Genomic DNA, 72,089 nt, shown 5'->3' on the forward strand with positions numbered 1-72,089 from the left:
CTTCTCACCAGGCTTGGCGTAGGTAACAGAACTGTTATCTCCACTTTCAGATGTTGAAACTGAGGCTGAGGATGAGTAGTGACTGTTGATGGTCACATGGAACAGCAGCTACCCCAGCCCAGACTTAAGACCGTAGCTCAGGTGCTTTTGTTTCCAGCATACCTGTTTTCCTCACGTTGGCAGATGCAACAGCTGGAAGTAGTCTTGCCTATTTAGTCTTAACCTATAGCTATCAGCACATCTCTCTGTTGTCTGCCCTTAATGCCAATGTTGCAGGATATTCATGGGAAGGCCAGCTCTGCCAGGCGACTCACTCCTCCCTCTCTCTATGCAGAAACTCATAGTCACCTAACACTTCCTCCTGTGTGCTCAACAATTCAAACCAATGACAAGTGGCTTTTCTTCCCACACTGGAGACCACTCTGGTAGAGCAACCTTATCCCTCTGCTTTGCTATGTACCCTCAAATTCACCACTAACATCAACCTTCCCAACAGACTCAGGCCCTGAAAAACAGGTGTGTGGTGTTGGAGGGCTGTCCAGAGCTTCTCCTTAGTGGTGGACTTTCCCAGAGCACCCAGCTTATTTGAGTACCATTGCCATTGCTCAGGAGCCCCAATCTACCTCTTTTTCTTAAAGCTCAAGAAATAACCCTTTGTGTTGGGTATATACAAAACATGTCCCTCAGAAATCTGCTCAAAGGACAGTTCTGTGGAATGGAGCATCTTTGAATATTTCCATGGTCAACTATTTGATAGGGGACAAAATGAATGGATATTTGCTTGGAAAGAGAAGTATAAAAATAGAAAAACAAAACCCTTTTGTTTGCTAAAATTTCCTTCACTACTCCACTCTGAAGAAAGGTGCTTTATTAGTTCCTTTTTTTTAATTAAAAAGTTCAAGGCCTGTTGAGCAGTTGTGTCTTTGAGGGAATGATCTAATAATCACTTCATTACAAACAGCCAGTCTTAAAAACTGTACTTCTCCCCCAGTCTTTTATGGACAGTAAGCAATATTCATAAAATTCCCAGGCAGACCATCACCCCAAACTGAGTCACATCACATTTACGTAGCAGATTTTAAAAGAGAAAAACAATGTTGTGAAGAGCAAGACAGGAAATAAATGGAAATTAATTAGGAGTAAATAAAGTAGATGACTGAAAATGACCACAGGCAGCAACTCCAGGGATCTTCTGTTTCGTGATGTTCAGAAATCAGACAGGCCCTCTTTTCTGTCCTCATGTTTTTATCTTGATGAAGACTCCAACTTGGAAGCCAAAGGTAGCTTGTTATTGTACACAAAGTGGCTCTTACATTGTTTCAGCCCAAATGACCCCACACGAGCCTCTCAAGTGAATACACAGATGATCCGCTCCTGGACTGTTGCTTCTCTCCAAGCCTCTCTACTCTTTTGCTCAGCCTGAAACCCCAGGGACAGGAAAGAAAGCAAAGGAGACATAGGAGGGGACAAGTGGCAGGGGGACAATTAATCAGGTACAGAAATGATTTCATAAGGCAGAATATTGGCTTTTCTATTGCTTCATTTGATTCTATATTAAATCGCTAAATGTAGGATTTCAGCAGTTTTCTCTTAAAAAGAATTCAACATAGTGATTCCACTAACAGGAAAATGCTCTTTTTTATTCATTTTGTACTCTGATGGAAAATTATAAAGAGACCCCCTGTCTTTTTCAACTGTAAAGACATGAGAGCTCAAATGATGCTTAGTTTTCTAGATTGTATAATAAAAATAAAATCCATAATCATCATCTTGTGGTGTTGCAAGAGGCTACAATGACTTCTACATCAGCATGAGAAGATCATGGTATTCAGTGCCACTTTAGGACTAAAACGCATTTTTTTAAATATGTGAATACTATTGATCTGTGTGTAGGATATTATTGCCTCTTGTAATGTTAATTATAAGGTGTGAAGATAAGAACATGTTTCCCTGATAAGGGACTATGGCTCTCAGAGTAAGTCAGCAGTGTGCTAGTCACTGGGGGTAGGGGAGCCCTGATTTCCATGAGGCAAACAGTCCAAAAACAGCAGATTTCAAGCTGCTATCCTGACGTCACTGAATTTCCACTATGCTTATGCAATAGACAGGAGTAATTGCAAGAACAGAGGTATTAGTAAATTGTACAATAACTAGGAAGTGATGACTTTTTAGCATTTATTACCTTTGTTTTTGATAAAATGCATTTAATTGTAAGTTTATGTAATTTAATTTTTAATAATGCCTGTGTTTAACATAAAATGCTTGAACATTTCAGAAGCACTCTCATGAGCCACTAAGGACGAAATGCAGACACCACTGATTACAGCATGAGAGTAGAAAATAAACATAATACACATTTTGTTACTTGAGGAGCTGTGATTGCAAGGATCTGAAAATATTCTGCCTTTGGTACTTAATTGGACTGATTTTTATCAAGTGTTCACCCTTGACAATTGTATTTAGTCATTGGGAGATTATAAAGGTGAGTCAGAAATGGCTTCTAGCCTCAGGAAGCTCATGATGTAAAGGAGAGGAAATGCAATACTGGCCGACTTGGCTAATTACTCAGAGTAAGGACATGCACACAGTGCCAGCCAGGACCCACCTGACAGGCGGGACTGAGAAGGGGCACTAGAGCTGGTCTTTAAAGGGTGAGCAGGCTGAGAGGTTTCAGATAAAGGAATGGGGAAAGGGCATTTCTACACAGGGTATAGAGGACATGCAAATTGAAAAATAGCATTAGTAGGCATGTACCTTTCTCAGTTTGTATTTTTTTCCCAAGCAAAAAGACTGTGGTTAAGGTCATACCTGAGATACAACTTTCAGTTTTGTTACGTACTATCTAGGTTGGACATTTACTGGGCAAGGAAAAGGAGGAGGGGAGCCAGAAAGGCCAAGGGGCACGAAGAGATAATCAACTTGTGAGGAACTGATTGATTAAATCTGATTTCTCTCTTTCAACAAGAAATGTTTGTTGTTGTTCATTTGTTATTGGGCTGGGATGGGATGGAAAGGAAAAAGGAGCTACTTTCGGGTCTCAAGATGGTTAGAAGTTTGAAGAATTTAAACCTTTAGTTGCTTATTTTCAAATATCTTCCATCTGCCAAATTCCCAACCTGGTTGGATTTCCTACAGTTTTCTTTACATGTATAAAATAAAGTTTTGAGCAATGGGCTTCTGGAAATGGTTGTTTAATATTCACATTGTGTTATTATAGACAGTTTGGAAAATCTTCCTGGGTTCCTTTGAGCTCTTTTCCAATGAGACACTAAATGATTCCAGGTGTTCAATTATGAACCAGGGAGTGGCATATCATTGTCATGCTGCAGTGCGGCTCCTGGTATTTTACATCACTGTCTCAACCAACACTAGCGCTTTGCCAGTTTGCTACTTGAGTACAATTACATGAGTTTTACTTGTACATCAGTACAACATAGGTGCTTGCATTGATTTTAACAAGAACCAGCCAAATTAGATGAAGAGTGAATAGAATTTAGTTCTGATTCCTTGGAAGCAACTATGATGTTTCAGGGTGCACACTCCATTCATGTTGTGGAAGGGTCCTTGGCTCATGTTCACATTATCTCTGGATGACACTTAGGTTGTTTCCATGTCTTGTCTATCATGAATAATACTGCAATGAACACAGGAATGCAGATGTATCTCAGAGATAGTGACTTCATACCCTTCAGCTATATGTCCAGAAGGGGAATTTCTAGATCACATGGTACTTCTTTTTTAATTTTTTGAGGAATCTTCATACTGTTTTCCATAGTGTTTGCACCAATTTGAAATCCCATCATGAGTGCAATACTGCTTCTTTTTCTCTACAACTTTATTGATACTTGTTATTTTTTATCTTCTTGGTGAACCTTCCAACAGATGTTAGGTGATATATCATAGCATTTCCCTTATGTTGAACACTTTCTCATGTACCTGTAGACCATTTGTATGCCTTCTTTGGAAAAATATCTTGAAGTTCAATGCCCTTTTTATAATCAGATTTTTTTCACAATTGTGTTCTTATGAGTTTCTTACATATTTTGGATATCAAACCTTCATCAGATGTATAGTTTGTAAACATCTTTTCCCATTCTGTAGGTTCCCTTTAATTTTGATGATTTTTTTTTTGCTTTACAGAAACATTTTGATATAGGCTCACTTGTTTATTTTCACAATTGTTGCTTGAGCTTTTGGTGCTACATCAAAAAAATCATTGCCAAGCCTGATATCAAGGAGCTTTTCTCCTGTTTTCCTCTAGGAATTTTATATCTTTAGGTTATGTTTAACATGTCCATGCATTTTGATGTCTTTTTTTGACTGGTGTAATGTAGGGGTCCAATTCATTCTTGTGCATGTGATATCTAATTTTTCCAGCATTATTTATTGACTTGACTGTCCTTTTCCCACTGAGTGTTCTTGACTCTTTTGTCAAATACTAGTTGATCATATATGTGTAGGTTAATTTATGGGTTCTCTATTCTGTTCCATTGGTGTATGTGTCTGTCTTTATGCCAATATCATACTGTTTTGATTACTATAGCTTTGTAGCATGGTTCAAAATCAGGAAGTTGATGCCTCCAGATTTTAGTATCTTACTGCCAAACTTAGCTCGCTTATTGAGCTGTTATATACACTGGAGATTCTTTTCTTCTCTCCCTTCTTATTCCTCCTCCTCCATTCTTCATATGTTGTGTGTTTTGTTCTGTGCTCTTTCTAGGAGTGCTCCCATCTAGAGCAGTCCCTGTAAGATGCCCTGTAGAGGTGGTTTGTGGGAAGCAAATTCCCTCAGCTTTTGCTTGTCTGGGAATTGTTTAATCCCACCACCATATTTAAATGATAGTCATGCTGGATACAGTATCCTTGGTTCAAGGCCCTTCTGTTTCACTGCATTAAATATATCATGCCATTCTCTTCTGGTCTGTAGAGTTTCTGTCGAGAAGTCTGATGTTAGCCTGATGGGTTTTCCTTTATAGGTGACCTTTTTCTCTCTAGCTGCCTTTAAAACTCTTTCCTTGTCCTTGATCCTTGCCATTTTAATTATTATGTGTCTTGGTGTTGTCCTCCTTGGATCCTTTCTGTTGGGGGTTCTGTGTATTTCTGTGGTCTGTTCGATTATTTCCTCCCCAAGTTTGGGGAAGTTTTCAGCAATTATTTCTTCAAAGAGACTTTCTATCCCTTCTGGTACCCCTATAATATGAATATTATTCCTTTTGGATTGGTCACATAATTCTCTTAGTGTTGTTTCATTCCTGGAGATCCTTTTATCTCTCTCTATGTCAGCTTCTATACGTTCCTGTTCTCTGGGTTCTATTCCTTCAATGGCCTCTTGCATCTTATCCATGCTGCTTATAAATCCTTCCAGGGTTTGTTTCACTTCTGTGATCTCCTTCCTGACATCTGTGATTCCCTCCGGACTTCATCCCACTGCTCTTGCATTTTTCTCTGCATCTCATCCCATTGCTCTTGCATTTTTCTCTGCATCTCTGTCAGCATGTTCATAATTTTTATTTTGAATTATTTTTCAGGAAGACTGGTTAGGTCTGTCTCCTTCTCAGGTGTTGTCTCTGTGATCTTTGTCTTCCTGTAGTTTTGCCTTTTCATGGTGATTGAGATAGTTTGCAGAGCTGGTATGAGTGACAGCTGGGAGAGCTTTCCTTCTTGTTGGTTTGTGGCCTTCCTCTCCTGGGAGAATAGCAACCTCTAGTGGCTTATGCTTGGCAGCTGTGCACAGACAGGGCTTCAGCTACCTGCCTGGTTGGTTTGGAGTTTATCTCTGCTATTGCTGTGGGCGTGGCCTGGCTGGGGCTGCTCCTCCAAAATGGTGGAGCCCCATTGGAGGGGGTGCAGCCAGGAGGCTATTTATCTCCATAAGGGGGCTCTGTGCTCCCTGTTGCCCAGGGGGTTAGAGTGCCCAGAGATCCCCAGATTCCCTGCCTCTGGGCTAAGTGTCCTGTCCTGCCCCTTTAAGACTTCCAAAAAGCACTCTCCAAACCAAAACAACAGCAACAACAAAAGAGAAAAAAAAAGGAAAAACACGCGATTTTCTTTGTCCTCAGGCGCCAGTCTCAGGCACCTTCTCACCAGTCTTGCTGCCCTGTTTCCCTAGTATTGGGATCCCTGTCCCTTTAAGGCTTCCAAAAAGCACTCGCCAAAAAAAAAAAGGGAAAAACACGCGATTTTCTTTGTCCTCAGGCGCTGGTCTCAGGCACCTGCTCACTTGTCCTGCCGCCCTGTTTCCCTAGTATCCAGGACCCCACTCATGCACTGTGTCTGTGCTCTGGTCCAGAATCCTGGGGCTGAGTGTTCAGCAGTCCTGGGCTCTCTCTCCCTCCCTGCTGACTCCTCTCCACCCACCAGGGGCTGAGGGGAGGGGTGCTCGTGTCCCGCCGGGCTGGGGCTTGTATCTTAACCCCTTCGCGAGGCGCTGGGTTCTCGCAGGTGTGGATGTGGTCTGGATGTTGTCCTGTGTCCTCTGGTGTCTATTTTAGGAAGAGTTGTCTTTGTTATATTTTTATAGATATATGTGGTTTTGGGAGGAGATTTCCGCTGCTCTACTCACGCCGCCATCCTGGCTGTCTAGATTTTAAGATTGTTTTTTCTCAAGATTGCTTTGAATACTCAGGGTCTTTTGTGTTTCTATATGAATTTTAGAATTGCTTTTTCTATTTTAGTGAAAAATGCTATTGGAATTTTGATGAGGATTTCACTGAATCCAGGAATGGTTTTCTATTCAACAATATAAACTCTTCTGATCCATGAAAATGGGATAAGTTTCCTTCAGTTTGTGTCATCTTCAATTTATTTCATCAGTTTCTCACAGTTTTTGATGTATAGTTTTTTTTTTCACTTCCTTGGTTAAATTTATTCCAAGCTATTTTATTATTTTTGATGTTACTATAAATGGGATTGTTTTCTTTATTTTGTCTTCAGATATTTCATTGCTAATGTATAGAACTGCAACTTCTTTTTTATTTTAGTTTTTAAATTTTATTTTAGTATCATTAATATACAATCAGATGAGCAATGTTGTGGTTACAATTCCACCCATTATCAAGTCCCCACCACATACCCCATTATAGTCACTGTCCATCAGCATAGTAAGATGTTATAGAATCACTACTCGTCTTCACTGTGCTATACTGCCTTCCCCATGCACCCCACCATCCTATGTGTGCTAATCATAATGCCCCTTATTCCCTTTCTGACTCCCTTCCCACATACTCTACCCAGCCTCTTTCCCTTTGGTAACTATTAGTCCATTCTTGCATTCTGTGAGTCTGCTGCTGTTTTGTTCCTTCAGTTTTTGCTTTGTTTTTATGTTCCACAGATGAGTGAAATCATGTGGTACTTGTCTTTCTCTGCCTGGCTTATTTCACTGAGCATAATACCCTCTAGCTCCATCCATGTTGTTACAAATGGTAGGATTTGTTTTCTTCTTATGGCTGAATTACATTCCATTGTGTATATGTACCACATTTTCTTTATCCATTCATCTACTGATGGATACTTAGATTGCTTCCATAGAAATGCAACTTATTTTTATAAGTTGATTTTGTATCATGTAACTCTACTGAATTTTTTTTAGGCCAAATGATTTTTTTGGTGGAGTCTTTAGGATTTTCTACAAACAAAATCAGGTAATCAGCAAACAAAGACTATTTTGTTTCTTTCTTTCTGATTTGTACACCATTTTGTCCTTTTTCTTGCCTAATTGCCCTGGCTTAGACTGCCATTACTATGTTGAATAGGAGTGGTGAGAATGGGTAACCTTGTCTTGGCCCTGATGGTAGAGGGAAAGCCTTCACATTGAATATGATGTTAGCTATGTGTTTGTCATATTGGACCTTTATTATGTTGAGAGAAGTTCCTTGAATAATCAATCTGTTGAGAGCTTTTATCATGAAAGGATATTGGCTTTTGTCAAATGATATTTCTGCATCTAGAGATAATTAGGTGATTTTTATCTTTTATTCTATTATTGTGATGTGTCACATTTGTTGATTTGTGTATGTTGACCCATCCTTGCATCCCAAGGATATATTCAACTTCACCATGGTGTAGGATCCTTTTAATGTGTTATTGAAATCAATTTGCTATTATTTTCCTGATAAGGTTTGCATCCATATTCATCAGGGGTATTGACCTGTAGTTCTTTTCTTGTAGTGCTCTCACCAAGCTTTGTAATTAGAGTAATGCTGGCTTCACAAGATGAGTTTGGGAGTATCCAATTTTCTGTAAGAGTTTGCAAATAATTTTTAACTTTAAAAAACTCTTCTTTAAAAATTTGGTAGAATTCACCCACAAGGCCTTCTGGTTCTGGTCTTTCCTTTTAGGGAGGTTTTGTTTATGAATTCAGTTTCCTTACTTGTTATTACTCTGTTCATATTTTCTATTTCTTCATGATCCAAACATGGTAGTTCATATGTTTTTAGGAATTTATCAGTTTCTTCAAGGTATTTTATTTGTTGGACTATGATTTTTCACATTAGTCTCTTACAATTCTTATATTTCTGTCTTGGTCACTGTAATGCTCTTTCATTCACAAATTTATTTATTTGCATCTTCTTAATGTTTTTCTTGGTAACCTAGCTAAAAGTTTTCCAATTTTTTTACTCTTTCAAAAAATCATATCCTAGTTTTGTTTACCTTTCTAATTTTTACCTATTTTCTATTCATTTATGTCCCCTCACCTTGTCATCTCTTTCCTGCTGCTAACTTTGGACTTAGTTTCTCTTGTTTTTCTAATTTCTTGAGGTGTAAAGTGAGGTTGCTTATTTAAGACCTTTCTTTTTTTCTTAACATTTATCACTAGAAAATACCTCTTGGCACTGTTTTGTAGTGTCTCTAAAGTTTTGGTTGTGTTTTCACTTTTATTTGTTTCAAGATGTTTTTAAATTTCCTTTTGATTTCATCATTGACATATTGTTGAGGAGCATGTTGTTTAATTTCTACATATTTGTTGATTTTTCAGTTTACTTCCTATTATTAATTTTTAGTTTAATACATTTGTGGTCAGAAAAGATACTTGATATGATTTCAATACTAAAATTTGTGTATATTTGTTTTGTGCTTGAGAAGAATGTGTTTTCTGTTACTGTTGAATAGAGTGTTCTGTATATATCTCAAGTCCATTTGGTCTAAAGTATAATTCAAGTCCAGTGTTTCCTAACTGATTTTCTGTCTCAATGATCTATCCATTGTTGAAAGTGGGTATTGAAGTCACCTACTATTATTGTATTGTTGTCTATTACTTCCTATAACTCTGTTAGTATTTGCTTAATACTTAGGTACTCCAGTGTTAGGAGCATATATATTTACAATTGGATCACCCACCCTCTTGATGAATTGACCCCTTTATCTTTTTATAATGACCTTCTCTTTGTTAGTTTTTTGACTCTTGTTACAGTTTTCAATTAAAGTCTATTTTATCTGATATGTGTTTATCTGCCTCTGTTAATTTTCCATTTGTATTGAATATCTTCTTCCATTCCTTTATTTTGTGCTTATATGTGTTTTTGAAACTGAAAAGAGTCTCTTTTAGGCAGCATATAATTGGGTCTTGTCTTTATATCCATAAAGCCACTTTGTACTTCTTGACTGGAAAATTTAATCCATTTACATTGGAATTAATTATTGATAGGTGTAGATTTACTATTTTAATCTTGTTAATTGTTTTCTGGATGTTTTGTAGTTCCTTTGTTCCTTTTTGCATCTTTGACTCCCTTTGTGAATTAATCATTTTTCATAGTAGTTTACTTTGACTTCCTTTTCTTTACCTTTTGTGCATCTGTGACAGGCACTTGTTCTGTGGTTACATGAGGCTTACTTAAAACACCTTATAGATATAACAGCCTATTTTAAACTGATAACAACTTAACTTTGATCACATACAACAAAATCTACCCTTTTACTCTCCTCCCACATTTATGTTTTTGATGTCAAAACACTGAAGTCAAACAATTTTTTATATTGTGTATCCATTAGCAAATTATTATAGCTATAGTTATTTTTAATACCCTTGTGTTTTAACTTGTATACTAGAATTAAGTGATTTAACACACCACCACATTACAGTGTTAAAGTATTCTCAATCTGACCATATGTGTACCTTTGCCAATGCGTCATATAATTGCATATGTTTAAAAGTAACTAGTTAATAGCTTTCATTTCAGCTTGATCTCCTTTCAGCATTTCTTGTAGGATAGGTCTAGTAGTGATGAACTCCCTCACCTTGAGTTTGTTTGGGAAAGTCTTTATTTTGCCTTCTGTCTGGCTGTTGATTTCTTCAGCACAGAAAGCTTTCTGGGGTTGGCTGTGAAGCAGGTCACTGGGAACCACGGTCATTCCTGCTGCGTGGCTAATACTGGTGGCCTCTGTTTTCTTGTTGCCATATGTCTCCATGTGTCTCAGCTTTGTTGGTCTCTTGGCTAGATGAAGCCTAGGCAGGTTCTCTGTGTGGTGCCCCCAAAGGCTAGGGAAGCTTATCAGTGACTCTGCTTTTTGTTTCCCAGACAGGGGAACCCTTTCTAGCACGGGGCTCCCTCTTGGTGCTGAGTGGTGCCGGTTTGGTGGGTAAGATGATGCAGGCAAAAGGAAATGTCTTATTTCCCTTTTTGTGTTGTTGGTCTCAAGGTTTTGTTCCATTTTGCCACTGAAAGTTTTTAAGTAGACTCCAGTGCACTCTGAGAGCTTTTGTTCATGGATAATTGTCTGATATTTTATCTTTAAGGAGGAATGGAGGCTGGGGTCTCCTCCCCTGCCATCTTGGTTACATCACTCCTACATATTTTTAAAAATATTTTCCTGTGTGGTTAACCTATGTGGTTATTGTAAATATTTATTTTTTAGATGTTGTACCATCTAATATAAAACATAGAAAATGGTATACATTGCCGTAAACTTTTTCCCCGAAGGTCAGGTAGATTTGTCTAATTGATTGACAAATATTGGCAATTTTTTTTCAGTATTTTTGTTGAAACTATTTGAAAGCTCCAGACAAAAAATCACTTATTCTACACTTACCACACCCAGAGGGGTTTTGGAAGTGAGATGAGAGAAGGGAAGGTTTGTGTTTGCACAGAAAGAAATTGGCTTGAGAGGCACCATATAGATAGGAGGCAATAGAGAGTGATGTAAAAGACAGCCACCAGATGAACAGGCCCCAAATGTTGGAATATAAAGGAAAAGAGGACATCCCTAAACAGAGTGAAGTAGAGAGAGAAGGTGAGAGAAAAACTAAAAAGTTTTGGATTGCTAAAGAAAAACATGGTTGTCTCAATTACTTGTCTGCCTCTGTGCTGTACAATATATTAACTACTAGTCACATGTGTCCACTTAAATTTAAAAAAGTTAAAAATAAATTAAATTAAAAATTCAGTTCTTTAGTTTCACTATATTTCAAGGACTCAACAGCTAGCTTGGCTAAGGGCTATTATATTGGACTGGGCAGTATAGACCACTTCCCTCACTGCAGGAAAAAGAACAGGGTGATAGGCTGTGCTGGACTCTATTCCCCAACTAAAGTATTCATAAAGAAGTACAATGTAACACATACAATATATGCAAGTTTCTGCTGCGATTTTACTTGGGGGAGGAGAGCAGGTGTTGGCTGGGACATTGCTCCATGGAGCTACACTAAAAATAACATGGGGACCTTTATTTCTGAGCAATGGCAAAACCATTTTGAGTACCACATGGAATGAACTGTCTTTGCTTTTACACAAATGAAGGAGAACTTTATCCTGCAAAGCATTTTTTGAAACACAGGAGACTGAAAATCCACACAGAAAAGTCAACATGGAGGGAAGCAAAGCCTCTTCTAGTAGCTAATGAGTAAACCTGTAATCAAGCAAGAAGCAATATCTAGCAGTAAAGGCCTGACATCTGAACTGCAACTCAGACATCGTACAATACATGACAGAAGACTGAGCACCTAGGAACTAGCAGAAGAAGATCCAGAGGGCCAAGACAGCTCTGAGGGGACCCAAAATATCCAGGAGAAAGAACTTGGTCTCTCAACACATAGGTAGGGTGTATCCTTTATCTTTAGTTAAGATGGCTATACATATTGAATGGCAAATGTTTATTACCAGGTGTGGGCTCAGTCATTCTATGGAAGAGCTTTTCAACTCTGCTTGCATATCAGCATCAACCCAGGGCCTTTAAATACCTTGTGTGCCATGCCATACCCTAGCCGAGCTCAGTTATACCATATATCTCTGGGTGGGATCCAAGCATCAGCCTTTTTGAAGACTTCCCAGAAGATTGTAGCATTAAGTCAAAGTTGAGAAGGGAGACCTGTATATACTGACATAGAAACATAAGGAACAAAGCAAGTCAGGGACTCCTGTCTGTCAAAGTTTGAGAATCATCACTTGTAGCCTCACCACAAGAAAAATGCTAAGGAAAGTGGAAAGAACTCTTCTTAGATCTATCAGAGAAGGTCACTGGGCAAACAATCACCCAGAAAACTGGAGGGAGAGGCACAAAGCATGACAATTTACCAGGAGTAACTGCAGCCACTGGAGCGTGAAAGTGGTAGGGAGCCTGAGAGCACAAGTGATGAGCTGCTGGAGACCAGGGTGGCCTCTGGGGGCCCAGCCTCAGTGGGTAGATGTCGGGAATGTTACCTCCAGGAGCCCTAACACAGTGTAAGGGTAAAGATATGAAGAGAGAGAAAAATCCCTTCCCGCTTCAGCAGTCGGAGGGGAACAGTGACTATTCTGAAACACACCCAGAACATCTGTTCCCTTGAACTAAGCCTGGCCTCAGGGAGGCTACTTTACCAGAGCTTTGCTGATTGGAATCCTCCCAGAGACTAACCAGCCTGGCAGATTTCTGGTGGGTAGTGGGAATGGCTGGTGATAAACAGGGAGTGGCAGGGATAATGCCAGATTTCTGAGGCAGCTTGCCAGTAACTGAGTGAATAATAGGGCATTGACAGAGGCAGCACTTGCTGGAGCTTGGCTTGTTGGGACAGCGGGGCTTGTCCTGCCCCAGTGTGACCAGTTGCCAGTGAACCTCACAGACAATAAACAGATATGAATCAGAGGTGGCACTAGCACTTTAGACTAGAATATGAAAATAAGGATTTTGGAAGAGGTAGAGTCTGATCCTGGTTCTGATTTCCATTTTATCCTTTCTGAGTATGTGGTCAGGGTGGCCAGGTCTGCTGAGCACTGTGGAAAGTGTGCTTTCAAAGCGGTCTGAGGAACATGGGGATGGATGGTTCATGCAGCTGGAAGTGTAGAGGGGAGGAGCAGGAGAAGGACTGGGATGTGACTGGAGCTGCACAGTGTGGGGAGGAAGGATGGGATGAAGTTCAGATTCTTCCTGGAGGTCATGGAAACCACTGGTGGTGTCTGTTCCTTGGAAATTAAATGCAAAAGAGCAACCAGAATAATGGAAACAGCAACAGTAAGTTATATCACTTAGGTGCATTAGTTCATGAGCTCAGCACTGGGGGGCTACATTCTCTAGTGGGAGATCTTCAGAAATAAAACCGTAGGCAGGCTCTGCTGCTAGTTCATAGTTGCTCCACAGGACTTACTGTGTTAGTTTGTGATTTGGAATTTGTTTGTTTTTGTAATGGCAGTTACCTCAAGGAAGTCACTTAAATTATAGCTTCCTGTTCAGGAGCTATTTAGTTAAAAGCTATAAACTCTCACCAAATGAATGAATGAATAAATGAATGAATAAAAGCATTATATAGAGAGAGGCATTCCATTATATATATATATAATAGCTAAAGGCAAAAAATATAAGAACGAACTTTGTCTACTGCCAACAGATGACAATGGATGACAATGGTCCCTGAGGCAGTATCACTTTGAACTACACCTTTTGTTCTCAAGTAAAAATCTTTGATATTGAATATTCAGTAAATATTTACTGACAAATTATTTCACCCCATCAATCTTGTCTTTTCCATTTAGAAAGTCCATATGTTATGGGTAGAATGGGTTGTGTTTTCTGATTTTTGTCTTCTCAAAAGGAAGAATTCGATCAAAGGACAGATTTGGGAAAGTTTTAAACGGCAGGAGTTTATTAAGCAAAGCGTAAAGGTACTCTGGAGAAGGGCAGAGAACAGGCTGCTTGGAAACCAGAAGCAGCCCTGCTATTATAGTTAGGGTTGACTTTTAAAACGGTGGAAAGTCCCTCCTTGCATCTTACCTCATTTAATTGACATGTTGATTGACAATTCCAGGTTATATAACCTTCTTGTCAGTGCACAGAGGCCTACCCATCACAGGGGCCAATTGTAATAAGGTAAACATATTACACTTATGGTGCAGTGAGTCCAGAGGTACCTCTGGGTCACATTTTGAGTCTTAGTGTGCAGGTTCCAACCCAAGCTAGTGGTCTGGAAGCCCTGCTGGGCTTTTTACATCTTGCTGGGCACTGATAAGGCAGGAGACTGAACCATAAACAGGACAGTTTTGGGGTGTGTTCTGCCATCTGGCGATAAGGGTGAGGTGGGGATGCGGGAAGACCTTATACAGGACAGGGCCGGGCCTACTCATACCTGCTAGCTACCTGACACATAGAAAACTTGAGTCCTAGGCTATCTTGGTTTTCAGTTTTTGTTTTCTAATCTATCAAAAATCTGTTCTCAATCGTTTCCTAGTGATTAACTGTTTCACCCCTTGTTGATCTGTAGTGGGTGGTACCTTCTAAGACATGGTCCAGCCACACTGGCCTTAGCACTCTATGGGCCTGTGCCAGTGCCAGCGCTGGCTCCCTCATCTGGAAGGGGGGCGAGAGGGTTTGTTAGCTCTTGCCCCAGTTCTTTGCAGGCCTACTGCAACCTGACTCCATTCATTTCTCTGCTCAGAGGTCACAACCTCAGAGACACCTATCCACCCAAACTATTACAGCTCCCCATAAGCTATAACTGTGTAACCCTTTACCCTGTTTACCTTTCCTCCAAGCACTTACCAGGACTTGAAAACACAATAATATGTCTTTATTTGATCCTTGTGGTTTTCACCATTAGAATATACACTCCAAAAGAATACAGATTGTCAGTGTTTCACCACTGTATTCCCACAGCCTAGAAAAGTACCTAGGACATGGTAAACACTCAATGTTTAAAAGACCTAAAGAATGCTCAAGGGAGCTCCTTTATTAAGCAAAGAATGATTTCATTTGTGAATAATCCACCTCTAATTTGTCTTCTCATTAGAACTGAGTCAGATTAAGTTGAGATGTCTTTTTTCAGGAAAACCAGTAATTGGTAAATTCATGAGAATAAAAACAGAGAGCTGATAGTGAAGACGTAACCTCCTTGTAGTAGAGATTGGTGATTTATAAAAGAATTCCCAAGGGGATAAGCAGAGGTGCCCTGTGGTTGAAGCTCAGGTCTGACCTGGAATATGGCCTCATTAGCCATGAAGTAAGACTAACACTGGGTGGAGGTGTGGAAGAGACTTTACCTGTCGCACTCCATTTTGGCCAACTTGATTACTGCTATGTGACAGTAGTTTCCTTCTGGAAGAAGGAAGTGACCAAAATAAACCAATTCTGATTATTCAGGGTCATTGTGCAGCAGCCATAAAGGCAAGGAAAACAAGAAGGGAGCTCAATGCAAGTCAAGGAAGTGTGCTTAATTCACATAATGTGCTTCCAGTCTCATGGGATTGAACGGAAGGACAGTTGGCATGGTTGGACAGCTAGCACGTGCTCCCTCGGAGAAGAGGGTTCAGCTGTAGTCTGTTCTCTACTCAGTTCTCCAGGGAATGAAAGGACAAAAAGGGAAGTTAACTCTGAAAAGCCACATACTAACAAATGACTGATTCTTATGCAACCAGTCCTACAACAGTCAGAAAAAATATGTGGAACCTAAGATAAACTCAAACCTAAACATGCTAGTTTTTTATTAACTTGATTTAAGATTAAACTAGATCCACCACTTAAAATCATTTAGTTGTACAAAATTGATTTAAGTTGGATATTTACTTTTAATAACCCATTAACTGTTCAAAATGTCCTAAGGACATGGAAATAAAGCTTAAGACAAGGTACATGCTTGGGAAAGAACACACTATTTCTAACACAAAATCTTGTTCAGGCCAACCACAAAGATCATGAGCTTTTTTGACATGCGAAGACTCTAATCTCATGGGGAAGCTGTACCCTCAACATTCCAGACTGTAACCCACAAATTGTATTGCTGCTCTAGGCAGATAGGGCCACAGTTAACACCATTTACCAAATGAAAACAATTGAATACCAAAATGGTAAAATGGAAGTATAATTTTATTTGTAAAGTAGAGAGATTTGTACCTTCTCAAATGATAGCTTATTTTTTCCTGAAAGACTAATAAATCATAAAGGTGAAAAGCATGACTGATTTTTCTCCACTACTCCAATCTCAAAATCAGAAGTAAAGAATAGAAAAAAGTACAAATATCAGCTGCTCTGATGAAGACTGTTTTTCCAAACCAGTTTTGCTGAAGCACAGCTGAGGGTGCAAAGGGTCTGGTAATCAAGTCGTTTCATGATTTAATTTACCTTGATTAGCATAGTAATTTGCTATACCTTCCTCAAAGAGCGCTAATCAATTTTAGCAACTAGTAGAGCGAAAACACCACACAAATTGCTCTCATGGCCCCAAATTGCTAATCAATTTTGAAAACCTAAATCAATCTACATTTTATGCTGTCATTTCTCACTTGACATTTTTAAAATCTCTCATGACTCTGAATTCTGAGGAATGAGTTTTCATGACAAATAATGAACTGAAATTATATTACATTTTGACTAAAGATGTTGTTTCTTTCCTCCCAGTGCATACTCCTCTGGCTTGTAAATGTTAATGTGTGTGTGTGTGCAAGAGTAAGCAAGTGGTTTTAATAATCAAAGCTATTGCAAAGTCACTTCACTTCTTTTCTTCACTTCAGAAAGGAAATTGCCGCAGTTACAAAAAGTATATGAACGAGATACAGGTGCATTACTCATTGAGTGTAAGAATATTGAAGCTATGGCATTTTAGGATGGGAAGGGTTGCAGTTTTCATCTCCCCCATTCCCTATGTGAGCCAGAGAGCTACATTCACACACAGTAGACACACCTACACTCAGGCCTCAGTCCATACCCAGGCTAATGCATGGAAGTTTTCCCCCTGTATGACTTTAGTAGGTATGAAATTACTGCCAAAGGAAAGTGAGAGTACACTAATGCTCCCCATTAGCCATATGCCTGCAAAACTGCTCCTCTGAGGTGGCTTCAAGATGCACTGATATCATCTGACCCATCAAAATGTTTGCAATATTTTAAGCAGGGTAAACTGCTTCGTAAATTGAGATTTCCTTGTTTCGGATATGAGTAGATTAGACTTCTGTTTTTCCCCTTGCTTAGCAATTGAATTAAATCAGCCGCCATCTGGATCCTTCAGCAGCAACACATCTTTTAGAGAAAGATTGAGACAGCTCTTTGGGAATGTGGTCTGAAGACCGGAGTTCTACATATTGATAAGGAGACATAGGAGCTGGAGATAAAAGGTGCTCTGAAAGTCTCTGCTTGATTACATTTCATATTTCAGTGTATGTCCCGCCTGGAGTCAGGCAACACCAAGCACCAAATGTCAGGGGGAAGCAAAGCATTTCGAATCAGGCTGCCAAGCGTGTCAGCATGAGAAAGCAAAAGCTATAAGGAGATGGGGATGTTGCTGTTCTGTACGTGGAGCTGGAGTGAAGCGTGGATTGTTTTGTTTTCATGAGCATCTTCAGGTAAATGATTATTTTTCCCCTTAAAATGACTTTCCAGTTTTTGCTTTTCCTTAAAATGGCTATTTGATTTTTGTTCTTCCTGGGTATTTTCACTTTAGTTAATTCTAGGTTGGCAGTTACTCTTTCAGCACTAGGGGTTAGTCCACTGTCTTCTGGCTTCTCTTATTTCTGTGGAGAAGGTACTTCTCTGTCAGATTTTGAGGACTAACCAAATATTTACACGGTCCTAAGTATCTCACTCAAGATGGGTATTAATTACCAAGGGGAAATACTAACTTTGCAGTGGAGAAATCTCACAGACAGTATCATCATAAAGTGATGGAAGCCACTGTCCCTAGAAAGGAGGCATCCTAGGACCTGTGCCTCACGACGTGGCGCGGATGGTGAGCATCACCTCTGCGGCATTCCCGCTACTGCTCACACCCTAAACTTACACGAGGAAACAGTCAACAAATGTAACTTGAACGTATTCTTCAAAATAACTGACCTCTTTTCTTCAAGAGAGCAAATGTCATGAAGTATACAGAAAAACAGAACTCATCCAGATGGACGGGCATTCAGAGGACTGAGGACATGCGATGACCAGGTGGACACATGGTCCAGAGCTTTCTCTTGCTGTAGGGAACATGAGAGGACACTTGGTGTGATCTAAGGGGGTTAGATGAGTAGACAATAGCAAATTACTATGAGGAAGGTATAGCAAATTACTATGCTAATCAAGGTAAATCAATATTATACTCCCAATTTTAATATTGTACTGTTGTTATGTAAGATATCTTTGTTTTAAGGACACACTGAGATACTTAGAGATAAATTGAGAAGTCAGAAATGAACTACTTTCAGACAATTCAGGAAAAAAAATGAGGTTTGTGTGCAAAATGGGAAGGAGAGACAGACCAAAATAAAGTAAATGTAGTGAAATGCAAATATTTGAGGAGTCTACATAAAGAATATATGGGAACTATCTGTACTCTTCTTGCAATATTCTTTAGGTTTAACATAAAAAGCTAAGATAGTAAAAGAGAAAAACAGAAAAAAATGGATAACATTAGATATTCTAGAAAATTCTTCCCTTTTTTAAGCTATAGTAACTGCTATGCCTTATTTATTAATAAAGACATAAGTAAAATCTTTAAAAAAGAGAAACTTGTGAGTAAATATCTTTGACTACTATCTATAATAATAACATATGGAGGATTTAAATAGATATAGATTTAAAATACACTTCAAGTATTGTGAACAACCTAGTAGCAGGATACATGAAGCTAAAGACTTTTAAGTTACTCACTTTTTCAGGAAAAGTAAGAGGACCAAGTTTAATTAGATTTGATAATTCAAAGATGTACGCTATTATCTGGACTAACAATTAAAGGAATAATAAAAAATAAATAAATTGATTTAAAAAATACTCGATCCATAAATAAGCAAGAAAGGAGAAAAAGAGAAATGTGGAACTAGCAGGACAAATAAAAAACAAATAGCAAAATGGTAAACTTACATGTAATTCATTGCTAATTGCATTAATTAAAAAGAGATTAAATATCACTATTTAAAGAACAGGTTGTCAGAATCATTATTTTAAAGGGTCAATAGATAGAGGCTGTAATTGATTTATCTGAACTGTAAAGTTTCACAAATGGCATGAAAGGATGGAAAGAATCCACTATGCAGACATCAAGAGATATGAGATAGATATGGGAATATCAGGTACACACTAGGCAAATGTGTACCATATATTTTACAGTGATAGAGGTTTTATTAAAAAAGAAGATAATTCTAAATTTGTGCACCTAATAAAATAAAATATATAATGAAAATTAACAAGAGTAGAAAATAGACAAATACCTGAGCACTCAGTGATTTATGACACAACAGACAAGTAGTCACTAGGAGATTCTGCACATTCATATCCAGAATCTGAGCTTCATGACTGACAAGTTTGGCCTCATTGACAATAAGGAACGCTGCAGCCGATTCCATGCTTAAATGGAAATTATAACTTTCAATCAAGTATTAGAAGAGAAATACTAAAAACAAATGACTGAGTATCCATCTCAAAAAGTTAGAAAAAATAACAAAACACTGTACAAAAGCAGAAGAAAGAAAAATTTAGATATGAGGAAAAATGAGTAGAATACTAAACAAATATAAATGAAAAGAATTAACAAAGCTAAACATTAATTCCTTGAGAAAACTGGTAAGACTGATAGATCCCTGATGAGAAGAGTAAAAAAAAAAAAAGGAAAGTTTCAAAAAACCAGCAGTGCTAAAGGAGGAGACTTCATACTTCACAGATAATAAAAAGACATAAGATGATATAATAAACTATTTTATGCCAATACATTTTAAATGTTAGATGAAATCATCAAATTCATAAAAAAATAAAATATATCAAAAGTGACACAAAAAGAAATGCAAATTAGAATTATTTTAATAATTCACTGCTAAAGACAGTGAATCCATATTTTTAAACTTTCCCACAAAATAATCTCTAAGCATTGATGGCTTGCATCAGTGGTAAATTAGATGAAATATTTAATGGAAATATAACACAAATCATACATGAACTCTTTCAGAAAACCAAAAAAGAGGGAACAGTTTATGAGGTCAACATAATCTTGGTATCCAACCCTGGTAAGGTCCTTCACCTCTTGCAACCCTCAAATACACAATTTGAGAGTACTGCTTTGTTCCACCCTCCGCTTTTCCCAGTCACACCTATGCTTCAAGGTCTAGGTCAAATCCTACCAGCTTGAAAGTCTACAAACCCCAACCACTCTAGACCACTTTAATTTACAATGATTTCATAAAACTGTGCCTAACTCATTTTAGAGCTGTAGGGGGACTTTGAGATCATGTCATGGTCCTAGTAAGTCTCAGGAAAGAACTGGAAATCAGGTCTCCAAACTTATGTTCAGGGTCCTTTTCCCTGCAATACCTAAGCTTGCCCTTAGAAAGCCAAAACCAATGCTGGTAGTTGAGAAAAGACCACAAGCATTTGCTGTTGTTTAGACTCTTCGGTTGCTCTTGAAACGCCTTTGAGCAGCATCACGGAGAGGCACTCTCATCCCTCAACTGTGCAATGATATCTTAGGCAACATCAAAGACTCAAGGATTGTGACCTAAAATACAGATGTTTCAAAAGTGGTTCTGCCTTGTTGTACTTGCTATTTTATGTTATGGGGAAGGAACTGACTTATATTAAGTTCCTATTAAGTGTGGGAATTTCTGCAAACCAGGCAAAGTGCTAAACAATTTGCATGCCTTCATTTATTCAGTCCTGACTGAAACCCTACAAGCCAGGTGCATCAGGTCACAGAGCTGGCAGTAAACAATGCCACACTCCCAAGTGGTTGAAGAGATGTAATGAAGGTGCCACTTACACAGGTGCCATCAGAGCAAGGGAACAAGAGGAGTGGATGGATGAAACACTCAGGACTAGGTCTAAAAGTTCAGGTAGAGGGGACGGTGTCACTAGACCTTGGAAGCAGTGGCCCTGGGGAGAGCTCTGCCCCTCTGTGGAAGACCACAGCCATGGTCCAGGAGGCTGGGAAGAAGGGGAATAACTACTCATTGCTTCTACATCCTCAGACACTCCTCCCCGTTGGATGAGGACAGGGATTCCGGGTGACACAGGCCCAGCACAGAGGGCAGCCTGAGGCATAAGGTGGAGAGGGGTGGAAAAGGGATGAGAAGGAGCAAGTGGGGAGCAGCCAAGACCACAAATGCTGTGCCTCCACCTTACAGAGGGAGAGGCTGCTGAGGGTCTCAGCTGGGTTGATCCCAGGGCCCGCATGCCTTTTGCCTGGCTGACTGAGGAAGTCTTATTTTCCAAGTATTTTTCGTTTCCTAATGCTAAGGCAAGTTACTTTTGTTCAGTATTTATTAGAAATAGTTAATACTCAAAAGGTACAAAAAGTACCTCTTTAGCAGTGCTGAATCGCTTTTGTGTGAGAGCGTGTGTGCGGACACGTGTGAGACTGAGTGTAGGCAAAACTCACATCAGTGAAAACAAGCATTTTCCACCGCAGTTGCTAAAGGATCCCATCAAATGGTGTCTTTTATTTTCTCTGAGTTATAACAAAGCACGAGTACCATTTTTTCACACGGAGATAAAATACTTCTGTCAATTAGGAAAAAAGCCAATGCTGAGCCCTGATTCCTGTAAATCCTAGAGTTTCTGCTTATCATGCACAGGAGTGGGATCGAGAGACTGTGAAGAGTCAGAGTGCTGGCCACAGGCACATGAACAGAAAAGATGAGTACTTATTTTATGCTGTGTTCCCACTGCATGCATCCTGCAGGCACCCAGAATCTGGGAGCTGAAATCAATTTTAAGTTACGATATGGAAGCTCTCAGTGAATGTCCCACCACCAGTAGTAAGTAGAGCAGGTTGTGAAGGAGAAGATTCAGGGCCTTTACCGACACATTTATTCTTTTCAACCTCTCTAATGGCCCACTCTCCTGATGCACCTGCCACAATCCTGAGGTGTACAGCCAGGGGGGTCAGTATGTGTTCATTGAATGAATGAATGAATGAATGAATCAGTAAGATGTGGAAGTGGAGATGATAGATGAGGCACATTGCTGAAGAAGAGCCATTTACTTCCTAGCCTGCTCCACACCTTCCTGCTTCCCAGCAGGCATCTGACACTTCCACCTTGCATCGTAGACAGGACATTTAAATGAGAAATGCTGACTTCTAGTCCTGCACAGACACACATTTGTCTATTAACCTGCATTATGGCCTCTTTCGCTGTGCCCTGGGGAAGAACTAAACTTCAAAAGCCAGGCTGTCATACGTGGCTCCGTTCTGTCTCGCCTACTCTGATACCTATTCTGATTCTACTCGTCCAGCCTCCTGTTTCCACTGGTCTAAATCACTGTCATGGTGTCCCAACTGAACTGTCAGCCCTCCCACAGCCTACACTCTACTTAACGGTGGGAGTTAGCCTATGAAAATATGAGTAGATCCTCTGCACTAACTATCCTATGGTCCCTGTTCCTCTTAGAAGAAAAGCCAAAGTCCTTACAGTGACTACAGGAGTCCATGTGGCCTCCCCTCTGGCTGCCCCCTGACTTAACTTTTGCCTTTGTGTCTGCTGCGTCCAACGCCTCTGGCCTGCTCCCTCCTCCTGAAAGCCCAGCTCCCTTGCACAAACCTGGCTCTCTGCTGTGAAATCCCCCCAACAGCAACCTCACCATACCCTCACCTCCTTGAAGTCACTGTTTAGATGTCCACCCATTCCATGAAGTCCACCCAGACACCCTCATTTAATTTACAATCCCCCTTCCTGGATTTCTAAATCCCTCTCCCAATCTCCTTTTTGTTTTCCATGTTGCTTATGCCCTTTCAGTTTATTACAGAATTCACTATGGCTTTTGTGTTCTCTCCACCGTCCCTCCTGCTTGCCCACTAGTCTCCAGAATGCAACCTCCATCAAAGGCTTCTGTGTGTTTGCTGAGGTTCCTCCAGAGCCCGCAGCAATGCTGTGGCTCCATGGGCTGGGAGTTTCCTGCTTGGGGCAAGTTCCTTATGAATCCAGTGACACTGGAAGAACTCAAGGGGAAGGGCAGGTTGGGCAAAAGGGTTTTATTGCCCACAGCTCAGTCTCTTCCTTGACTCCACTAGCCAGCCCCTGGGCCATATCTGCTGGGGTGCATGCTTGCTTTCCCTGCCTACCTCTTCTGGGAGGGACTCTGTGAGCAGATCCCTGGTGATTGGTGGGCACCAGGAATGGAGGGGAGGAGAGAATGGCTGTTTTCTCTCCATTCCTTGCCCTGATTGGGGCTCTGCCACTATAAACATCCATTGATGTGCGAATAGATCAAGGTCAGAAGGTAAATTCTGGGTGAAAACTTCCATTTACTCTGCAAACACACAGCCTGAGATGAGTCTCCTGTGTCCTTGTTGAGGAAATGAACAACTAAGTGGAGAAATAATTACTACTGTTCTTCTGTTATGTAAAAAAGTTAGATGCCTACACTCCCTAAAGCCTGGGCCACAGAGTGGTGAAGTTAACCTGCCACCTGGTAGCAGGCATGCCAGCAGCCACCACAGTGGGAAAGACCATGTTCTGCAAGTGAACAGACAACAACCAACAGGTCACTAATAATTTACATAATTCAAAGAAAATAAGCAGCTTTTTCACTTTGAAGGTTAATTATCCGCAGTGGTTATTAGGTGCAATTTGTGTCCCAGGGGTCATTTGGCCATATGCAGGTTTTTTTAGCTGTCACACTGGTTGTTACTGGCTTGGAGAGGGTAGAGGCCAGGAGTATACCCTAAAGTGCACAAGGCAGCCCCCACCCCACAACCAAGAGCTATCCAGTCCCAAATGTCAGGAGTGTCCAAGCTGAGAACCCAAAATTCCAATATATGTTGAGTATTTTCAAATTATTAAATATGTTCACTCATTTATGTGGGATGTTACAGGGATATACTAATACTTTATTTAATCCAAAGTATAAATGATTCACGAAAACATTTTTTGATCATCCTACACTCTCAAAAAGAAGGTTCTGAGGTGGCAATATTCATTAACTGGGAATGTATTACATTTCTCTTAGAACACATTGTTTCTCTTTCTCAAAGAGGGTGCTAGAAATCATGTCAAGGTCATGTATTTGTATTTACATGACATATGTATATATGTGTGAAATATGAAATGGTTTAGAAAATATAAAAACAAATGATTGGGGAAATAGTTTCTTTGGGTACATTTATGAGAGATGCATTCAATTATCCATGTCACTTCTTAATACCAAAGTCTTTATTGATGTCTTAAGTTTGATTTTAGAATCTTTCAGATAATAGAAAAATGCCTTCAGTAGTCTTAATATCATCATTGGTAACTTTCCCCAGAAATGCTACAATAGCCATCAATTTGGTAATACTTGAGGTACGGGACTATTACTTTTTTTCTAGGAATCTTTCAGCTAAAAGAAGGAAAAGTTTTCATTAAAGTGAAGGTAGAAGATAGGGTAAAGAACTCAGTATTTTGCAGTTTGCATAGGATTTTTACAAAACAGTAGCCCTATGCATGATGAAGTTACTAACGTCTCTCCATACAGAAAATTCAAACATGGGTGTGCAAATCAAAATGAGTCCTTGCATCTTACAAATACAGGTATTTAACCTTGCTCTACAAATCTACTGTTTACTTTCTCCATATTTCTAGCTTCCTTTTTGCTGTTTTTGTTTTTTAGAAATTAAAGTATCCCAAAATAAAAGAAACACACTGAGAATAAGCTCATGTATTAGGTATGGAGATTTTCTGTTTCAACAAGACTCATCTATATTCAACTGCCAATTTCTCTGAAAAGGAAGAAAAGGGAAGATTTTGCCAATCAATTGGCTTCATCACCAGCACAGAAATGTGCTGAGACCTCAAATACTTGTGTTACGTGTGTGTGTGTGTGATCCTTCCTGCCAAACAGCAGAAAAATAGGCCAATGGAAAGGCTCAAAGAGCAAAAAACATGAAATCATGGCTTTCTGAAGCATTACTTGGCCCAATATCAATAAGAACCATTAAGATTTAGTGTAACTGACATTCTAATGTGTGTTAGTTCATTAGCCATCAGGAAGACCACTTTCTGATATAATTCACGTGACTAAACATTTTCATTTTCCCTGATGTGTGCATGGAAACAAGTTCAAGAATGTCACTAAAAATGCCACCAGAGCTCTCACATGGCAGAACTGGAGAGTAAAGCTGAAAATTGAGAACTGGAGCTGTTCCAGAGAGTGTGCCACACATAGATTCGGCTCAGATTATTTCGGGATGAAGTGAGGGGGATCCGATCTGCTGAATGTTCGCTTGCTCACACAACGACACCAAGAAAAACACCTTGGCAATAGCAGAGAGCCACAGGCCAATATGAACACTGAGCCAGGCCAGCCTTCTGTGCACAGGTGGACCTTGGGTCACAGGTGTGCAGACCAGACCATAACAGACTTCCCGGGAGTGAGGGGCTCTGTCAGTCTGTGGAGGTGAAGACCAGCAGCCAGCTCCCAGTCTGAGTTTCACACTGTTTATAGGACCCAACTCAGCCTAAAATTACGAGGATTCACTTAGCTGTTGCACTGTCCCCCTTAGATGGCCTCACACTTGGATAAGTATTGAGGTGTTTAAAAAAACAAGTGTTCCCCCCTAGATGGACCTCAGCCTACAACACACATATCCCATAGGAAAGGGCATGGAGAAGCAGCTGATACGTGGTTTTCACTTCATCTCCTGTCATCCTCAAAACAGTTCCATGAGGCAGGTCTATCCAGTTCTACACAGGAGGAAATGAAGACTCAGAAGCACTCACCAGCCCCCTGCGGGTCACACCAGTGTCCTGTGTGGAGCTAGGACCGAAGCCAGCTGCTTTGGAGGCTCGCACAGGTGGACCTCGGGTCACAGGTGTGCAGACCATACCAGAAGTCCCCGTGAGTCAGGACCTAGAGGAAAACAACCAGAAAAGCATCCATCACCTTAAACCCAGTCTCCCACTCCTCCCCAACCCTCGCATGAAGATAGAAAAAATATGACAAGACTGTGCTTTGCATTTAGTTCAGAATACTGGTGTGCCTGGGCATGTGGAGAAGATTTCTATTCTATTTCAGATTCACATCTGCTGATGGGTTAAAATGAATTTTTGGTCTTTGTTGGGCTGAAAAACAATCTGATTTTTTATTTGACTCTGAAACTGTTGGACATTGCAGACAGGGGTAAGCATGCCTCTTTGATGTCATTAAGGAGTCTGTGCATCCTGAGTGTGTATGTCAAATGTACTGGCCCAGTTTCCCCCAAACAGCCTTGATGTTATACATAAAAGTTGCAACTGGAGAACTGAATATGGAAAGCATGACTTAAAAAAATCTGTTCCTCCAACTCTGAAAGCTTTCTCTTCAGCAAAAGTGCTGAAATAGGACAAGATAATAAAGAATGCATCTATGTAACATCTACTGCTGTTTCCCCAACCCCATATAAATGCATCACTGATTTGAATGGATCATTGAAAGGCAAATACTTCCCTGATCTGAAAGTAGGAAAGGAATTATGAACCCAGATTCAGTTAGTGTTAGGTTTGCTGCAATATAATGTGGACATTCTAGTGGCACATCTAAGATATACATTCATTATTCTCAGTCATACAGGAGATCTGAAGAGAGGCAGCTAGAGCCATCAGCTCCTACTATGCTGCCCCACCTTCCTGAGATGACTCTTCACAGTCCAGGATGGCTGCTCATGCTCCAGCCATCATGCCCACATTTGAGCCTGGAGGAAGGAGAAGAGATTAAAAAGGACATGCTCATTCTCCCTAAAGAACACTTTTGAGGGAATGCCCACTTCACACTCAGTGACATTTTGTTGAACAGAGCTAAAGCACATGGCCACACGCAGTGCAAGGGATGCTTTGCAGTGTATGTGTATTCAGGCCCACCAGGTGCTGTGCTAAAATCTAGGGCTCTAATGTAAAAGAAGGAGGGAAATAGATACTCAGGTAGGTATTCTCAGCAATGATTTTCATGTTGGTGCTACTCCCATGGGACAACTACTCAGATCCAACTCTGGCTAGAGTCACAGGGATTGGGGCAAGTCCAGCAAAACATTTTAAGATTCTGATTCTGAAGACTGGACCCCATGCCTTTGCCCCATGTTTACCCTAGGGAATCTCCACACTCTTTCCAGTGTGGGGGTCACCATCTTTGCTCTATCTTACCTTCCATGTCTCTCCTGATCCGAGGTTGTCCTTCCCTGAGTGTTTCTCGCTCCCTTCGTCCTGCTCACCCTTCTCCCGCCATCTCTAGAAACTAGAACTTAGACATTGACCCAGCCTGACCCAAGACCAAATCTATTACCTGCCAGGACCCACTTCCTGGACTTCCTGAAATGTTGTGATCCCCTGGCTGCCTTCCTGGACTGCCTGCCTAGTATCCCCAAGCTTGATGCCCTACTTCTGTGCTCTGTCCAGCTTTTAGGAAACATAGAACCAAGTGAAGTAGAAAAAATGTCAGCTTTAGGCCAGGATATACCTGGGTTCCAGTCCTATGTCCACCACTTGTTGAGTTTGAGCAAGTTATTTGGCTTCTACATATGACAATTTTCTCTTTTGTAAAAGTGGGATATTAATAGTGCCCATCCTATATGAGCTGCAATAAATGCCAGTTACTGTTGTTATTAGCACATATAAATGGACCTGATAGAATGGGACCATGAATAATGAGCCTAACACCTGTGTAGTGCAATGATACCTCCCTCCTAACTCTCCTGTCCTCGGTATTGTTCCCACACCATGTAGCAATGGTCTAGTCCACCACGGTCACCTCAGCTCTGTGACTTGTGATGGCATGGAGCCCTTCCCTTCCTCTGCAGAAATCTGCAGCATGTCTGTCCCCTCAAATGGACTTGGCTCTAAGCCCCAACTTAGCTCACCCTCTGGCAGTTACCTGAGTGTTGTGGGCCCCCTCCTGGGATATGACCATAAGAACAATTTGTGCAGGGCAAGTGCAATTTAGATTCCTGTCTTGTGGACTGAAGGTAGCTCCCATTTAGGCTTCAATGGCAACTGTCCAGAGACATCAAAGGCTGGATCTTGCACACCTTCACCTTGAAAGCCATTCTGCAATTGCCTGGTAACAGAGGCTCCATTCTAATCACACTTTCAAGTTTCACTGGCATCTGAGCACTTGAAGAAGACATTTGCCTCAGCAGCTCCTTGGAGCATAAAGCCAGAGAGCTGCCAAAGTAATGTGACAGATGCTGCTTAGTGATGAAGATAACATCCAGGAGAAGCCAACCGGAAGGATTTCACTCCTTCAGCTAAGTGTTAGCTCTGCCACTAACTGAATTATGCCTGTCCCAGAGATCAAATCTGCTACAGAGAAGAGTCAGAGTGGTTTGTAATGTTTGTTTGGACCATATGGAACATCTTATGTTCTCTTTTAAAATTTGTTTGCAAATTATTTTACAAGTTTTGCAAGTTGCAGATATTTCATAAGTAATTTCATGCCTTAATGTTATCAATCTCCAAAGAAATCCATTAGATCAGGCTTCCAGCATTGACTGCCCAATTGAAGCAATAACCTCATTAGTCTTCCAGGTACCAGTAACCCCATCTCCAACAAAGCCTCCACCATTGCAGAAAAGGTGGTTCAAAATGTAAACTGAATGCTGTTACTCCCTTGCTTAAAGTCCTCAGTGGTTTCCCACTGACTTCTGAATAAAGCTTTAACTCTTTAGCATGACACCAGCCTTAAGATGACCTGATAAGTCCTTGCTTCAAAAGCTGCCCCTGCCCCTGTGTGTGTGCTCACAACACACACACACACACAAACACACACACACACACACACACACACACACACACACACACACACACACACAAGACTCTCCTGACATGCTGAAGTTCTTGCAGCTTGTCCACATTCCCTCCCTCCCCCTGAACCTACCTGCATTGGCACTTAACCTACTTCTTTCACCAGTTACCCTGTCACCTCCTGCAGTCTCAGACCTCAACTCCTCCAGAAGCTCTCTTACCATATAGTCTGGGTCAGAAACCTCTTCTACACAATGCCATAGAGCCCTCACTTCCCACTACAGCCTGAAATATATCTGTCTCCATCATTTGTTTGGGAATTATTTCAGGGTCAGCACACTGCCTTTCACCTACGCATGTTGTATCAGTTATCTGTCCTTCCCAAACAATGCTACATAGCAAACAACCTTAAGACTCAGTGGCATATGACATTAGCCATTAATTTTGTTTGTGGATCCAGGGCTAGCTGATGGCAGGCTTGTTCACACATCTGCAGTCAGTGGGCAGGCCAGGCAGGGGCTGGCTGGCTAGCATCACCTCAGCTAGGACAACACCTCTCCTCTGTAGGATCTCTCAGCAGGCCAGCCCAGATTTGTTCTTGAGGTAAAGTTCTTGGTGGCAAAGCAGAGGCACCTGAAGCCTCCTGAAGCTCAGTCTCGGAACTAGAACCTAACTCCTGCTGCATTCTTTTGGCTACAGCAAGGCGCAAAACCAGCCCAGGGCCATAGATTCTACCCCTTGGTGAGAGGAGCTAGAATGCCCCTTTAAAAGGGTCCTAGATCTAGGGAGGCCATTAAGTGGGGCCATCAATTTCAATCAATCTGTGATTTATACTACAGTACCTACTCAATGCCTGACTGCTCAAGAAATTTCTGAGTGAATCAAGGGGAAGGAAATCTAAAATAAGTATCCTAAGGTTTAAATGTCACCAGTGATATTAATATGGCAGCTGAGTCTGGCAAGTCAGTTGCACAGAAGTTGGTTAGCCAAGCTGGAGCCAGACAGCAGAGGCACACAGACTGTGCCCCAACCCATGCCAAAGGGTGAGAATAAGATTTTTCCACAATGGATGGGTCCCTGAGCATCTGCAACCACGCTAGTCTCTGTATTAATCATGTTTTAAATTTCTATCATTTTGTGATGCTTTGATACTTTGATACCCAGCATTCATTACTTCCTAGAGAGTGTCCACATCTTTGATACACAAACCAATCAATCCTGGGTCCAAGTTCTTATGTGCTTCCGTTTACCAGGCTTCTGAAATCTGGGACAATATCCCCCTGCCCCAAATCTCCCCAAGACTGGATGTCAGACCTTTAGGAACCACCATATACCACAGAGCCTGCCAAAGTTATTCAAACTATCCAAACCTGCTTACTGGGCCTTGCCCATTCCATCCCACAGAAACCACAATAAAGGCACTTGTCCACAGTTTTCCCCTCTTTCTGGCTCCTGACTGACTCTGGTGCTTCCCTGTGTGGCCCTGCATGGCATGGCCTGTCCCCCACCTTGGAGTCTGTGAGTAACTACCTTTTCAGTGGCAGTCATCTCCTTTTCTGTTGTCCTCGCTGTATGTGAATAAAATCACTCAGGAACATTAAAAAAAATCACAGGAACATTTTAAAACTACCTCAATACCTGCCCTCCAAAGAGCTTGGGCAGAGGAAGGTGGAGCTGGCTGGGAAACGCTGGGTGGTAACGTGACCCCAAACCCCGGAGCAGCGGTAGTGTGGATAGGCTTTCTCTGTGCTGCTTGCCTGTTTCTGCACTATCTTCCCTTCCTTTCTCTCTGTCCTCTCCTGTACTAGTTTAACGTCCTCATTTCTGCAACAGTCTTACTGTTGGCACTGTGGTTGCCTAGCAACACATCCCGAGCATCCATCAAAGTTGAAGACCATTCCCAGCCAGCCAGCCGGCCCTTCTCCCACTATACCACCTACCATCACATCCTTCTCTGCTCTCACCCACACCTGGGCATTGTGCTTCCTCCAGGTGTCTCACTAGGGTTACCTTTAGCATTTTGAAGGAGGGCCGGCTGACCTGTGGATTGCAGGACATTTAACAATCATGGGCCTACCCATTAGTTGCCAGTGGCCTCTCCAGACAGGGGACACACATTGCCCCACATACCCCTTACCCTCCGGAAAGCCAGCACTATGGCCAGGTGGAGAGGCAGAGCTTCCGCCTCCCCATCCAGTCTTTCCTTAAGCTCAGGCAGCTGCTCAGTCCTGATTCCAGGACCCTGGTTTGTGCCCTACGGCCCAGTTATGTGGTTGTTTCTACGTCAGAATGTGCTCTCTTATCTAGTGGCTAGTCTGAGTAGTAGGTAAGCTGCCTGGGGGAAGGAGCTGAAGGCTGACACTATGCCTGCACCCAGGACCACTCCTGGGCATGTCTCCCTCCCTCTGTGGGCACCCCCTTCTCTACTTTCTCTCTCCATCTTGTCTGGCCTCCTCTGTTTCCTGCCTGGCCCCTGCTGCTCCCCACCCCCATCTCCAGCCTACCTTGGCCTACTCCCACCACCATAGCCCCTGCCTATGGGACACCATTGTCCTTGTACCCTCATTCAGATGTGGAAAGTGCTCCTGCAACATGATTTTGCTGGTATCACTTAGAATTTATCCAAAGTAATGTTATTAAGCAAACAGGGGATAAAAAGAACCACATGATAAATCCATCTGCTGCCCTCATATTTATACAGAGACAACTCAAGTAGAGCCACGGTTCAGTCTGGTAAGCACACGCCCTGCTCACAGGCCTGAGTGTCCCACACTGTGGCTTCGCTGCTGGCCAGCAAAATGGGGACCTGCTCAGAACAGAACCAAATGACTTTGCTGCAGGGGCTGGCAGACTCTCAGTCCAGCAAGATCCAGCCCCCTGGGCCTCTCTTTGAGTGTTCCTGCCTGACTTCAAGTCTTTTCCTTGTGCTGTTCATGTGGGCTCAGGTGTGCAGCTGCTTCAGCATGTCCTGCCCTGGTCCCCATACCTGGGAAAGGCGGGCACTCCACCCTCTGGCCTCCTTCCCCCTACAGGGCTCCATCCTTCCTGCCTCATTTCTCAGCCTGACCTTCCATAAGGGTTTCACAGGCTGGGTGTACACCCTGGCTTTTTCTTGGTTCTATTTTTATGTTTTAGTTCAGTTTAGTTTTGCTTTTTTATTATTGTAGGCTAGTACAGGAGACAAAAAAATGCCTTGTATTTGTAACCATAACTGTCTTCTAGGAAGAAGCACAATTGACCATTATAGTAGATGGCTTTTGGTTTAGCAAACACATGGATAAGTTACTTAGGAAAATATGAACCCCAGGACATAGCTCAGAAAGTAGAGGTAAGAACAGTTTGATCAGAATAAGAGAAGTTATAAATTGGGGCTTCTGAGGAGGGAGAAAAACTGGAAAAATTCAGCAGAAAAGTGGAAGCGAAGTTCCCACTAGGGGCTTGGCCAGCACAAGTGACCAAGAGACGGGTTAGGAATGTAGGATTCTGTTGATCCTTTCGCTTGATCCCCATGGGTGATCATGGAATCAGTATCAGTCATGCTTTTCATCGTGAGCCACAGAACCTGATGCTGGCTGATAAAAGCACAAAAAGAAATAATTATTTTTCAAGTGTTAGGCTGATTACGGAATCATGTAGCAGCCAGGAGAAGCAGCCTTGGAAAGGGAGTGACGGCAAGAAAGCTGGGCGGGAGATGCGGCCCAGCCTGTCAGCAGCCAGGGGCTGGATGGACTGCAGCCCTCGGGGCTCTGCTGTCTTTCCCAACAGCACCCACTGCGCAGTACCTGGTGCCCTCACTGCATTCTCTGCGGCTGGGCCAGGGCTCTGCCCACTGCTCTGGGCACCAACACTCATGTGTCCTTGAAAATGGATGCTGTTTCTACTGCATCCCTCGCCACCACTGAGACAGGGACCATGTGCTGAGACAGAGTAGCGTGAGGGCCTCTGGAAAAAACAAAGCAAGATAATCCGTTGTGAGATTTACTTTGGCCTGCTGGGAGGACCAGCTTATTTTTCTGACTTTACCCAGGTGCTGCTTTCCCTCCTCCAGCCCTAAGCAAGTGATTTGCATCCTGGGCAATTTAGCAAGCAAGCCCAAAACAACATAGTAAAAACAGGAAAGATTCCATCTTGAAAATAAGATTGCATTTTAAAACCCAATTAGTTAAAAAGTTTCTTAACATACTCTTTAACAAACAGACAATAACTCAGCCCACCTTGGGAGCAAAGCAGGCAGTCTTGAGTGATAGGCTCCAGACCAGGAAGGTGCTATCCTGGAAGGAAATCAGAGTGGTAAATTTCTTGTAAATAACCAGGACTAATAAGAAATTTAATGTCTCTTCAAAGATAAACATTTTGGGATCACTTAGCAGGTGTGCATCCCTAGACCTTTGTCTCTCAGCCACCTACAAAACCCCTAGACAACGCACCATGCCGGGCTCTTGTACCCTCCTGGCGTGAGCTCTGTCCTCTCACTGTATTTCTAAATGAAAGCCTCTCACTTGCTCTCCTACCTTGAGTGTTTGCGAAGTTCTATCTTTGACTCCATGAACAAGAACCCCAGCATCACCACCAGGAGAGCATCTCTGCTGCCCCACTTCTATGAGTAACTTGCCTCCAATCCAAGCTCCAAGGGCGTGGCTTTCAGGCCAAGCATGAGGCACATGTTTTGGCCCCAAGTGCCGGAGAGGCTGGAAAGCCAGCATCTGACGATTCACCTGACATAGTGAGAGGTGAGCTCTGCATCCCCCAGCTGTGCCAGGGATGGGCCCCTCCCAGACCAGGCTGGGGCCTGGGTGCTGGCAGCCAAGCGGCAGAGACGCCTACCAGATGCAGAGTGAGTGAGCTAAGTAGTGAGACATGCAAGGGGGCTTCCAGCCTCAGTGCTGGGTAACTGGACACCTTAATGTCTGGACTGTGAGATGCGTGGGCTCATTCACATGAATAATCCTGGTGTTCACTCATTGACTGGTTCCTTGGTCTTGTATTATTATATTGACCTACAGAATAGCTGTGTTCTAAATCTTCTTTGAAATAATCTATGTGTTTGAATGTATGTATTCCCAGTAAGTAAAGTTCAAACAATGTAGTAGTGATTGTCTGAATTAAATATAAGTATATATATGAGCAAAGTTTGAAACATGATCACATACTTTAATCGGTCTATAAACCCTGAATCTTTCGTATATCTGAATCTTTGGTATTTTTCTGGACTTGATAGTTTCAGTATAATCTTACTGTTTTTTAAGTGTTTTTCACAAAATTATCTGCATTTTTCTTTTACATAGATTTTTGGTTAATATACTTGAAATTGTTGACAACTTTAGTTGAGTCTTTGTCAGAGACAACAGTATTTTTAAAGGAGAAAATAGTCTTTTACCAATGCTGAGGTGCTTGATTAATATAGATCAAATTCTCTCAGATGGAGGATATTGTTAATTAGAATTATTTTTATGTGAGAAAGGATACTCCAGTCAATAAACAACTTTAAATATGATTTAATATTTAAGTAAATATTTTTAAATGACAAACCCTATGTGAAATTATCTCTATTATGTGTTGTAATATTGTGCCTGATTTTGAAGATACAAAATTGTACATCTCACTTTATTACATACTAGGTCAGAATATAAAACTTCTTATTAAAAATAGGACCATCGTAATATTCCTTTCTGTAAGTCAAGATATTCCAAAGGTATCAAATGTCATAATCATTTCTTGTATACTCTCATCATTCAATTTCTTTTTTCTCTGTGCTTCTGTAGAAATACACTGCATCAAATTCCTATTTGCAAATGTTGTTCTTCACAATGGCTATGTACTAAAAACTTTGAAAGCTGAAGTTTTTTTGTTGTCATTTGTTGAATTACTTAATTAAAGATTTCTGGTCAGTTTTGAACAAAGTACAACCAAAATTCAGAGGGCTTGTTTATAAAAAACGCTCAGTGTCACACTGGACCCTTACGTTGATTTAAAGGTAATCTTTTGTAAAGGATCAAACATTTCTAAAAGTCATGATGAGCAGCAAAGACAGAAAATTCAAACTATTAATAAAATTGAAATTTTCTTTATTTCTTTGTATTCAACATTAGTTTTATCAGAGAATAAGTTGCAGTTCAGATACAAGTATATAAGGATTTGTAAATTTTGATATATAGAAGTCTGTACATTTTAATCAGTTTCAGTTGGTAGAATAATGTATCCTTCTTGGATGCAATTAAGGACTATGTGCTACAGTTAAGTTCAAGTACATTTCTACTCTGGGTTTCTTAATTTAGTTAAGGACATTGTTTTGTTGTTTTCCCAAGATGCTGTGCCCCAGTAAAATGTATATTTATTATACAATCACAGAACAAGTAATTTTATTTTTGATGTTGAATTTTAACTAAATTTATAATAGCATTTACCAATTATGCCAGGTTCCATCTTTCATAGGAAAAAATATGTCTAAAAGATTTACTTGAGTTAGAAAACTTGAAATCTCTGACTTTGTTATTTTATATTTAGAGCACCTGCTGTTACTGATTTAAAGTGGAATCATTTAATTCTTTGCCCAGTTCTTGCCTAACATATCAGCAGCTATCAGCTCACTTTTCAAGCATGCCCAAAGACTGTTAGCAAAAACTGTGGACGATTAGTTCAGAGCAACAGTCATTTGATCTAAGTGAAAGTCTGTTTTGCTAAGATGTAACATGCCTTCTGCAAATACAAATGTTTACACATCACCTTTAATAGAGACTTCTTAGAATAACTACTAAGGAAGGAAATAGGAGCTTATGAATCCTTACCAGGTGTGTGTGTTTTCTGGCTTTCAAGGGTCTAGGATACTACTACACCCCTATGGTGGATGGAAAATATTAAAGACCATTCTGAACATGCCTATCATCAACTCTCTTGAGACATTTAAAAATCAGCACTTTGTTTTTCATTAATCTTGCATTTTCACTTTTTAAACTCATTATGTCAGAAGGCTGGATTGCAAAATAAAAAGCAAACAATACAAGAAATATAGTTGCCGTTCTATTCAAACAATACAAGAAATATGAATGACAAAAGCCTTGTAGAAAGAGCCAGACTACTCTCTACACCTCTCACAAGAGGACTGCTCAGTACTATTCTCCCTCACGCATTCCATGGACCCTAATGAGTAATTTCCTCAGGTTCTCACCAACCGTTCTGTGGGGCCACTGGCTAGCACAGAGTTATAGGACTGGACACTTCTACAGCACCCAAGACCAGAAAGAACCATCCTTTCCTGGCCGCTCCATGTCTCAGGGGGTCTGGTTTTATCAGGAAGCACCTGCACACTGGCAGTGAACTGGGGTGGTCATTATTATGCAGTCAGGAGGGGCCAGGAAAAGAAAGGCTAATCATTACCAGTCATCTTTTGTATTACATCATTAAGAGAGCATTCTGCTTCCCACACACCATCTTACAGCTATTACACAAGCCCATGACAGAAGCTAGAAGAGCTAAATAAAGGTCTTCCAACCCTAGTCTGGATTATTCCAGGGCAACCATGAGTCCTAATATTTGGGTTAGAAATGAACTAATCTGGGGAAAATGTGAGAGTAGGTGGAATGCCAGGATGGAGCTGATAGCCTCAGTAGGCATTTCCACCATGCCCAGCATGTTCCTGTCTCTGGTGGCCTCAGTGAGATTCTGATGTTCTCTATGTTATTATCAGGACTTAAACCTGGTGGCTGGGATGCTACATCAGAATATCCCTTCAGATTCTAACCCCTCAAGTTGTCAATAGTTGGGAGCCCTCCATGGATTATGAGTGGGCTTCTCTCTAACAGACCACATGTGTCCTGAGCTCCCAGACCACCAAGTTGGTACATAGTCTCCCACAGACCACCAAATAACATAGCCAATGTATTAATTATTGTACCACATTAAAGGGACTTTTTTCTAAAGTGCCACAGCTGTTGTATTTAAAAAGAGGTTCTGATAATATGACTAGTATTATTCTCTGATTATGGAGATGATTATTCATGAGTATGTTTGAGTTGCAGCATATATAATATGAAAATAAGAGGGACTCTGATGAAGCTAAATATAGAATTTAACCCCCCTAGGAATCCACATACTTTCACACTGTATTCAATATTAAATTTCTCATCTCTAGTAGGACTGTCTTTTTGGAGAAAACAATCTGGAAATAGAATTTCAAGACATTTTCTCCTGAACTCCTTCATGTAGCTTATAAAATTTTTAAATTCCCTACAGCCTAAATATTCTCTATGTACACTGGTTGCATTTCACAATAGGATGGACCAACTACAGATAGTTGTAGGTTTTTTTTACCTTAGGCAGATAGTAGTCCCAGCATGTTAAAAAGGTTTTAGACTTCACCGAGGTTAGCAAGAAGAAAACAACACTTTCAAGCAATAAGGTGAAATATATACATACACACACACACACACATATATATATAAAGACCTTAACTAAGAAAAGTTTCCACAAAACTCAGAATTTGATTTAAACTTATGATTAAGATGTTGTTAGAATTATGCTTCTCGATAGCATGAATTCCTTAAATTATACATGTTTTCCCCAGTGTCTCTGCTCCAGATTCAAAGTGCATCCACCTGACAGATACAACATGACATCACAATAAATGCAGCAGCAGAATGCCAGGGTTGTCTGTTAGCTCCTTGCTCTAAATAGCAGGGAGCACAACCATCTTGATGAACAGAAACTGGGCTATCAATTTTGAGCCAGCTGGAAAGTTTAAAAATGTATAATACTTCCCAAGAGCATGCATGCAAAGATTACAGAATAATATAAAGTTGCTACTTAGTTTACCCCATGAAGTATCCACCAATCAGAATTTGAAAGCACAAAGTTCTTTTCCAGGGAATTAGCGTCTAAAAAGAACAGCCCGTGGATGATGCTGGGAATTGTTTGCAAGTGCTGGTCACTCTTAAGTTTGTTAAATTGATTGCCTTGTGAGAAAGGGCCATTTCATAACATGATGTTGTATGTATAGGTGTGGGGAGTTATGAAAACCCAGCAAAACTGTGGTTAATAGAATGGAAATGGTCTGGTCCTGAGGAGGAACAAGATGTTGATGAAATAAAAAAGGCCATGGAAGGGAGAGAACAGTAATGGAGCTGAAGAGTGGAAAATTTAAGGATACAACAAGGTGATGAGAAAAGAGTTAGTAGGAATGGCTAAAGTGGTGCCAGGATGATTTTAAATCCAGGAAAAGAAATGGAAATGGCCAAGAATGCCATTGGGTAAGATTGAGGGTAAGATTGAGGTCATATGGATCTCAACTATTCTGCAGAAAATAGTGTTCACTGGAAGCCAATAACCTGAGCCCCATTTCCCAATGACTGCTCTCTGCCTTTGAGTCAAGGCTTCCATCCAACCTTAATGGACAGAAATAAGGCTCTCACTTCTTTACTCTCTCATCAAAGGGAAATAAAAACCCTTCAAAACTGTAATCACCAAAAATTCAACTTTCTATGATCAAAGGAGAAAAAGAACCAGCTTTGTTATACATCAAAGTGATACCTAAATGCTGAAATGACTGAAGAGTAATTACCACAGGTTAGGGAACCCTGCTGTGGAGTTAAGAATATGTCTACAACCCCATTACAAATCTTCTTATTCAGTGGTTCAGAGCCTGCACTAAGAAATCTACCCTGAGCTGCTCTGTATCTCCAAGTAAATCACATTTGGTACACTTTAGAATAAATTGTAAACTCATTTCAAAGTTAATGAAATGTAAGATGTTGGCAATTGCAGGTTTCACAATGTATAGATTCAAATTATGAGGTGTTTGCCATCTCTGGTTGCTTCTGAAAGGTACAGACACCTTTTTACTTTTAAACAAGTGCTTGCAAGCAGCCTAAGGAAATACAGATGAACAACACAGGGGTTATGAGTGCTTACCCTCCATGCTGTTGAAAATTTATGTATAACGATTCCCAAAAAACTTAAACTTAGCATACTTGGACCTTACTGATAACACAGTCAATAAATGCATGTTTTGTATGTGTATTATATACTATATTCTTACCATAAAGTAAGCTAAAGAGAAGAAAATATCATTAAGAAAATCACAAGGAAGAGAAAATACATTTATGAGACTGTACAGTATTGAAAAGAGCCCTTGTATAAGTAGACCCACACTGTTCAAACAGGTGTTATCCAAGGGTCAACTAACTGTACTTTATAGAAGTACAATCCTGGTCCAAAACAGAGCAAGCTCTTCCCTATTTCTTGCTTCTAGATTCTTTCCCATTGCTCCTTTGCTTTGTAAGAATATTATAAACCTGAAACACAAAGCTAGTTCTTTACAGGGTGGGAAAGCATCAATGTCCAATCCTTATTGGTAAAGACAATTCAGCTATCCAGAGTGACTGTGGTGGGCCTTTTCTCATTTGATCAACATGTTACATTTATTTTTTGTAATCATGATCAACCTGAGCCACATGATGATTTCCTAACCATTCGCTTTGCTAAACTCATAGATTGTATTTGTGATCAGTTGTAATATGTATTGACAATCTTAGAAGTTTGTACTTAAGCTAATAATTTTTAGTTCACCTTAAATCAAACTTCCTTTTTCCCATAAAAAGAAAATCGGCTGTTTTTTTTAACATGAATGTTTGCAGCAATATTATTATTATTATTATTATTATTATTATTATTATTATTATTATTATTTTGGTATCATTAATCAGCAATTACACTAGGAACATTATGTTTACTAGACTCCCCATCACCAAGTCCCCACCACAAGCCCCCTTATGGTCACTGTCCTTCAGCATAGTAAGATGCTGTAGAATCACTACTTGTCTTCTCTGTGTTGTACAGCCCTCCCCATGGCCCTCACCCACATTATGTCTGCTAATAGTAATGCCCCCTTTCTTTCCACCCGTCTTATTCCTCCCTTCCCACCCATCCCCCCCCAGCCCCTTTCCCTTTGGTAACTGTTAGTCCACTCTTGGGTTCTGTGAGTCTGCTGCTGTTTTGTTCCTTCAGGTTTTTCTTTGTTCTTATACTCCACAGATGAGTGAAATCATTTGATACTGGTCTTTCTCTACCTGGTTTACTTCACTGACCATAACACCCTCTAGCTCCATCCATGTTGTTGCGAATGGTAGGATTTGTTTTCTTCTTATGACTGAATAATATTCCATTGTGTATATGTACCACATCTTCTTTATCCATTCATCTACTGATAGACACTTAGGTTGCTTCCATTTCTTGGGTACTGTAAATAGTGCTGCGATAAACATAGGGGTGCATCTGTCTTTTTCAAACTGGAGTTCTGCATCCTTAGGGTTAATTCCTAGAAGTGGAATTACTGGATCAAATGGTAAGTCTATTTTGAGCATTTTGAGGAGCCTCCATATTGCTTTCCACAATGGTTGAACTAATTTACATTCCCAACAGCAGTGTCGGAGGGTTCCCCTTTCTCCACAACCTCGCCAACATTTCTTGTTGTTTGTCTTTTGGATGGTAGCCATCCTTACTGGTGTGAGGTGATATCTCATTGTGGTTTTCATTTGCATTTCTCTGATGACTAGCAATGTGGAGCATCTTTTCATGTGTCTGTCAGCCATCTAAATTTCTTCTTTGGAGAACTGTCTGTTCAGCGGCTCTGCCTATTTTTTAATTGGATTATTTGCTTTTTGTTTGTTGAGGTGTGTGAGCTCTTTATATATTTTGGATGTCAAGAATTTATTGGATCTGTCATTTATGAATATATTCTCCCACACTGTAGGGTACCTTTTTGTTCTATTGATGGTGTCCTTTGCTGTACAGAAGCTTTTCAGCTTGAAAAAGTCCCACTTGTTTATTGTTGCTTTTGTTTTCCTTTCCTGGGGAGATATATTCATGAAGAAGTAACTAATGCTTATGTCCAAGAGATTTTTGCCTATGTTTTTTTCTAAGAGTTTTATGGTTTCATGACTTACATTCAAGTCTTTGATCCATTTCAAATTGACTTTTGTGTATGGGGTTAGACAGTGATCCAGTTTCATTCTCTTACATGTAGCTGTCCAGTTTTGCCAGCACCATCTGTTGAAGAGACTGTCATTTCCCCATTGTATGTCAATGGCTCCTTTATTGAATATTAATTGACCATATATGTTTGGGTTAATGTCTGGAGTCTCTAATCTGTTCCACTGGTCTGTGGCTCTGTTCTTGTGCCAGTACCAAATTGTCTTGATTACTATGGCTTTGTAGTAGAGCTTGAAGTTGGGGAGTGAGATCCCCCCTACTTTATTCTTCTTTCTCAGGATTGCTTTGGCAATTCGGGGTCTTTGGTGTTTCCATATGAATTTTTGAACTATTTGTTCCAGTTCATAGAAGAATGTTGTTGGTAATTTGATAGGGATTACATCAAATCTGTATATTGCTTCGGGCAGGATGGCCATTTAGACAATATTAATTCTTCCTAGACAAGAGCATGGAATGAGTTTCCATTTGTTAGTGTCCTCTTTAATTTCTCTTAAGAGTGTCTTATAGTTTTCAGGGTATAGGTCTTTCACTTCTTTGGTTAAGTTTATTCCTAGGTATTTTATTCTTTTTGATGCAATTGTGAATGGAATTGTTTTCCTGATTTCTGTTTCTATTGGCTCATTGTTAGTGTATAGGAACGCCACAGATTTCTGTGTGTTAATTTTGTATCCTGCAACTTTACTGTATTCCGATATTAGTTCTAGTAGTTTTTGGAGTGGAGTCATTAGGGTTTTTTATGTACAATATCATGTCATCTGCAAATAGTGACAGTTTAACTTCTTCTTTACCAATTTGGATTCCTTGTATTTCTTTGTTTTGTCTGATTGCCACGGCTAGGACCTCCAGTAGTATGTCAAATAACAGTGGGGAGAGTGGGCATCCCTGTCTTGTTCCCGATCTCAGAGGAAAAGCTTTCAGCTTCTCGCTGTTCAGTATGATGTTGGTTGTCGGTTTATCATATATGACCTTTATTATGTTGAGGTACTTGCCCTCTATACCCATTTTGCTGAGAGTTTTTATCATGAATGGATGTTGAATTTTGTCAAATGTTTTTTCAGCATCTATGGAGATGATCATGTGGTCTTTGTCCTTCTTTTTGTTGATGTGGTGGATGATGTTGATAGATTTCTGAATGTTGTACCATCCTTGCATCCCTGAGATGAATCCTACTTGGTCATGGTGTATGATCGTTTTGATGTATTTTTGAATTCTGTTTGTTAATATTGTGTTGAGTATTTTTGCATCTATGTTCATCAGGGATATTGGTCTGTAGTTTTCTTTTTTGGTGGGGTCTTTGCCTGGTTTTGGTATTAGGGTGATGTTGGCTTCGTAGAATGAGTTTTGGAGTATTCCCTCCTCTTCTATTTTTTGGAAAACTTTAAGAAGAATGGGTATTATGTTTTCTCTGTATGTCTGATAAAATTCTGAGGTAAATCCATCTGGCCCGGGTTTTTTTTTTCTTGGGTAGTTTTTTGATTACCACTTCAATTTCTCTGCTGGTAATTTGTTTGTTTAGATTTTGTGTTTCTTCCTTGGTCAGTTTCGGAAGGTTGTATTTTTTCTAGGAAGTTGTCCATTTCTTCTAGGTTTCTTAGCGTATAGGTTTTCATAGTAGTCTCTAATAATTCTTTGTATTTCTGTTGGATCCGTCGTGATGTTTCCTTTCTCATTTCTGATTCTGTTGATGTGTGTTCCTTCTCTTTTTCTCTTAATAAATCTGGCTAGAGGCTTATCTATTTTGCTTATTTTCTCAAAGAACCAGCTCTTGGTTTCATTGATTTTTTCTATTGTTTTGTTCTTCTCAATTTTATTTATTTCTTCTCTGATCTTTATTAAGTCCCTCCTTCTGCTGACTTAAAGCCTCATTTTTTCTTCTTTTTCCAATTTTGGTAATTGTGAGATTAGACTATTCATTTGGGTTTGTTCTTCCTTCTTAAAATAGGCCTGGATTGCTATATACTTTCCTCCTAAGACTGCTTTCGCTGTGTCCCACAGAAAGTGGGACTTTGTGTTGTTGTCATTTATTTCCACATATTGCTGGATCTCCACTTTAATTTGGTCGTTGATCCATTGACTAATTAGAAGTGTATTGTTAAGCCTCCATGTGTTTGTGAGCCTTTTTGCTTTCTTAGTACAATTTATTTCTAGTTTTATACCCTTGTGGTCTGAAAAGTTGTTTGGTAGAATTTCAATCTTTTTGAATTTACTGAGGCTCTTTTTGTGGCCTAGTATGTGGTCTGTTCTGGAGAATGTTCCATGTGCACTTGAGAAGAATGTGCATCTTGTTGCTTTTGGGTGTAGAGTCCTATAGATGTCTATTAGGTCCATCTGTTCTAGTGTGTTGCTCAGTTCCTGTGTGTCCTTACTTATTTTCTGTCTGGTGGATCTGTCCTTTGGAGTGAATGGTGTGTTGAAGTCTCCTAAAATGAATGCATTGCAGTCTATTTCCTCTTTTAGTTCTGTTAGTATTTGTTTCACATATGCTGGTGCTCCTGTGTTGGGTGCATATATATTTATAATGGTTATATCCTCTCGTTGGACTGAGCCCTTTATCATTGTGTAATGTCCTTCTTTATCTCTTGTTACTTTCTTTGTTTTGAAGTCTATTTTGTCTGATACTGGTATTGCAACACCTGCTTTTTTCTCCCTATTGTTTGCATGAAATATATTTTTCCATCCCTTGACTTTTAGTCTGTGCATGTCTTTGGGTTTGAGGTGAGTCTCTTGTAAGCAGCATATGGATGGGTCTTGTTTTTTTTATCCATTCAGTGACTCTGTGTCTTTTGATTGATGCATTCAGTCCATTTACATTTAGGGGGATTATCGATAGGTATGTACTTATTGCCATTTCAGGCTTTAGATTCGTGGTTACCAAAGGTTCCAGATTACTTTCCTTACTATCTAAGAGTCTAATTTAACTAACTTAGTATGCTGTTACAAACACAATCTAAAGGTTCTTTTCTATTTCTCCTCCTATTTCTTCCTCCTTCATTCTTTATATATTAGGTATCAAATTCTGTACTTTTTGTCTATCCCTTGACTGACTTTGGGGATAGTCAATTTAATTTTGCATTTGCCTCACAATCAGCTGCTCCACCCTCCCTACAGTGATTTTACTGCCTCTGGTGACAGCTATCCAACTCTAGGAACACTTCCATCTATAACAGTCCCTCCAACATAGTCTATAGAGATGGTTTGTGGGAGGCAAACTCTCTCAGCTTTTGCTTATCTGGAAATTGTTTAATCCCTCCTTCAAATTTAAATGATAATCTTGCTGGATAAAGTAATCTTGGTTCCAGGCCCTTCTGCTTCATGGCATTTAGTACATCATGCCACTCCCTCCTGGCCTGTAAGGTTTCTGCTGAGAAGTCTGATGTTAGTCTGATGGGCTTTCCTTTGTATGTGATCTTATTTCTGCCTCTGGCTTCTTTTAACAGTCTGTCCTTATCCTTTGTCTTTCCCATTTTAATTACTATGTGTCTTGCTGTTGTCTTCCTTGGTTCCCTTGTGTTGGGGGATCTGTGGATCTCCATGGCCTGACAAACTATGTCCTTCCCCAGATTGGGGAAGTTTTCAGCAACTACCTCCTCAAAGACACTTTTTATCCCTTTCTCTCTCTCTTCTTCTTCTGGTATCCCTATAATGCGAATATTGTTCCGCTTGGATTGGTCACACAGTTCTTTCAATATTCTTTCATTTTTAGAGATCCTTTTTTCTCTCTGTGCCTCAGCTTCTTTGTATTCCTCTTCTCTAGTTTCTATTTAATTTGTTGTCTCCTCCACCGTATCCAACCTGCTATTATTACCCTCCATCTTGTTCTTTAACAATTGGATCTCTGACCTGAATTCATTCCTGAGTTCTTGGATGTCTTTCCGTACCTCCATTAGGATGTTGATGATTTTTATTTTGAACTCCCTTTCAGGAAGAGTCATGAGGTCCATATCATTTAAATCTTTCTCGGGAGTTGTATTAACAATTTTACTCTGGACAAGGTTCCTTTGGCATTTCATGTTTGTATATGGTGCCCTCTAGTCTCCAGAAGCTCTATTCGGAGCTGCTGAGCCCCTGAAGCAATGTCAGGTGTTGCAGGGGGGCGGTACTGGGGGGAAGAAAGAGCTGTTCCCCGCCTTCTGGCTGCTGTGCCTTTCTCCACTGCCTGAGCCAGTGGGCCAGTCATACAGGTATAAGTTTTTGTCCCAGAGCAGCCAGATATGGAACCCTACTTTCCACAAGCAGCTGGAATCCATCTCCCCAGGAAGTCTGCCTGTATTAACTTTCCAACCCGGTAGTCATGAGAGTCTCATGAAAGCAGCAGGAAATGTAGGTTTGTGCTCCCAGAGCAGATCTCCGGAGCTAGGTATTCAGTAGTCCCAAGCCTTCCACTCCTTCCCTGCTCCATTTATCTTCCTCCTGGCAGTGAGCTGGGGTGGGGGAGGGGCTCAGGTCCCATGGAGCTACAGCTCTGGTACATTACCCTGTTCACTGAGGTCTGCTCTTTTCTCCAGGTGTATGCTGTCTGGCGCCATCCTCTTTCCTGTTGCTCTCTCAGGATTAGTTGCACCAATTAAATTTTCTAATTGTATCCAGTTTTAGGAGGAAGCCTCTGTCTCTCCTTTTGCACCACCATCTTTAATCCCATCTCTCCCTCTATACCCATTTTGTTGAGAGTTTTTATCATGAACGGATGCTGAATTTTATCAAATGCTTTTTCAGTGTCTATGGAGATGATCATGTGGTTTTGTCCTTCTTTTTGTTTATGTGGTGGATGATGTTCATGGATTTTCAAATGTTGTACCATCCTTACATCCCTGTGATGAATGCCACCTGATCATGGTGTATGATCCCCTTGATATATTTTGAATTTGGTTTGCTAACATTTTGTTGAGTATTCTTGCATCTATGTTCATCAGGGATATTGGTCTGTAATTTTCTTTTTTGGTGGTGTCTTTGCCTGGTTTTGGTATTAGAGTGGTGCTGGCTTCATAGAATGTGTTGAAAGTATTCCCTCCTCTTTTATTTTTTGGAAAATTTTAAGGAGAATGGGTATTATGTCTTCTCTGTATGTCTGATAAAATTCAGTGGTGAATCCATCTGGCCCAGCAGTTTTGTTCTTGGGTAGTTTTTTGATTACCGATTCAATTTTGTTGCTGGTAATTGGTCTATTAAGATTTTCTGTTTCTTCTTTGGTCAGTTTTGGAAGGTCAGATTTTTCTAGGGTGTTGTCCACTTCTTCTAGGTTTTCCAGCTTGTTAGCATATAGATTCTCATAGTATTATCTAATAATTCTTTGTGTTTCTATGGGGTCCATCATGATTTTTCCTTTCTCATTTCTGATTCTGTTGATGTGTGTTGATTCTCTTTTTCTCTTAATAATTCTAGCTGGGTGCTTATCTATTTTGTTTATTTTCTCAAAGAACCAGTTATTGCTTTCATTGATTTTTTTCTATTGTTTTCTTCTTCTCAATTTCATATATTTCTCCTCTGATCTTTATTATGTTCCTCCTTCTGCTGACTTTGGGCCTCATTTGTTCTTCTTTTTCCAGTTTCAATAATTGTGACTTTACACTATTCATTTGGGATTGTTCTTCCTTCTTTAACTAGGCCTGGATTGCTATATAGTTTCCTCTTAGAACAGCCTTTGCTGTGTCGAACAGAAGTTGGGGCATTTTGCTCTTGTTGTCATTTGTCTCCATATATTGCTTGAGCTCTATTTTAATTTAGTCATTGATCCATGAATTATTTAGGAGCATGTTGTTAAGCCTCCATGTGTTTGTGAGCCGTTTTGTTTTCTTTGTACAACTTATTTCTAGTTTTATACCTTTGTGATCTAAGAAGTTGGTTGGTAGAATTTCAATCCTTTTGAATTTACTGAGGCTCTTTTTGTGGCCTAGTATGTGGTCTATTCTGAAGAATGTTCCATGTGCACTTGAGAAGAATGTGTATCCTGTTGCTTTTGGGTGTAGAGTTCTATAGATGTCTCTTAGGTCCATCTGTTCTAGTGTGTTGTTCAGTGCCTGTGTCCTTACTTATTTTCTGTCTGGTGGATCTGTCCTTTGGAGTGAGTGGTGTATTGTAGTCTACTAGAACAAATGCATTGCATTCTATTTCCTCCTTTAATTTTGTTAATATTTGTTTCACATATGTTGGTGCTTCTGTATTGGGTGCATATATACTGGTTATATACTCTTGTTGAACTGACTCCTTTATCATTATGTAATGTCCTTCTTTATCTCTTGTTACTTTCTTTGTTTTGATGTCTATTTTGTCTGATACAAGTACTACAACACCTGCTTTTTTCTCCTTATTTTTTGCATGAAATGTCTTTCTCCAACCCTTGGCTTTTAATCTGTGCATGTCTTTGGGTTTGAGGTGAGTCTCTTGTAAGCAGCATATAGATGGGTCTTGCTTTTTTATCCATTCTGTTACTCTGTGTCTTTTGATTGGTGCATTCTGTCCATTTACATTTAGGGTTATTACTGAAAGATATGTACTTATTGCCATTGAGGGCTTTAGATTTGTTGTTACCAAAGGTTCAAGGGTAGCTTCTTTACTATGTAGCCATCTAACTTAACTCTCTTATTAAGCCATTATAAACACAGTCTGATGATTCTTTATTTCTCTCCCTTCTTATTCCTCCTCCTCCACTCTTTATATGTTATGTGTTTTATTGTGTACTCTTTTGTGTTTTCTTTGACTGTTTTATGAATAGTTCATTTGATTTTTTGCCTTTTGTTAGTATTTGGTTGGTGTGCTTTCTTTGGTGTGATTTTATTTTCTCTGTTGACATCTATTTAGCCTTAGGAGTACTTCTATCTAGAGAAGTCCCTTTAGAATACCCTGTAGAGATGATTTGTGGGAGGCAAATTCCCTCAACTTTTACTTGTCTCAGAATTGTTTAATCCCTCCTTCATATTTAAATGATAATCATGCCAGATACAGTATTCTTGGTTCAGGGCCCTTTTGTTTCATTGCATTAAATATATCATGCCATTCTCTTCTGGCCTGTAAGGTTTCTGTTGTGACATATAATGAAAATCTGATGGGTTTTCCTTTATGGGTGACCTTTTTTCTGTCTCTGGCTGCCTTTAATACTCTGTCCTTGTCTTTGATATTTGCCATTTTAATTATTATATGTCTTGGTGTCATTCTCTTTGGGTCCCTTGTGTTGGGAGATCTGTGGGCTTCCTCCCCCAGTTTGGGGAAGTTTTCAGTAATTATTTCTTCAAAGACACTTTCTATCCCTTTTTCTCTCTCTTCTTATTCTGGTACCTGTATAATGTGAATATTATTCCATTTGAATTGGTCACACAGTTCTCTTAATTTGCTTTCATTCCTTGAGATTCTTTTATCTCTCTGTGCCTCAGCTTCTCTGTATTCCTGTTCTCTGTTTTCTATTCCATTAACAGTCCCTTGCACCTCATCCAGTCTGCTCTTAAGTCCTTCCATTGATTGTTTCATTTCTGTCATCTCCCTCTGGACTTCATCCCTTAGCTCTTGCATATTTCTCTGCAGGTCCATCAGCATGGTTATGAGTTTTATTTTGAACTCTTTTTCAGCTAGATTGATTATATCTATCTCACCTGGCCCTGTCTCTGGGGTTGTCTGAGTGATTTTTGACTGGACCAGATTCTTTTGCCTTTTCATCATGATAGAAGTGATCTCCAGTAGGTGGCATGTGTCTCAGCTGGGAGAACAAAGTCCCTTCTTGCTTGCTGGTTGCCTTGCCCTTCTCCAGTGCCTGTGTCAGTTACCCACAACAGGGAGCTGTCTCTGGGATAATCTCCTGTGCTGCTGTGGGTGGGGAATCCCTCGGTCTAGCCTAGGGCACTGTGAGGGGTCACAGGTGCTCCAGGTGTGTTCTCCTGTGAGTACGGCACCCCTTCGTGCCTTCCTTACCTTGCTCTGGCTTCCTCTGCCTGTGCCAGGCAGTTGGCAGCCTCTGGGTATGGCCCAATTAGCTGCACCCTGGGAGAAGACTGTGCAGTTGCAGTGGGCAGGACTGCTCCCATGTTGCTCCGCAGCTGTGGTGGTTCAGGTGGTTTTCTTACAGTGCCAGCAGGGAGGAATGAATAGCAGGCTGCTTATCACCATGAGGGGCTTCGGGGCTGCGTTGCCACCCAGGGTGTTAGGGCACCTGCAATTCCTTAAGATTCCCAGCCTGCTGGAAGGACTGTGCCATGATGACTTTGTCCAGCTCATAAGTCCTTGTCCCTTTAAGACTTTTTAAAGTCCCCACTTTTCTTTTGACCCAGGGAAGCTGGCTATGGGGACCTGCTCACAGTCTCTGTCTCAGATTTCACTTTTCTGTTTCTCTGATATCCAGTACACCATGCACTGTGTGTCTGTGCTCCCAGTGCAGATTACTAGGGCTGGTTATTTAGCAGTCCTGTGCTTCTACTCTCTCCCCACTATGATTCTTTCCCTCCCCACCCTGCTGGGGAGCTGAGGTGGTGGGAGTGCTCGGATCCTGCCAGGTCATGGCTTTGTATTTTACCCTTTTCATGAGATGCTGAGTTCTTGCAGATGTAGATGTAACCTGGCTATTGTACTATATCTTCTGGTCTCTCTTTTAGCAATGGTTGTATTTGTTATATTTTCAAAAATGTATATGGTTTTGGGAGGAGATTTCCATCGCCCTACTCACACCACCATCTTGAGCCATCTCCCAATGTCAATTTTTCTGATTTTATTTAAATATGTAAACAAAAACAAGGTACATCAGACCTAGTGTATCTATCTCTTAAACAGTAATAAATGCAAAACGAATTTATGAATTCTGAATAAATAAAAAGAGACAAACAATACAATTAATATCTCCATTTGAAAAATCTGAGGTGATATTTTTCTATTAAAATAAAACCAATAGAAGAAAGGCAAATTGTATGTTCTCTATGTCATATATTGTTGAGTCATTGCATGTGATCATCAAATGGATTATCATTTAAGTCAGTAAAATTATTTTTCTCACTTTATAATACTCTTTTTTTGATCTCTGATTTCTGACCTTTCAGCCAATTTTATAGAGAAATCTAATTCAATACCAGAGTTAAAAAAAAGACAGCAACAAGAAAACATTATTTATATAAATACAGTTTATGAAAATATAATCTGCTACTGTCCTATAATCAGTGGATACAGGACATTCATGTGCTTCACAGTACTTCAGTCCTTAAAGACAGTGCACAAGGAAAAGTTGCTTTTAGCCAAAATTACTCTTTAAAAATATCTCTTTAGATTCAGTTGCCTGGATGTTCATCCTGTAAGATGCTGAGACCCAGGGACCCTATAAAGGGACAAATAAAGGGATGCTGGACCCACATCTCCATCTAATGCTCACTTTGATTGAAACTTATTCTATGAAAGGATGAACTTCCTATGTTGTATATAAATGTTTATCTCATCCCCCTCCCCATTCCCTCCTTTCCTTCTCTTCTTCCTTCCTTTTCATAAGCATTTACATGTGAAATAATATCTTTACTTTTTAGAAAGATAATATTTGGGAATGAGGGGTCATGATCTATTAACTTACTCTCAAATGGTTCAGGAAAAGCAAAAGTTAAAATGAGCATATAAAAGAAGAGAGAGAAAGGAAAGTGCTAACAGTCTATGGAAGTTCACAGTAATATTGTTGAAACTTCCATGAAAGTTGTATTTTTTCAAAATAAACAGATTCATACAAATTTTAAAACTAACTGTACCTCTTTTTAAATGAAATGTTGGAGTGATATTACTCAGAAAAACAAGGAACTTTGCTGGATTGCTTCCTGATCCTTCCATCCTGATCACTTACTTCTCCCTTGTACTGATAGAATTCAAAGTATATTATTTTTTTACAGCTCAAATTGTAAAGAAATTACACTTTTATTTATAATTTTCTGAAGTGGCAGAAAATTATTAAGAGAAGGACATTTTTGTAAATGGTTGTCTAAGATTACCCAATTGTTAGCAAGAATGAAGAAATGAAATGGGCAAAATATGGTCCATTATGATGTGCAAAGCACTGTTCTCACTGATATCTGGAGACCTCCATAGATATGTAATATCCTATAATATACATGCCTCTTTGTAAAGTGTTCTATTAGATCTTCCTTTCGTTGGTTTACAATTATTTGAAGCTCTGTACATTCTCTTAAATAAGAATACACATTTAAACATATCCATCCCATCTTCTTGAACCCTTATTTCCATCAAAATTATCTCCATTCTCGCTGACTCACTGACATGGACTTTCCAAGGCATCTGTGATTCATCCTAAAACCAGTGTCTCTAGGGGTTAGTCCCATTTTCAGTGCCTCATCATTACCATCGGCCATCCCTTAAAACACCAACGCTCAAATAAAGCAAAGGCTCCCCTTGCCCAGGAGCACAGCTTGGGGGCAGAAAGCAAGCTGGTCTTCAGCCCCTCTGCCCCTCAGCAGAGTGCCCTGTCACAGGCACAACCTGAGCAGCCATACCCACCTAATGCAGCTTCTCTTTAACCAGGCTGTGCCAGCTCCTAACAGGCTCTCCTTCTTTCTCTTATCACCTTTCATCCTACCCACACCTGGAAGGGTGTCCTCCTAAAGCACATCTCTGTTCAAATAAACACAAGATCCAAACTACTTTTAGCTCCCTTTGGCTGCTACAGATCTGCATGATCATCCACTTTGTACTCAAGATTCCACTCCAGCACACATTTCCAGTCCACTGAGCTATACACCTACCATCCCATTTCTCTCCTCTGCTGTTCCCTAGGCATGGATGGATGTCCCCGCATCTCAGCTTCACTGATCAAAATATTGGGCATCTTCAAAGTCCTTCTAAATGCAACCTGGGCCTCTGTGTTTTATTCCCTCTGACCTTTTTCAACACCTACCACAGCATTCAGGTTGAGTTCTTGTTGTCCTATTACCTCCTCATAACTTTATTGTAGCCTTCTTTACTTTACCATCTGGAAGACATATCAATCCAACTCTACCATATAATTATACTGTGAGCTCAGGGACTGCTACAACTATCTTTTTTTAATTGTGGTAAATATCTTTTTTTAAACTAAAGATTTATTTTTTAAATTGTGGTAAAAACCACACTTTTCCCAGACCATTTATTAAAGAGGTTATTTGTCTTTTCTCCACTGAATGTTCTTGGCTCCCTAGTCAAATACTAGTTGACTGTATATGAAAGGGTTTATTTGTGGGCTCTTGATTCTGTTCAATGGGTCTATATGCCTATTTTAATGGGAGTACCGTATTGCTTAGATTACTATGTGTTTGGAAGTGTTCCCATCTTTTAAATTTTTGGAAGAGTTTGAAAAGAATTGGTGCTAATTCTTCTTTAAATGTTAGGTAGAATTCAGTTGTGAAGCCCCCTGGTCCTGGAATTCTAATTATTGGATTATGTTTGATTACTGATTTAATCTCCTTAAACTTTAAGGTTATTTAGACTTTCTATTCCTTTACCACCCTGTCTTTTAGGCTGAGTGTTTCTAGGGTCTATCCATTTCCCATAGGTTTTCAATTTTTCAGCATACAATTGTTCTGTTTCCCTATAGTACTTTTAATGTTCATGGTGCCATTTGTGAATCCTCCTTTCCTTTCTAATTTTAGTTGAGTTGTCTCTTTTTCTCTTAATCTAAGGATTTGTCAATTTTGTTCTATTAAAAAAAATGACTTCATTGCATTGATTTTTTTCCTGTTGTTTTTCTATTCTCTATTTTATTTAAATCTGCTATAATAATTAGTCCCTTCCTTCTGCTAGCTTTTGGTTTAGTTTGTTCTTTTCCTAGTTCTTTGAAATATTAAAATTAGGCTGTTGATTTGACAAGTTTTTATTTTTTAATGTAAGTATTTACCACTATAAAATTCCCTCCTAATACTCTTTCACTGCATCTCATAAGTTTTATTATACTCTGCTTTTGTTCTCATGTGTTATATAATTTCCCTTGTATTTTCTTCTTTAACTCTTTTGTTGTTGAAGAACATCTTAAGTTCCACATATTTTTGGATTTTCCAGTTGGCTGCCTGCTATTGGTTCCTAGTTTAATTCCATTGTAATCAGAAAAGACACTTGAAACAACTTCAACCTGTGTTAATTAGTAAGAATTGTTTTGTGACCTAACGTGTATTATATGCTGAAGTACATTCTATGTGTGGTTGAGAAGAATGTTTATTCTGTTGTTCTTAGGTACAGTGTTCCATAGGTAACTGTTAGGTCCAATCGGTCTATAGTGAAAGGAAAGGAGCGACACACAGCAGCAATTCACCGGAGAATTCTACTTTATTAGGGAAAGGTGCTGGGTTATATAGAAAGGGGCATGAGCTGATTGAGATGTCACTTCTACGGGGCTGGTGGCTATTGGTTAGGTGCTGGGAGTGGGAGGGGGGAGAGAGGTGATTGGTCTTCAGGTGGCGCCATCGGGAACTGAGAACCCGGAAGAGAAGCTGGAAGTTTGCCATCTTACTGGTGGGGGCCCTTCATTCCCCCCTTTCTCCTCTATGGGGTTGTGGAAGTTGCTTTACTCTCTGACTGCTTCCTGCTGAACAGGAGTGGAGAAGGGAGTGAGGGCTTGAGGACTGGGAGGAAAGGGTTGATAGGACTCCCCACAGTAAGGACAAGTAGGTGTGCACTTCTTCATGTTGGAAATCAATGAAGGTTCCCTGTAACTATAGGTTGAGGACTTGTTGATTCTAATGGTGGTGCCAGGAGGATACAGGTGCCAGAAGCCAGGCGTCTGTGGCCATTGTTTCCAGGAACAGTTTCCAGAGGAGACAGGGGTCCATCTTAGCATGTGGTGAGGAGGTTATGTGAGGGTGAGGGATCTTCTGTGGCCAGAAGCTGATAGTTCCTGAGTAAAAGCTGGTTGAAAGTTTGATTAGAGATTTTTCCAACTTGGGATTTGATGAACTTTATTATACAGGGTAAGAAGAGACAGGCGAGAAGAATGATTATTATGGGGCCTTCAATGGGCCAGAGCCAGGTGAGGAGGGGGTTTGTTACTATTGTCGAGAATGGGTTGGAATTGAAAGCAGAGTGGAGACTGGAGGCAAGGTCGGTGAGTTTAGTAATGTCAGTTTCTACAATGCCGGATTCATTGACGTAATAGCAGCACTCTTCTCAAAGGAAGATGCAGGTGCCGCCCTTCTCGGCTGTAAGCAGATTTAAGGCCCGCTGGTTTTGAAGGGTGACCTTAGCTAGCGAAGTGACCTGTCTTTGGAGAGAGGCTAGGGAATTGGCAGTGGATGTCAGGGCTCCCTCAAGTTTGGTATTAAGATCTCTAACTGCCCATAGAGAGTGACCCAAGGCTCTTCCCAAAAACCCTGCCCCAATGGCTGAGGTGGTCAAAGAGATACCGACCATGATGGGAAGGAAAGCAGCCCTTTTTGGGCACGAGGGCAAGGGAGGTTGGAGCTCAAGAAATTCTGCCATGCTCTAAAGTGTAAGCTGTGGGATTAGGTTGACGAGAATGCAGGGTGTGCTAGAGTTGGGAGGCAGTGAGTTGAAAAGACTGCCATTACACTAAAAGAAGTGTCCCAGTTGCATAAAAGTCTTAGAGCCGGTGGTAGGGGTGTAAATAGAGAGGCAGTGAAGTGCGCTGGAGTGGGGTGGAGTTGGGCCTACACAGTGGTGGATGGTGAGATTATCTGCGTATTCTGGTTCCCATAAGGGTATGTCTGCCAGGGGGCGGAGGGGTTGTCCTTCTGCATGGAAGGAGTAGTTGGAAATATTAAGGGGCAAGCGGCCAGCAGTGGGTGCTGTAGTGATGCGCACAAGAAACAATTGGTGGTGTTGAGGGTGTGGTTGAGAAAGATGGTGGTGTCCTGAATGAGTTGTAATGAAGAGTAGGAGAAATGGGAAGAGCAGCGGGGATAAGAAGATGAAGAGGCACCATCAAGAGTTTGGATAATGACTTTTTCAGAATGTCTGATATCTGATGCAACTTGAGAGATCTGGGAATGAGAGGGAACATACTTTCAAGAGATATGAAGGATACTGTGGGGGGTCAAGGACCCCCCGTAGTAAACTGAGGCTGTGACTCCGGGAGCCCATTGAGAGTCCCAGGAATCTGGGATTGATAAGGAGAATGAGCCATTGTGATATTTCATGAAATGGTTGGAGGAGTAATACTGTTGGTACCGGGAGTTACTCATGTAGTGAATGGTGCAAGACCAGTAGTGACATCCCCCATAGGTGTCTGGCTATCACCTGCAATAGGCTTGTTTTGGTCATAGAGGAAGCAGAGTTGGGAGAATAAAGGTAGATGCTAGTGAACACCTCAGTGGAGGGAGGAAAGTGGAGGTATAAAGGCTCAGAGCACCTTTTCGGAGGGCAGTCTGATGTGGCAATGAGGGCAGTAACTTCTGTGTGTAAGTTTGTCTGACTTTGAATCGCCATACAAAGGAGGCTGGGGTGGCGGGGAAGACAATAGGAATGAGGAAAAAAAGCGAGAGAGCAGTAAAGGAGGAAAAAGTCATGATTCGGTTATGGATGGCAAAGGGGGTGAACCGGATTTTGGAGGAAAGAGGACAGTAAGGTCAGGAGTCTGGAGGGAGGGAGAGTCTGTAAACTTTTGTAAGTTAAGAGATATTTTAGTGATGTGGGAACAGAATGGTAAGGGGCGCCCTGAATGTTAGTTTATGAGCTTCCTTCTGCAAGAGCTGTCCCAGGGCTAATGCCCATAGGTAGGGGGCCCATCCCCGAACTGTGGGGTCTAATTGCTTGGAGAGATAAGCTACTGGGGTAAAGGATGGGCTATAATATTGGCCTAGGACTCCTAGAGCTTGACTGGACCTCTCATGAATGTATAATGAGAAGGGCTTCGACAAATCAGGAAGATGGAGAGCTGGGGCTTCCACAAGGGCTCAACAGAGCTTAATGAAGGAGTGTCGGGGTGAGGAGGATAATGGTACTTCAGGGGGCCCTTGCTGAGGTCGTATAGGGGTCTAGCCAGCAGGGAGAAGTTAGGGATCCACTCTCTAAAATACTCATCCAGGCCTAGAAAGGAAAGGATTTCTGTCTTGGTTTTGGGAATGGGCAGGTCAGAGAGGAGCCATTTTCTGTCTAAGGTAATGGACTTTCTTTGTTGAGATAGGAGGAATCTGAGGTAAGTGATAGAAGGGGAATAGATTTGAGCTTTGACGGGGGATACCCGGTAACTTCTGGAAGCTAGAAGGTTAAGTAGGGAGGCAGTGTCAAGTTGAGACTGTTCCCACGAGGGACTGCAGAGTAGAAGATCGTCCACGTATTGTAATAAGGTGGACTCGGAGTGATTATGATTAAACTGTTTTAGGTCCTGAGCTAAGACCTGGACAAAAATATGGGGACTATCTTGGAAGTCTTGTGGCAAAACTGTCCAAGTGAGTTGTTCAGAATGTCTTGTGTATGGGTCCGTCTATGTGAAGGTGAAAAAATCTTGGGAGGAGGGGTCCAGAGGGATAGAAAAAATGCGTCCTTGAGATCTAGGACTGAGAAGTAGGATGCCGAGGCAGGGATCTGCGATTAAAGGGTGTACGGATTTGGAACTAAGGGATGGATAGGGACAATGGCCATGTTGATGAGGTGAAGGTCTTGGACAAGGCGGAAAGATCAGTTGGTTTTTTTTAACAGCTAATATGGGGGTATTAAATGGGGAGTGAGGGGGTCAGAGGTAATTTTTGTGTAAGAGATCTTGAATGATGGTTTGGAGGCCTATGAGGGCTGAAGTGGTTAGGGGGTATTGGGCCTGACAGATATACTGAGAGGGGTCACATAATTTGATAGAGGCAGGAGGACATAGAGCCACAGAGGGGCTTGTAATGTCTCAAACTTTGGGATTTACAGGGTGTATGAGGGTGGAACCGGAGCTTTCATTGGGTAGAGGGGTTCGTCAGCTATCAGGGCCATCATAAAGGGAGTACTGGGGGCTGTGGGAGTGGATATAGTTATGGAAACATGGAGGAGGGAAAGGATGTCCCATCCTAGTAAAGGGATGGGACACTGGGGCATAACCAGGAAGGAGTGGGAGAAAGGTATGGGATTGTCTTGGATTGTGCATAAAAGGGGGGGAGTTAATGGGAAAATCTGTTTACTTCCTACCCCGACTATAGGAGTAACGGCAGGTGTGGTAGGGCCCCGGTATTCCCGCAAGACTGAGAAGGTGGCTCCTGTATGTAGGAGGAAGGAGATGGGGTGACTGTCTACTATTAAAGTAACCCTGGGCTCCTGTTTGGTGATGGAAATGGTCGGGCGAGAAGCCTCCAGGCCCCATCAATCTTCTTCTGCCAGCCCCACTATGGCGGGCTTAGGATGGGGGTTGTTCGTCCAGCCTCCCCTTTGGGTGGCTGGGCAATCAGACCCCCAGTGGCCCTTTTTGTGGCATCTGGGTCATGGTGTGGTAGGAGATATGGGGGAGGGGCATGCCCTTGACCAATGCCCTTCTTTTCTGCACTTGAAACAAGCTCTTAGGGGGGGCTTGTTTGTAGAGGGGCGCCCAGGTTGTGGTTTTATCAGCTGGGCCAACATTTGGAAATTGGCGTTCTTTCTCCTCCTCCCGGTTATGGAAGACTTTAAAGGCTACTGTTAGGATCTCAGTCTGTGGGGTAGTGGGGCCCTGTTCTAACTTTCTGAGTTTAGCTTTAATGTTGGGATAGCTTTGAGCTAGGAAGTATGTCATAAAGACATGTCTTTCGTCAGGCGTTTCTGGGTCAAGGCTGGTATACTGTAATAGGGCTTGAGTAAGTCTGTCTAAGCTACATCCCAGAGGGGGGGGGCGATAATTTTGGGAGGCCCTCGGGACTGAATCTGAAGGGGACTGAAGGGTTCTGGCTCAGTCTGTGGGGGAGTGGCGCGGTCCAGCTGCGCTTAGTCAAGCACGTCTTGAAGTGTGGAAAGGGAGTAAAGAAAATAAAGAAAGATAGAGAAACTGGGAGGGCTGATGCTCCCACGTGTTGCCAGCCAGCAGCCCAGCTCCTTGCCTCTGCCACTCCAGTTGGGCTTGAACTCATGACTCTGAAGTTAAGAGTCCCATGTTCTACCAATTGAGCTATAGCAGGGCTCCAGTTAGTTGTTTATGGAATGCGTAAACAGAATGTTTTTTGTTCTCCGTTCCTGCCACATTGGCAAGTGGGGGAAGGGCATAGCTAGAAGCAGGGGCAGTGTTTCTACACATCTTCAAGGTCTCCCTATTTTCAGAGAGAGGAGTCTTGGCTTGTCTTCGAGGACAAAATATATTTTTGTGGTCAGATAACTTCCAAGGACTGCACCAGTTGTTCTCAAGCTTGTGCTTTCCTATGCTGCATTCAGACATGGGGGAAGGTGCTTTCCCATTCTGCCTACAAACATGTGAGAAGACAAAGGCGGTCCCCAACAGGGGAGAAACAGGTGATGAGGGCAAAGATGGAGGAGGCCCCCAGGACTTAGTTAAAGGGGGGCTGAAAGGCTCAGGCTTAATCCACAGGGGATGAAGGCAGAGGAGGTGAGATGGGGGAGGAGGTGGTGGGGGAGGAAGGGAGAAGGGCTGTTGTAGGAGAAGAAGAGGAAGGGAGTGAATGGGAGGCTTTTGTGGGGGCGGCGGCTTGCAGGCTAGGAGAACTTGGGGGGGCGGGGGGAGGAGGAGGCAGAAAGCTTCGATATAGGGAATCTCCTTCCATTTTTTCAGGCACTGGCAGTAGTTAAAGAGATTGCGAGTTATGTTAGGATCAAGAGTTCCCCCTGAGGGCCACTGGTTGTTATTGTCTAGGGGGTATGTCGGCCAATCTTGGGAGCAGTATTTATGGAGAAGTTTTGGTTTTGTATCAGGTGTCAGGGAGAGGGTGGCTAGATACTTGAGCAGGCATTCAATAGGTGAACTTTCAGGGAGGGATGAGGAGGCTCCCATGGCTGAAGGACAGAGAAGGAGACAAACAGGGGAAGATGAACAGAGATCCTCGGACTAGAGGCAGACCGCAAGGAGACAAAGGGCATCCCCGATGATCCTTGGTGGTCTGTGGAAACTCGTATACGTGTCGGAATTTCTTAGGAAATGTGGGTTATCACCCAGACTTCTCTAAGAAGGCAGAGTGCCGGAGTCACAACTTACCTAGTACTAGGAATTTTTGGCAGATGGAATGGATTTTGGCAGACAGAACGGAAGGAGAAAGGGGGAAAAGGGAGCGTTCTCATCCACAAAGGGGTCACCTTGTTGATGGCTGTTGGAGGACGGCCTGAGAGTCTGTCACAGCTGTGAAGGCCTGAGGCAGGGTTTATAGCTGTTGGAGGGGGGGTCCTGAGGGTCTGCAGCAGCTGTGAAGACCTGAGGCGGGGATTTATGGCTGTTGGAAGGGGACCCTGAGGGTCCACTGCAGCCATGAAGGCCTGAGGCAGGGAGAGTTCCCTCCTCATCCCCGAGCGTCAGGGCCTTGCTGGACGATCATGGTCAATGGCACTGCGATAGCTCAGGGAAGAGTGGCCCACTCCGGGGGAAAACTTACCTAAAGGCCAGAGAGGAGTGGTGAGTGTGATGAGCCAGCGCTGGAAAAAGAAGACAAGGGCAAGCTGCTGCTGGTGTCGTGGGAAGATGGGGCCCAGTTGGGGTGTCCTGTCTCCCAGGTTTCAGCACCAATGAAAGGAAAGGAGCGATACACAGCAGCAATTAACCGGAGAATTCCGCTTTATTAGGGAAAGGTGCTGAGTTATATAGGAAGGGGCATGAGATGATTGAGGTGTCATTTCTACGGGGCTGGTGGCTATTGGCTAGGTGCTGGGAGTGGAGGGGGGAGAGAGGTGATTGGTCTTCAGGTGGCGCCATCGGGAACCAAGGACCCGGAAGAGAAGCCGGAAGTTTGCCATCTTACTGGTGGGGGCCCTTCATATAGTACTGTTCAGTTTTCTTTTCCCTCACTGACCTTCTGTGTCATTGTTCTGTCCATTAATGACAGCTGAGTATTAAAGTCTCATACTATTATTATGCCTGTTGTCTATTTCTCCCTCAATTCTGTAAAGTTTGCTTCATATATTAGGACCTCTGATGCTTGGTACATAAATATTCTACCAAATGGGGTTATATTTACAGGCATAATGGACCATATTGTTCTTAACCCAACAAGCCATAAAGATAAAAACTAGGTTAATTAGACAAAAGAAAAGAAGGAACATAAAAAGAAAAACAAAGAAAAGAAAAGAATCTGTAGAGCAGAAAGAATTTATAGGACTAAGACTGGGAAGACAGGATTTATATTTCTTTTTCTTCTGAATAATTTGCCAATTCTAAAAGAAATCTTTAAGAGCTAGGCAGAGTTTCCAGCTGAAGGGGCAAAGAAAAGAATTTAGGGTGTTCCAAAGAGGGAGAGTTATTTCAATTTTCCAGGCTTACAGTTGGAAAACTGAAGGACTACCTTCTAGGAGTAAGAGAGAACCAGAAAGAAATCAGTACTTCCAGGTACCAGAGCCAACCTCATTCAGCTCAGGTCCTAACTAGATTAAGATTATTTTGAACTTCTAGATTTATATCCTAAGTGCCTACTGGGAGGAAAAATAGGATCTTTCTGAAGGAAACAAGGTTATTCAGAAGCTCAAATAGTCTCTAGAAGTTTCATATGAAAAGTCTGGCATTCAATCAAAACTAACAAGGCTTAGAAATAACAAGTAAAACTGACATAAATCAAGAGAAACAGCAAATAGACCCAAATTTACAAAAATTTAAGGAGTAAGATTATCAGAGAAAAGCTTAAAATAACTATAGTGAATATGTTCAAGGAATTAAAATATATGAATATTTGGGCAGGTAATCGAAACTGTAAAAGTTATTATGAAATTCTAAAACTAAAGAAATATAACAGTTGAAATTCTTAAATTAATAATTCATTGGAGAGGATAAGGCAGATTAAAAGTTCTACAGTATCTACAGTGGGGATCTCAGAAGGAATGGGCCAGAGTGACATTGCAATATTTAGAGTTAAGTCTGAGAATTTTTCAGAACTGATATCAAGATATCTGGCAATTATTTAAAAGAATTTGACTAGCTCTCAGTGAAATAAACGCTCGCATGACAAAAAATACCACCCCCACCAAAAAAAACTATACTTAGGCATATCCTTGCAAAACTTCTGAAAAACAAAGACAGAGAAAAATGTAAGCTTCCAATTAAAAACAAATTATCCCTCAAAAAAGCAACAGTATCTAGTATCAAATTTTCATCAGGAAACCAGAAAACAATAATATATTTTCAAACTGTTGAAAAAAAAAAGGTACCAACTTAGAATACCACATCTAATGAAATATCTCTTAAAACTGAAAATGGAATAAGAACATTTTCAGAAAAACAAAAAGATAATTTATCACCAGCAGACCTGCACTAATGGATATAATAATAATTAAATTCACACAGAAGGAAAGTGTTCCCGGATGGCATCTCAGAGATGCAATGAAAAACAACAGAAAGGGTAAATACATATAAAAATATGTATGCAACAGTAGTAATGTTGTGGAGTTTAACTTATAAACTAATTAAAAGCACAGACATAATAAGTCAATGGAGGACAGTAAATGTGGCTGAGTTAATTAAGATCTTTTTATTGTTCAAAATGTAGTAAAAATATATGTGTCAACCCTTAGGACAACCACTAAAAGAGTAGCAAAAAGCATGTATAACTAAAAAGGCAATAGAGCTAGAAAGAAGAAAATAAGAATGATAAACATGCTTAATCCAAAAGAAGGCAAAGAGTGAAAAATACAGAATATAGAATATACGGGACAAATAAAAATTGTCTAGGAAGATGGAAGATTAAAAACCAAATATGTACCTTTTTGTCCAATTTAAACAGAATAAATAAAAAGATGAAAAATGTACATTTGCTTAGTCTTCCAGGGAAGATGTGGTAGTTCATGGCAATGAGAAAACTCTTCCATTATAAAATCAGATCATTGTGAAAGTTGTTTGCACAGGAACCAGAGGAACGAACACAAGTTCCAGAGAGGAGAAACCTGCAGAGGTGAGTTGATTAGATGTCCTTTAATGGCTACATTTACTGATCAGAAGCTGTGTGTCTGGACTTGTCTTAAAAGAGGAAGAATGGAATTTTCTGGAAAAATGGAAGTTTCGCAGTGGGAGGAGACAAGGATCCTCCATGAGCAAGGGTCTGTGAGAAAAAAAACCTGGCTTGCAGCTTCAATTACCCTGTGGAGCCCTTGGCAGTACTGTGACCGGGAGGCGCAGAGGACTTCTAAGTGCTACTTGCATTTTGTCTCTTTATCCAAGTGATGGCAACAGGGCTGTACTACATTTATGAAGATTCTTGGTGTTATATACTTATGAGCAGGTTTCTTGAAAGTTATCTACCAATAAAACATAAAAAGTGACACCGACTGTTAGACCAGGACATTTTTAAAAACACAGTGATAATGCTACTTTAAAAAATTAGGAAACATTGAAAGTAAAAAGATAGAAAAAGGAAGGAAGTTGGTGTGGCAATAATTAATTCAAAAGTAAATAAATACTAAAGAAACAGCCATTATCAGAAAGCAGAAGGAAATTTCACAATGATAAATGATCAAATTATTAGAAAGACAAAAATATTCAAGATTCATAGGCAGTTAAGTATATAACCTCTAAACATATTCAGCAAGTATTCACAGAATTAAATGAAATAGATAAATGCACAATTACAATGGGAAATTTTAGCACATAATATATGAGCTAAAATTACTAATGTATGTATAAGTATATATATATATATGGATAGATACATATACTTAGCATATAATGGGAGAAACAGAAAAAAATCAGTAACTAAGTACATAAAAGATCTTAGTGTACCATTAAAAACTTGACCTCTTAATTTCCAGTTGAAATTGATGTACATAGATCACTGGACACAATTACTATACAATACACGTTTTTCTACTGCATATGAAACATTTGCTGAAATTGACTATACATTGAACCATAAAGCAAACTCCATCAGATTTTAAAGCACAGTATCATACGGAGTAAAACTCTGACCACAATGAAAAAAAATTAATAAGAAGAAATTAATAAAAACCTGATGAGGAGGCAGAGCCAAGATGGTGGCATGAGTAGGACAGTGGGAATCTCCTCCCAAAAACATACATATTTTTGAAAATACAACAAATACAACTAATCCTAAAAGAGAGAACAGAAGACACAAGACAACAGCCAGACTACATCCACACCTGTGAGAACTCAGCGCCTGGTGAAAGGGGTAAGATACAAGCCCCAGCCCGGTGCGACCACAGCACCCCTCACCTCAGCTCCCGGCAGGAGGAGAGGAGTTGGAGTGGGGAGGGAGAGGGAGCCCAGGGCTGCTAAACACCCAGCCCTAGCCATCCACAAGAGAGTGCAGGCACAGTGCATGCATGGGGTGCTGGAAACTAGGGAAACAGGACAGCAAGACGTTTGAGCGGGTCCTGAAGCTGGCACCCTGTGACAAAGAAAAGCGAGTGCCTTTTGAAAGTCTTAAAGGGACAGGGATGCCACAGCTGGACAGAAGCTAACCAGGTCAAAGTCCAGCAGCTGGAAATTCCAGGGAACCCTGGGTGCACTAACACCCTGGGCAACAGCTCTGAGACCCCTCACGGAGGTAAACAGCCAAACAGCCCCCCGTTAATTACCCCTCTGGGGCCCCACCATGGCAGAGCAGCAACCTGAGGCTGGCCACGCCCACAGGAAGGGAGCTCCCTCCATACCGGCTGGGCAAGACACAAAGACCCAGTCTACACACAATTGCCCAACACAAGCCACTAGGGGTCACAGTTGTCCCAGTAAAGAAAAGCCAGGAGCTAGTGGAAAGCCTTGGCCCTCCCAGCTGACAGAAAGTCAATAGCTCACCATTGCACCTATCAACATGAAAAGGCAAAAAAATTTGATCCAGACAAGACTAACCCAGACAGCTTCGACATCTGCTACATTTTCCCCTGAGAAGGAACCTGGGGAGATAGATTTAACCAGTCTTCCTGAAAAGGAATTAAAAAAAAAGTCATAACCTTGCTGATGGACTTGCAGAGAAATATGCAAGAACTAAGGAGGGAGAATACAGAAATAAAACAAGTTCTGGAAGGACTTCAAAACAGAATGGATGAGATGCAAGAGACCATTAATGGACTAGAACACAGAACAGGAACACAGAGAAGCTGATGCAGAGTGATATAAAAGGATCTCCAGGAATGAAAGAATTTTAAAAGAACTGAGTGACCAATTGAAAAGGAACAATATCCTCATTATAGGGGTACGAGAAGAAGAAGAGAGAGAAAAAGGGATAGAAAGTGTCTTTGAAGAAATAATTTCTGAAAACTTCCCCAAACTAGGGGAGGAAATGGCCTCTCAGACCACAGAGGTACACAGAACTCCCATGACAAGGGATCCAAGGAGGGCAACACCAAGACACATAATAATTAAAATGGCAAAGATCAAAGACAAGGACAGAGTATTAAAGGCAGCCAGGGAGGAAAAAAGGTCACCTACAAAGGAAAACCCATCAGGCTATCATCAGACTTCTCAACAGAAACCCTACAGGACAGAAGAGAATGGCATGATATACTTAATGCAATGAAACAGAAGGGCCTCCAACCAAGATTACTGCATCCAGCACTATTATCATTAAAATATGAAGGAGGGATTAAACAATTCCCAGACAAGCAAAAGTTGAGGGAATTTGCCTTACACAAACCACCTCTACAGGGCATCTTACAGGAACTGCTCTAGATGGCAGCACTACTAAAAAGAGCACAGAACAAAACACCTAACATATGAAGAAGGTAGGAGGAGGAATAAGAAGGGAGAGAAATAAAGAATCATCAGACCATGTTTATAATAGCTCAATAAGTGAGTTAAGTTAGACAGTAAGATAGTAAAGAAGTTAACCTTGAACCTTTGGTAAACACAAACTTAAAGCCGGCAATGGCAATAAGTACATACCTTTCAATAATCACCCTAAATGTAAATGGACTGAATGCACCAATCAAAAGACACAGAGTAATAGGATGGATAAAAAAGCAAGACCCATCCATATGCTGCTTACAAGAGACTCACCTCAAACCCAAAGACATGCACAGACTTAAAGTCAAGGGATGGAAAAAGATATTTCATGCAAACAACAGAGAGAAAAAAGCAGGTGTTGCAATACTAGTATCAGGCAAAATAGACTTTAAAATAAAGAAAGTAATAAAAGATAAAGAAGGACATTACATAATGATAAAGTGCTCAGTCCAACAAGAGAATACAACCATTATAAATATAAATGCACCAAATACAGGAGCACCAACATATGTGAAACAAATATTAACAGAATTAAAGGAGGAAATAGAATGCAATGCATTCATTCTGGGAGACTTCAACACACCACTCACTCCAACAGACAGATCCACCAGACAGAAAATAAGTAAGGACACAGAGGCACTGAACAACACACTAGAACAGATGGACCTAACAGACATCTACAGAACTCTACATCCAAATCAACAGGATACACATTCTTCTCAAGCGCACATGGAACATTCTCCAGAATAGACCACATACTAGGCCACAAAAAGAGCCTCAGTAAATTCCAAAAGATTGAAATCCTACCAACCAACTTTTCAGACCACAAAGGCATAAAACTAGAAATAAACTATACAAAGAAAGCAAAAAGGCTCACAAACACATGGAGGCTTAACAACATGCTCCTAAATAATCAATGGATCAATGACCAAATCAAAACGGAGATCCAGCAACATATGGAAACAAATGACAACAACAACACAAAGCCCCAACTTCTGTGGGATGCAGCAAAAGCAGTCTTAAGAGGAAAGTATATAGCAATCCAGGCATATTTAAAGAATGAAGAACAATCTCAAATGAATGGTCTAATGTCACAATTATCAAAATTGGAAAAAGAAGAACAAATGAGACCAAAGGTCAGCAAATGGAGGGACATAATAAAAATCAGAGAAGAAATAAATAAAATTGAGGAGAATAAAGCAAAAGCAAAAATCAATGAAACCAAGAGCTGGTTCTTCGAGAAAATAAACAAAATAGATAAGCCTCTAGCCAGAATTATTAAGAGGAAAAGGGAGTAAACACAAATCAACAGAATAAGAAACGAGAAAGGAAAAAATCATGACAGACCCCACAGAAATACAAAGAATTATTAGAGTACTATGAAAACCTATATGCTAAGAAGCTGTGAAACCTAGGAAAAATGGGCAACTTCCTAGAAAAATACAACCTTCCAAGACTGACCCAAAAAGAAACAGAAAATCTAAACAGACCAACTACCAGCAAGGAAATTGCAGCAGTCATCAAAGAACTACCAAAGAACAAAACCCCCTGGCCAGATGGATTTACCTCGGAATTCTTTCAGACATAGAGAAGACATAATATCCATACTCCTTAAAGTTTCCCAAAAAATAAAAGAGGAAGGAATACTCCCATACTCATTCTATGAAGCCAACATCACCCTAATACCAAAACCACGCAAAGACCCCACCAAAATAGACAACTTCAGACCAATATCCCTGATGAACCTAGATGTAAAAATACTCAACAAAATATTAGCAAACCGCATTCAAAAATACATCAAGTGGATCATACACCATGACCAAGTGGGATTCATCCAGGGATGCAAGGATGGTACAACATTCAAAAATCCATCAACATCATCCACCACATAAACAAAAAGAAGGACAAAAACCACATGATCATCTCCATAGATGCTGAAAAAGCATTTGACAAAATTCATCATCAATTCATTATAAAAACTCTCAGCAAAATGGGTATAAAGGGCAAGTACCTCAACATAATAAAGGCCATATATGATAAACCCACAGCCAACATCATACTGAACAGCGAGAAGCTGAAAGATTTTCCTCTGAGATTGGGAACAAGACAGGGATGCCCACTCTCCCCACTGTTATTTAACATAGTACTGGAGGTCCTAGCCACGGCAATCAGACAAAATAAAGAAATACAAGGAATCCAGACTGGTAAAGAAGAAGTTAAACTGTCGCTATTTGCAGATGACATGATATTGTACATAAAAAACCTTGTACATAAAGACTCCACTCCAAAACTACTAGAACTGATATCGGAATTCAGCAAAGTTGCAGGATGCAAAATTAACACACAGAAATCTGTGGCTTTCCTATACACTAACAATGAACCAACAGAAAGAGAAATCAGGAAAAGAACTCCATTCACAATTGCATCAAAAAGAATAAAATACCTAGGAATAAACCTAACCAAGGAAGTGAAAGACCTATACCCTGAAAACTACAAGTTACTCTTAAGAGAAATTAAAGAGGACACTAACAAATGGAAACTCATCTCATGCTTGTGGCTAGGAAGAATTAATATTGTCAAAATGGCCATCCTGCCCAAAGCAATATACAGATTTGATGCAATCCCTAGCTAAATACCAGCAACATTCTTCAACAAACTGGAACAAATAGTTCAAAAATTCATATGGAAACACCAAAGACCCCGAATTGCCAAAGTAATCCTGAGAAAGAAGAATAAAGTAGGGGGGATCTCACTCCCCAACTTCAAGCTCTACTACAAAGCCATAGTAATCAAGACAATTTGGAACTGGTACAAGAACAGAGCCACAGACCAGTGGAACAGATTAGAGACTCCAGACATTAACCCAAACAATGGGGAAATGACAGTCTCTTCAACAGATGATGCTGGCAAAACTGGACAGCTACATGTAAGAGAATGAAACTGGACCATTGTCTAACCCCATACACAAAAGTAAATTCAAAATGGATCAAAGACCTGAATGTAAGTCATGAAACCATAAAACTCTTAGAAAAAACACAGGCAAAAATCTCTTAGACATAAACATGAGTGACCTCTTCTTGAACATATCTCCCCGGGCAAGGAAAAGAATAGCAAAAATGAACAAGTGGGACTATATTAAGCTGAAAGCTTCTGCACAGCAAAAGACAACATCAATAGAACAAAAAGGTACCCTCCAGTATGGGAGAATATATTTGTAAATGACAGATCTGATAAAGGCTTGACATCCAAAATATATAAAGAGCTCACCCATCTCAACAAACAAAAAAGAAATAATCCAATTAAGAAATGGGCAGAGGAACTGACCAGAAAGTTCTCCAGAAAAGAAATACAGATGGCCAACGGACACATGAAAAGATGCTCCACATCGCTAATTATCAGAGAAATGCAAATTAAAACCACAATGAGGTATCACCTCACACCAGTAAGGATGGCTACCATCCAAAAGACAAACAACAACAAATGTTGGTGAGGTTGTGGAGAAAGGGGAACCCTCCTACGCTGCTGGTGGGAATGTAAATTAGTTCAACCATTGTTGAAAGCAGTATGGAGTTTCCTCAAAATGCTCAAAATAGACTTACCATTCGACCCAGGAATTCCACTCCTAGGAATTTACCCTAAGAATGCAGCACTCAAGTTTGAAAAAGACAGATGCACCGCTATGTTTATCACAGCACTACTTACAATAGCCAAGAATTGGAAGCAACCTAAGTGTCCATCAGTAGATGAATGTATAAAGAAGATGTGGTACATATACACAATGGAATATTATTCAGCCATAAGAAGAAAACAAATCCTACCATTTGCAACAACATGGATGGAGCTAGAGGGTATTATGATCAGTGAAATAAGCCAAGCAGAGAAAGACCAGTATCAAATGATTTCACTCATCTGTGGAGTATAAGAACAAAGGAAAAACTGAAGGAACAAAACAGCCGCAGAATCACAGAACCCAAGAATGGACTAACAGATACCAAAGGGAAAGGGGCTGGGGAGGATGGGTGGGTAGGGAGGGATAAGGGGGAAGAAGAAGAAAGGGGGTATTATGATTAGCATGCATAATGGTGGGGTGAGAGAAAGGGGAGGGCTGTACAACACAGAGGAGACAAGTAGTGACTCTACAACATTTTGCTGTGCTGATGGACAGTGACTGTAAATGGGTTTGTGGGGGGGACCTGGTATAGGGGAGAGCCTAGTAAACATAATATTCTTCATGTAATTGTAGATTAATGATAACAAAAAAAAAGAAAGAAAAGGGGATTTACTCCCTGATAGGATAAAACTAACTGCAAATCACCGATTAATGCATGCTTTAAATAACCTTAATTTTGATCATTTAAAGGGTGTCAGATGATCAGCTATGGAAGTACATTTTTCTGATAATATTCCTTTCTCTTAAAAAAAAAAAAGCAGTTCCTGTATGGTGATCTCCAATAAGTTATTCACAGTGGTATGAAGGGCATATCAACGTGTGGGCAAAGGGTTTGTTTGCGTTTATACAGAGGATCAAAGCCTAATTTGGCTACCCAGAAAATGAATTAAGATATGATATGAAGAAGAACTTACAACATCAACATTCTCTGCAAGAGTCATTCCAGAAGATGATCATCAAAAATATTCAACAAAGATCCTGGTGCTGTTGCAGTTGTAGCTACATTCATCCCACCAGTTCCTGGACTTGCCATTGGAATGAAGAAGGAGATATCTAAGCCTGCCTGTGCATACATTAAAACAACAAATTTGACTGAATCTATACTGTCAGAACTCAACCAAGAATTAGGAGAAGTGCAAGTTGCAGTGCTCCAAAATCTTGCTACTATAGACTATCTGCTGTTAAAAGAACATATGGGATGTGAACAGTTTCCAGGAATGTGTTGTCTTAATTTGTCTGATTTTTCTCAAACTATTCAAATTCAGTTAGACAATATCCATCATATCATTGATAAGTTTTCACAAATGCCTTGGGTGCCTAACTGATTTTCTTGGTTTTACTGGATATGGCTGGTAATTGTAGGTCTGCTTTGGTTATGTAGCTGTATTCCTATTATGTTAATGTGTGCATGCAATTTAATTAGTAGTTTAAAACCTGTACATGCTTATGTTACACTACAAGAAGATATGTCAAAGAAATAATCAATCTTCCCATGTTTTCTTCCATCTGCTACCTCTATAGCTTTTCTTCTTCCTTCCTAATTACAACCCTTAAGTAGAATTCATGCCTCATATCGAAATTACTGAGTATCATAATTCTTCCAAGTGGTAAAGATACCTCAAGACAAATGCTGGGCATAGAAGCCACAGGGCATAAATCTCCAAAGAAGTAAAAAGCTAACCTTTTCAAACAATATTGCTTCTCTCTCACTTACCAACTTTACATTTCCCTGTATGGCCCCAGAAGATGACTGATTAGCCAGAGACGGGTAAGATTCCTCAAAGGAGAAACATCCTAAGACAGGCACAGTCACAGTGGGGCCATCAGGTGAGAAATTGGGGATCAAGAGAGGTGAGGCTTAGAACCCCACCCCCCCTGTTTTGAGAGAAATCTTCTGCATCCGTGGATGTTTTGTTGCCCTTGTCTAGCTCGGATTAATACTTAGTCTATAGCCACACACCTGATCATCTACATTTGTCCTCTTACAGCACTAAACTATGTTTTCTACCTTTATCTTGCATCTACCTACTGCTTCAGCTTTTTATTAAAAATAACAATAATAATAATAATAACAATAATAATAATAATACGGGAGAATGTGGGATTCACATATAAATCAAGTATAAAAATCAAACAAATAATCATATTTGACCTGATTGTTTATAGTTCATGATGCGTGATCAAAACTGAAAGTTTCTGTGATGAATGCCCTTGTACTGTTCACCATGTAAGAACTTATTCACTATGTAAGAACTTGTTCACCATGTAAGAACTTGTTTGTTGTGCTTCAGAAGATTGGAGACTGTTGAGAATTAGGCTTAGGGTTGATTAACGATTGTGCATTGAGTCCCCTATGCAGAATTTTATTGTTGTTAACAACCATCTGATCAATAAATATGAGAGATGTCCTCTTAAAAAAAAATCAGTACAGTGATCATTTTTGAGGAAGCTGGAAAAGTGGGCATTAGGAGGGCATATGAGAAGGCTCTGGCATCCTGGTTATTTTATTTCTTGATGAAGGAGAGGTTATATGAATGTGTTCACTTACTGACAATTCACTAAGCACATTTTTCTATAATAAAAAATATTTAAAATAAAAAGTAAATAACCTTTTGGTTTTGTTATTTTTTTTTAAATGGCATTAGGTATTCCAGGCTTCAGCTCTTACGATAAACAGTTTAAGTTCAGACTGGCTATTGTCTCAAATTCTTCTGTAGGATTGCTATGGGATTTTTATTTATTTTTTGAGAGTAGACAATTTTCAGTCAGTAATTTCAAGATACAGAGAAATGTGGAAAATATGCACATAGAATGTGTTAAGGGACATAACGGGGTGATTCTAGGGGAATGAGGTAGGAAACGTCCCCTGGCTGTTGCTATTCTAGCCTGGGAAAGGATGTGGTGAGGCAGCATGGTGCAAAGTATGGACTCTAAAGGAGGCATATCTGGTTTTATGTCCAAGTATTGGTGAATAATATTCTATGTGTTGTTATGCATTTAAATAAAATAAATATACATGGAACTCTCTTGCACATAATCAATTTTTAAAAAGAAATACAAATAAGTTAGTTTAAGTGGTCTCATCTCATTCTTATTTGCTGTTAATTATGATAAACTAATGCATTAGTTTAAGTCATGCTCAAATTTCTGTGTTCCATATTTCATTCAACTGAATTTTTAAGCAGAAAGAAAATTTAAAGCATATTATCTATTCTGAAAACCCAGCAGGAGAAATAAAGATCATGTCATTAATGTAGGCAAAGTGGTTACTAATAATATGCCCCAAACTCATTATGCAATCAAAAATGATATTTGCTTCAATTGTCTACCAGCAATGTCATTTCATGCTTGAACAGTATTGGAAAAGAATATCTCCAGTTACCTGCCATCTCAAGATTAATGGATAACTGAACTTCCTTCTCATGAAAGTTTTCAGAATTTACCCATCATTTCTTAACTCTTAACACAAACTAATTAACCTTTCTTGTCAATCCAGGAAAATAAAGTCAGAGATTTGGGGGTGGGGAATGGGGAATGCATATTTTTGTGGCCATTGACCATAATAATATTTCAATAAGGTAATTCCAAAATCTTAGCTCATAGTTCAATGTATAGGTTTACAAAATAAAAATATAGGGCACCCTCTTAAATATGTTTTTCAGATAAACAACAATGATTTTTTAAGTAAAAG

Source organism: Manis javanica, chromosome 1 (assembly GCF_040802235.1).
Source record: "Manis javanica isolate MJ-LG chromosome 1, MJ_LKY, whole genome shotgun sequence".
NCBI classification, from domain to species: Eukaryota; Metazoa; Chordata; class Mammalia; order Pholidota; family Manidae; genus Manis; species Manis javanica.